Here is a 72,089-nt window from a genome sequence, read left to right as displayed (position 1 = left end):
TCTTGAGCGAAGCTTGAAGGGTTTATGCGAAGGCAGGAAGTTAACTGTGCTTGAAATTAACGACCGTTTAGCGCCTGTTCCACATTAGATTCATATAAATTACTTGGATTAGTTGAAATTGGATATAATCTTTAATGCGACGGAAGTATGAATATATTGGCTGACTAAAGAAGACGGGAAACATGCCAGAGTATGAGAGCGCGTTGACTCATGTAAGTCAGATATGTTGGCATTTTTTACGCATCCTAGTGGTGTTTAAACTCAGCTCTCATATGTGATGAACCGAACGGTGTAGTCTCTTACTGTTTAACAGTTGTGGCTGAGACAGGGCTGGAAGAGCTACAGGTGAGATTGTTGATCGAACGAAGAATCTGCTTCATAACGCGTCCATATTTGCTCGTATTTTACACAATGATTTCAAAATTTGTTTCATTTTTTATACACGTTTTTATTTAATAAAAACCGAGCCTTATTAAATAAAATATGATTTAAAATCTGTTTTTCTTCTGGGGCCTGAAATATGGGTTTTTTTGTCAATAATGATAAATTATACAGTATATTGCTGAATGTGTTTTTGTGCTGGTTTAGGTCTGTCATAGATAAATAAATTAGTGTCAAACGATTATTCGCATCCAAAATAAAAGTTTGTGTTTACATAATATATGTGTGTGTGTGTATTTATATATATATATATATATATGTATGTATGTATGTATGTATGTGTGTGTGTGTGTGTGTGTATTTTTCTTAAATATATACATGCTTGTGAGTGTATTTATATATACATAATAAAAATACAATATACACACATTATGTAAACAAACTTTTATTTTGGATGTGATTAATCGCTATTAATCGTTTGACAGCTATAATATAAATATGACACTAAAACTGACAAACAGTGACAGCAAGTCCCCGTTTCAATGAATTATTTATTGAGTTATTCAAATCAAAGGATTTATTCAAAACGGCTGCTTCAATTAGAAACTAATCAAGAATGAATCGTTGAATCATTGGCTTACTCGATTTGTTAAAAAATGGATTTATTCAAACACCGCAGTGTTGCTCTGCACTGATGTATAAAGGTAGGTAATAGCACATTTGCGATTGCGACATCTGTTGATATCCAGGAAAGCACTTTTGCTTGTGTGATGAATATAAAAAATGAAAACTAATACAGAGAATTTTTTTCTTTACTTGAATTGTAAGGGGATTCTAACTGCAATCTAATAGGCTTCATCATTCAGTAAATGCTTTTGGACTCTCAAGGTGTGTTTTTGTTTGTTTTCTTACTCGATAATGTCAGGGGAACGTCTTTAAACTCAAGTAAATCTTCCAGCCATGACGGTACTTTCTTATAGCATAGTTGACAAATGCATTATTAATGAAATGCATAATAATACAAATAATTTAACCCTAGAATGGCAAGACCATAGATACATCAAAAAATTAATTTATTGCGATTTTCCATCTTATTGGGACACAAATAATACAACTTGATCATTGTTTTCAAAACATGACTTTTAATATTAATTTTAATGTTTGTATCCCACAGGATATGTTGCCATTTTCGGGGTATAAAAACAGAACACTTGTTTATCAATGCTTGTTACAACATGGTTGTAATTCCTGAATGCATTGGAATACAGACCAAAGGTTGGTCTCTTTTTAAAGAAGATACATACCAGATTATCGCTAAAAAAAGCATTTAAAGAAAAAAAAAAGTACAAAAAAAATACAAGTTTAAGTTTGCAGTAAAGATAATGTAGTATACCATTTTTTTAAATTGTATATAATATAAATAATTTATAAAATTTGTTGAACTTCAAATTGCTATTAAAATCTAAGCCATATGTCTAATCAAGTTATGTTCCAAATTTGAAGTTGATATCACCAAAATTTTGGTTTCTGTGAGATTTTGTTTGGGCTCTATACCAAAAATAACCACTGGGTGACACCCAAACTCTACTGAATTCTTTTGATGCAGTTTTCTGTCACAAATCAATAATTTTTTGTCATAATATCACTTCTATTACAAAACAGTCAACAAATATGGAACCTTGACTGTCAGACCTTTCTAACAATATCTGTTTTGTTAAGATTACAAAAAGATGTGTTTTTATATCTTGATTTATACCCCTAAAAGGGCGACGTATCCCCTGAGATACAAACATTTAGAGATGGATTACAAAAAATCTAAGCATTTAATTAATACAATTTCAATGTAAACCTAATAAGCTAATTCTCAGCAACAGCTTTTTAAACAGTTAAGTCCCCTCCAATGTGTGTAAGTATGTGAACTAGATAAACTTTTATAGGAGATTGAGTAGATTTCACACTACAGGTGGCCATGTAGTTTTAAATGCTGCCCGTGAGCTAAACAAAGAATGTATGAACAAACACCCTTTCAATATGAAACCAAGAAATGAGACACTTTCCATGCCTCTCCTCACAGCCTCTCAAATGTTTTTATCCCACAGGATATGTTGCCACTTTTAGAGTTAAGTATTTTTTATTTATTTTTGTTGTAACAAATCAAAATGTCTTTTTCATCATTTTAAATAACATTTTAGCTATTGCATTTTAAAAGCTTACTATTTTTTTGCAATTAAATACAATAAAAGTAAATTTAATTGCAGTTAAATTAAAAACTGAATTTTTAAATAAAAATATTTATATATAAATATATAAAGTGTATAAAATAGGATTACACTGCAGGACACCACCATTACTGCCTGACATATTATACCAAGTACAATAATGCATGGATTATCATGCACAATATTTTATTTTATTTTATTTTATTTTTTTTTTTTAATAAAGTCTGAAATGAATCTCAGGGAGATCTTGTTTTGTAGAGCTGCCAACTTCATCAGAAGAATATCACTGTCAGTTTTCTTTTAGGAAAATAAGGGAAACTTACCTCTGTACCAGGCTTATAAAAATGATAAAAAATGAAATAAAAATGAATTAAAACTACATAGACATATAAAAACTTAATAAAATGACAGGAATAAGAAAACAATTTTGCAAAAACTTTAATATGAAAATAGAAATTAATAACTGTAATATCATCTCAATTTTACTTAAAAAAAAAAAAGCACAGATTTGTACCACATATTGCCTTTCAGTAAATAATTAGTGTCAAGTCACCTTCATTTATACAATGCTGGTTGTGTCAAAGCAGCTTTACAGAGTCAAACAGGAAAATAGTTTGTCAGTGGTGCATGAAATCAGCCAAAGGCGACAGTGGCAAGGAACCAAAACTCCATCGGTGATGGGGGGGGGCTATGTTAGCCAGATGAAACCAGCAACATAGGTTCATAGGTATTTTCTGATTCCCATGGTCTTGTGCCGATGGTCATCGAGGTGACAAGGTCTTCACAAGGGATTTGTTAGTAGTAGACGTGGTCTTCGCCGACATTCGAGGTGTAGAGGTCGCCTCTAGGTGCTGATCCACCATCTCTAAAGTATCTTAAGGCAACCGTATCTAAAGTGCTAGAAAACAGAGATTTAATAGTGTCTGTTACATCAAGTTTTTTTCTGAGCTATTGGATATGCTGAGAAATTGAGACAAGTCAGGAAGATTATTTACAAAGCTGTCTTTTGTAGTAGAAGTGATGGTTCTACCATATTTGTAACAAGGAGTTGAATGTGCAGCATTAGCTATGGAGTTATCGAGACTAGATTATGATCCGAGATATCATCACTCTGCTGCAGAATTTCAGTGCCATTAACATCAATTCCATGTGACACTATTAAATCTAAAGTATGATTCCGACAATGAGTAGGCCCTGACATGTGTTGTCTAACCCCAGTGGAGTTCAGAATGTCTATAAATGCTAATTCCAATGCATCTTTTTCATTATCAACATGTATATTAAAATCATCAACAATTAAGACTTTATCTGCAGCCAGCACTAACTCAGAAAATCAGCAAATTCTTTGATAAAGTGTGTATGGTGGCCTGTATACAGTAGCCAGTACAAATATCACGGGATTTATCATTAACACTCGTTTCTCTGGGTAAGGTTATTTGAATCACCATTACTTCAAACGAATTATATATGAAACCGAGCTCTGAGAAATACTGAATATATTACTGTGAATTGTAGTAGAAAAGTGGCAAATGATAACGCACCATGTTTTAAATAAAAACTATGCTACACTGTAATCATTTATATAAAAGATAGACTTGCTTCACAATTAAATGCATACTTAAAAGTAAGTAAATACTTAAAGTATTTTGCATTAGACATTAGAATAAATCCAATGAAATTGAGCACAAGTCAAATTCAAATTAATTGAACTTGTTTTCCAATCTAATGTGATAAATATTGAAGCCTTCTCAGACTGTTGGCAACCCTACATATAAGTGTGCTTTTTCTCTGTTTAATATCTGTTAATCTTGTTTATCTTACAGGCTCTGCTGAAAGTCGCCATGCCACTTTGGACAGAAATGTCTATATCAGAATCCTGATACCTGATGTCTTACTTTCACCTTCCATCGGTGTAATGTTACATATTGCTTCTACTATTGTGAAAGCTGACTGAAAAATTTCATGCAAAGCATGTAAAAAAAAAAAAAAAATCAAATATCCACAAGACATCCCTTCATTAAACCTTCCTGTTCTACATGCCCACTTCATGTCCATTTCTTCCTTCCTGAATCCTCTGTCCTATCAAACATCAGGCCATGCTACGCAAAAGAAGTCCTCTTTTCATTTGTGGTGCTTTCATATTTGTAGCATGGAATGTTATTCTTATTTTTGTCCTCATGAGACGCCCTTCCACACAAGGGTCTCTTGACAGCCCGGACGAACTTGGTAACACGGGGGACAAAGCCAGAGGAGGCCAGTTTGGAAATATTATGAATGAGGTGATGCTTGTAGCTAATGCATTTGAAGCTGAAATTGAATCGCAGAAGAAGATCCTATTGCAAATCCAGAGCCATTGGTCGGTTTGGGAGAACAAAGGTGATGTGACAGCTGCTAAGCCAAAATCACAAGCTGAACATTCAGCTCCGGTGGTCATCCCTATTTTAGTCATAGCCTGTAATCGTGTGACAGTGAAACGCTGCCTTGACAAACTCATTGAGCACCGACCGTCTGCCGAACTCTATCCAATCATAGTGAGCCAGGACTGTGGACACGTAGAAACATCTGACGTGATCGCCTCATATGGCAGTCATCTGACCCATATCAAACAGCCTGATCTTTCTGATATCCCAGTACCTCCACAGCATAAGAAGTTCCAGGGTTACTACAAAATCTCACGACATTACCGTTGGGCATTCAACCAGGTTTTCAACACCTTTTCATACTCCACGGTTGTTGTTGTGGAGGATGATTTGGAGGTAACTTTTACTGCAACCTTTTAATGCACATTGTTTGTATAAACTCTATTATTAAAAGAACAGTTAATTCAAAAATGAAAATATGATACATTCATATAAAGTATCATAAAATGGTTCCTATGATGGTGATCATGCGCTATATATATATATATATATATATATATATATATATATATATATATAGATATATATATATATATATATATATATAATATATATATATATATAATTTTTAGGGTGACTTGTAAAATTCTGTTCAGGGACTACAGATGAAAAACAGCCTTTGGCTAATTCTGGTAATAACAGATGGTTAAGAAGTAAAATGAACAACACATTAACAATAACAACAATTTCCAATAAATATTTTACCTTTATTAAAAATAAATTAATCCAAAATTTAAATATGATACACAAGGAGTAACATTTTTTCCTTAAAAAAACCTAAGAAAAATAAAAATGGTTCCTATGATCATCATCATGTGCTATATTCAAAAACAATAGTTTTTTGAGTGTATGTAACTGATGATTAAGAAATAAAATTTATAAAAAGTAAAAAAGATTCTAATAATTTATTTAAAATCTAAATAAAATAAGAAGAAAACAGTATACATTTTATATGTGTGTGTTTATATATATATATATATATATATATGTTGGCACACACACACACAATTGAATTGTTGAATTATGGTGAATGGTGAATTATTTTATTTTGTTGATGGTATGTTTTATCACTTTCACCAGGTGGCCCCTGATTTTTTTGAGTACTTCAGAGCTCTTCATCCAATTTTAAAATCAGACCCGACTCTGTGGTGTGTGTCTGCCTGGAATGACAATGGCAGGGAAGGATTTGTGGACCCTGGAAAAGCAAGCCTGTTGTACAGGACAGATTTTTTCCCGGGTTTGGGCTGGATGTTCACAAAGGACCTCTGGGCAGAGATTGAGCCAAAATGGCCGGCCTCATTTTGGGACGACTGGATGCGCCACCCCGATCAGCGCAGAGACAGGTCCTGCATCAGACCAGAAATTTCCAGAACTTTAACGTTCGGTCGGAAGGGTGTGAGTTTGGGGCAGTTTTACGACAAGTACCTCCGCTTTATTAAGCTCAATACCGAATTTGTGCCTTTTACAAAAATGGACCTTTCTTATTTAGAAAAGAAGCAATATGATGAGAGCTTTGAGAAGGAGGTTTACGGTGCTCCGGTTGTCACCGTGGAGGACCTGCAAAGTGGGAAACTGTCTGGGTCTGGTCCGTTTCGGGTGCAGTATTCTAGCCCTGACAGTTTTAAAACAATGGCTCGCAATCTTGGTGTGATGGATGACCTGAAGTCAGGAGTCCCACGAGCGGGGTATAGAGGTGTAGTTAGTTTCCTTTTACGTGGAAAGAGGGTCTATTTAGCTCCACCTGCAGGCTGGAGCCAGTATGACCCGAGCTGGAGTTGAAGTGGGCTGCGCCTACATCACAGGAATTTTTTGTAAGGTGTGAAGCACATGAAAATACTATTGCATATTATCTGTTACTATCATTCCCTTCACATTGTCTTAAAATTCTATTGTGCTGCTTAATGATGGAAAAACCCCTAGTAGGGGGTTTTGAATATAGATAATATGATACCAAAGATAATAACATTAATTGATCACTCAGAATTTTTGCCTCAGGTTTCATTATTTGTCTGTATAAATTCAACAAGGATTTATATGGGAACTATGTCACATTAGTCGCATCATTAAACTCACAGATTAAACCTAAATCTTATGCTGACCAGCTATACACATTTTTCACACAAAGTATATTTGTTCATGAACTAAAAATGAGGGTAAATATGTTTAAAAAAACCACTTATTTTTAATACTGTGAATACTGCTCTAAGTGCCTATAAATGTAGATTTTTTTTATTTTTATTCACCGCTCTGTACTGTCTTTATTAAATTGTGTATGGTTCATGGCATAGTGTTTGGAATATGTTAGGAAAAATCATTTGACACTTGATTATGTTTTGTGTTTTACTTATATACTGGGATATTTTAAAGAATAGTTATTTTTTTATTTTTTTGTTAAATTCGATGACTCATTTATTGCTTATATAAATAATAATGCTAATAAAAATAATACACTATCAATAACAAGAGTATTCATAACAACAGCAACAATTTCAATTCAGTCCTAAACACGCAACATAAAGAATTTACATATAAAAAGACATCAAAATAATGAAAACAGACTAAAACAGAGGGTTTATGAAAAAGAGAAATAAAAATAAAACAGCAGATCAAATTTTCACATTTCAATTTAACAAATACAATTGTATCTAGTTATTTAGTTAGCAATAAGAGAGTCAATAAAGAAATTCAACCATAAATACCTTAAAACATAGTCTAGAAATGCTAATTATTATTTTGTGTATGAAATTTACCATTAGCTATTATAAGCCACACAAACGAGTACCGTAATTTCATTTCATGCGTCACCAAAAACGCTCCCACGCTATTACGTTACGCGAACGTTAACTACAGGAGCTCATTAGTCCTAAAGGGTTTCGTTTCGCGTTTTCTATTTACTTCACTCGTGTATCACATTTCGTGTTGTTGAATGGCGGAGGGAGTGCGATGTTAGCCATGGGGTAAAGTCGATTTGTCATGTAATCTTCATATTCTTCTTCGGTTTACTTTTCACGGCACTTTTAAACTCATCAAACCGGTTTATTTATTTGCTGATACTGATAGTCATTTGCAGTACGTTAGCTAACAAACCACCACAGTAAGTAAAGAAGGCAAAGACATTTAAAATATATACAAGTGACGTTACTAATCTGTTTCGCTTCCGATCTGACAGTTTTCGCCTTGTTAATCGTCAACATTTGATCTCGGGCCTGTAAATGGATCCAGCGGTTTTGCGTGAATGTCCTGCGGGCTCAGGAGCACCCTCAGCGGAGGAGAGAGGAGGAAATCAGCCGGAGGAGGTGACGGATGATAGCAGAGAAGCTGATGGGGAATCCGAGGAGACAGAGATGGAGGGTAAAGACTCTGAGAGATCTAAATGTCCAGACGAAAACTCACTGCATGGAAAACTGACTGAGGAGGAATTAGATCCTAGAATCCAGGTAAACTGACATTTAGTCAGCAAACTGTAGCAAGACCTCACACAACAACAGTCTTGTAGTGATTTATTAACTATTTTGATATAGACTGCTTATCAAAGCCTAATTAATAAATGATTAAGTCATATTTTTGAACGCTTAACAGCTTTGTAGTTCATGGACATTCAGTTGTGAATGTGTATGTGATTCAACATTTTGCTTTCTTACTATTTGTATGTGCAATATAAACAAAAAATGGTAAAACGTTTATTCTTTAGATGTTTTATCTATTACTATTTTCATTTATTTTTACGTCATCAGAATCATAAATTATATTTTCTTTGAAAAATATAAAATATCTTTTATGTTCTTTGAAGTCACCACCCTTTGATTCCTAGATTCTGCATCTGTGCATTTTGGGCATTAATATTATATAATAACTGATTAAAGGTATTTTCATGGAGTTTATTGTGATCTCAGTAACTCTCCAGTTTCGGGGGTCACCCTTGTTTTGGATTGAACCAGCAACCTTTAAGCCAGCAGCCAAGATCCTTTACCATTAGGCGACTATGACCTGCTGTATTTCTGTATCTAGGAGGAACTGGAGTGTCTGAATGAGACAAGTGTGGAGATCAACAAGATGGAACTGGAACTGCAAGTATGTGAAAGTTCAGAATGCTTTTGGAAAAAATTGTTCCTAACCTCAAGGACATTTGGTACTGTTACATGCTTTTTTTATGCTTATTATTACGGCTAATTGTCATTTAATATAGACTTTTCATTCAGTGTACAGGACTATAATCTCTGTTTTAGGTAGACTGCACTTTAGATCAAACCTGCAATCTTTCTGCTACCAGCCCAGCTCAATAATTGAATATTAGGCAACCACACCTAATGTTATATCATCATTAAGAGATAATAATAATAATAATAATAATATACAGACACGCAGTATATATACATATTATATTATAAATATTATATTTAGATATATTTTATTTTGGTTATTTTTTTTTTTTTACATTTCCATTATAATTGTAAAGTTTTAAGTAATTTTAACATTATTTATTGTCATGTAATTAGTTATTTTTAATGTTTATATAATTTTTATTTTAGTTTTAGCACATCAAGATGAACTAAATTAGTTTTAGTTTCCGTTAACTAGAATAACCTTGCCACTAAACCATATTATGCAGATAAGAGAAGGCTTATATGATTCTCTCTCTCTTAGATGGCAAGCAAGATTAACACTCATGATTTACACACTTTATTTTATTATTACTAACTTGTTGTGAATGGTTTGTGAAAAACGTTCTGTTTTTGTTGTCAGGAGGTCCGGTCCAGTCATAGGAGGATAATGAATGAATCTGTGCTTAAACTCAAGGCGAAAAGTTCAGAACTGGGGTCCTGCATCGAAAAGGCCAGGCCTTACTATGAGGCACGAAGAAAAGCAAAAGAGGTGGACAAACACTCATCTTTAGTTTAGCATTGAGAAAAACAGTCATACTTTATAACTATTATTATTATTATTAATTTAAACAGGTAAAAGCGTTATTTAGTTGTGTATTATGCCAAAACATCATATTGTATTTTTGCCTGTTTTTCTATGGGAACTATCACAACCTTCACCTGATGAAATCCTATTGTCTCTTAAATGCATTATGATTAGTTTCATCCATCTTAGGCCCAGCAGGAGACCCAGAAAGCAGCGCTCAGCTTTGAGAGAGCGGTGTCCATGCACTTGGCTGCTCGAGAGATGGTCCACGTGGCTGAACAGGGCCTCACTGCAGTCAAGACGCTGGATCCAACCTGGCAAGAGATGCTGAATCATGCTACCTCAAAGGTTTGCCAATTTTCTCTCCAGCATATCTTATCAAGTTGTATCAAACAGTTAAATATCTCTGACTTAGAAACTTGAGCATGGTTTCTTGGATCTTCGTTACATGACTGAATCATGCAGCAGAATTTTTTTTTTTTTTTTTTTAAGTGTCTCATGCTCCCTATGGTACAGTAAAAACAGATATATTGTGAAAGATTGTACAATTTAAAATAACTGGTTCTAAAAGAACAACTCTTATATGCTGATTTTCTGCTCAATCAATCACTGTTGAAAACAGTTGTGCTGCTTAATATTTTTGTGTTCAAAAGAACAACATTTATTTTAAATATAAATCTTTTGACAGTACTGACAACTTAATGTATCCTTGCTAAATAAAAGTATTAATTTCTTTCTAAAAATAAATCTTACTGACCCCAAACTGTTGAACAATATAAATAATACAATATTTATATACTGCACAACCAAAAGCCTGTTTAACCTTTATGTACATGAAACCGTAACAATTACACCATTAACCCCTCAATTGATCCAAATGTGAATGTGCAAGTACAACGGGGATAAAGTACAGTTCAGAATTATTTTTCTGTTTATGTATCCACAGAGAATATATTATCACACATGCACACACACACACACACATACATATAGACACACACACACACACACACACACACACAAACACAGCATTGTTCTAAGTATGCCTTAAGTGATTTGAAACTGTGCAGGTGAACGAGGCGGAGGAGGAGCGCGTGAAGAGCGAATGGGAGCACATGCGTGTCACCAAGCTGTGTCAGGAGGCCGAAGCCCGCGTGCAGGAGCTGCAGAAGTCACTGAAGAGAGCCATCGTCAAGTCCAAGTCTTACTTTGAGCTCAAGGCTCGGTTCAATGATATTCTAGAGGTATGTTGAGCTGTTATTACACTTGCCTAGTGTTGGTGTATGAAAAATATGGAAACTTGCTCAAATTTAAGGAATAGGTTAACGAAAAATGACATTCCTATCATCATTTACACACCCTCAAGTTGATCCAAAATCCATACCATGTTCCAGCGAAGATGTATAAAGCAAATCATGTTCCATAGAATGAACATGAATGTGGACAGATATTGCCGAGCTCCGAAAATCAGGGTCCCTGCAGGTTCTTAAAAAGTATTAAATTCAGTTTGATCATTTAAATTTGATTGTCATATAACGGTGTAAGAAAATCTTAATTATCTTTTTAAAAGGTCTTAAATGTAGGCAATTGTGATACTGCCTGATGTGATTATTAAACTTCAAAAGGCTATGATTACATTAAATAAATGTGAGAGCTTCACTTTCAAAGTAAAAACGCAGTTCTGTTGTGCATTCTATAGACTTGCGGTTTTAGAGTAGTTCACAATCTATCAATGCAATATTTTATCTCCCTCAACTTTTTGAATGGGCAGCTGGAAGTAGAAAAGCATAAACATTTCAAAGTAAGAGTCCCAGTGTTTCAGGCTTGTTCATATATAGAAATGAACAAAGTCTTATTTTTTTATGGATATTATTGGTATTTTGGATACTACATAAGCTGTATCTGGCTATACTCTTGTGGCTTCTCTCTTGTCACAGGAAGGAATATAATATGATATATTAGTACATAAACCAGTTTCACTATATATGAATATATTGAATAAAACATGTCTTGAGTATTTTAAACTTAGTTAAAAATTAGTTTTGTAGTTGAATGTGTGACCCAGAAGAGTTTTTAGCAAAAATAAATAGTAAAAACCTGATATAATTTAGACAGAAATTTTTCTTGCCATGAAAATAGCTGCAGAAGCTGGCATGGTATTCAAAACAAACAAACAATTTGTGACCCAGTCTGTTTAATTAAACAAAAGAATCAGCAAATTATTTTGAGATTTTGAGTATGGGAATGTTCTGTGTGGACATGTGTATTAATTTTATTTACTGACTCTAAAAACTCTGCATTTACCCTAGAAAATGACTGAAACAACGCAGTATTAAAGTACCCTAGAAGTAATCCATATAACTTTTGCACTATATTCCAAATCTTCTGAATCCCTAAAAAAAACTTTTTTAGATGGACAGGCTTACTTTTGTTTTACAATTTTTAATTATTCACTGAAAATATTGTCTTCTACTGCAACTCAACATGAAGGCGAGTAAATGATGACAAATTTATTTTGATATACAGTTAAAATGTGTGAGCTGAACATGTTCAAAACATGTTTTTGCAGGAGCACAAGTCAAAAATTTTACAATTAGAGGAGTGTATTTCCAAAGCCAAGTTAAATTACTCCAGCACTCTGCGTCAGCTGGAGCAAATCAGCGAGGAGATACATGCCCAGAGGGAGCAGGACCAAACAAAGGATGGACCAATCAAAACGTGCGGTGGGCGGAGCCCTCCTGTAGGAGCAGAGACAACCCACAGCACAGGTACCGAAGGCGGAGCCTGCGGAGGCTACCCGAGACCAAACGATTGGGTGTCTGGAAAAGAGGGCGTGGCTAATACCAGAGAGTGGGTGGAGACGCATCAGAACTCCAGGTGGTTGGACATGGGAAGAGCAGAGGTGACACGATCTGGTTCAGACTCTCTTTCCATGGTCAGCCTCCAGACCATCATCTCTGATCTTGAAAAGTGTGACTCAGTTGAACACCTGGGCCACCTCAGCAGTGACATCAGTCTCTCAGGGGAAGAAGGGGAGAGAGACGGGATGGTGAATGATAAAAAGCTAGCGAGGCAAATCAACACAGACATTTCAGAGGAGTTCCTCAAACAACACATAAGAAGTGTCAGTTTATGAGTGCGTCCATGAATAATGCTTGTTTTATTTTTTCTACATTTTCCTTACATGATTCTTGAGCTTGATTCTTGACTGACAGAGCAACTCTTAATTTATATTTATTGTTAAGCTTTTTATCAGTACTTGAAAAGGAGAAAGACCAAAAGAAAATTCTTAATATATATATTTTTTCTGAATTATTTTTTATTTATTTATTTTTTTGAGAGAGAGAAGGTTTGGTATCTCAAATCAAGTGGTAAAAGACTGACAATATTTGTAATGCTAGCAACCCTGCAGTTTGATTAACTTAATCATAAATAATACAATATATTTCTTTTTCATTCTGATAAGCACCTAATGTTTTTCTATGCAATTGTATAAAACTGTGTTTTTGTAAACACTTATTATTATAATCTCTATAGCTGACATGATAAAATAAGGCAGTTTTGCTCTCTACTTTTCAAATTTTTACTGACCACTTTAGTTCGCTTACTGACACAAACTATTTGAAGGTAAAATGCATTTAAAATTAGGTAAAATTATTTTCCTTTTAATGTTACTCCCATGCTGACTTTAAAATAGTGGTTCACAAAAAGTATGTGTGCCCAAGTGACAAATGGCATGCATGAGGCTTGCTTTATATTCAGCTTTTTTGCATTTGTGCACTCTAGCCTTTTCATCAGAAGAAAAATTCATTCCGACCGAAATACAGATTTTGTGCAGTAGGAGAGATGAAGTGTTGATGAGATGTTTATTTTCAATGATGGGGTTCTAAAAAAAAAATAATGTTTTGCTGTTTACGACAATAGCTATTTTCATTTAATGAATATTCAGGCGTCTATGAATGCTATTTTTTTCTCATTATTTGATAGTCTGTGCATTCAGTGTGCTTTATACATCTTTGCTAACCGTCAGTGTGAGCACTGGATGTTGATATTTTTGTCTTTAATAGTGTTCTGTATGAAGATGTGCAGAGTGGTGACAACTTCTGATGGAACAATAAATATACATGTATAATTTCAGAGGATTTTAATGTCTTTTTTTTAAACAATTTAAGTCGTTAATATGTGTGTGTGTGTATATGTATGTATATATATATATATATATATATATATATATATTATATATATATATATATATATATATATATATATATATATATATATAATATATTAGCATAGCAAAAATAACATTTCACTTGTTTGATTTCATTATTTGGTGTCTCTCTAAACTAATGTAGGCCAGGGTAACATGTTTAATAATATTTTTCAATCTTTAAGCACTAAACTAAGCACATAAGATCACATTTATGTACATTTTATTTATTTGTTTTTGGTTGATTTTTAGTTGAACTTACATGAAGAAAAGTAAAAAATATAAACATATTTAAAGAATTATTAATATATATATAATATTACAAGATCTAAAACAAAATATTCCTTTGTCTGTGTTCACCCAGGCTGATATTTAAAACTGAAAAAAGGCACTGACCTGTACCTAGGTGTTGTAAATTAGATTCAGAATGTATCTGTCAGCAAATGTCGCTCCTTATATTAATAAACTGCCACCATCAAAACAGGCTTAGATCTGCAGGGGCAGAGCACTCTCTCGTCTGATATGAAAGTTAAGCTCCAGCAGATGACTGAAATAAAACACTTTGACTGTAATTTATTTTCTCTGAAGTCATCTCTGCACTCTTTCTCTGGCAACTTGTACCATGCTGTCAGATTTTGCACAGCATCTGCTACCTTCCTGACTCCTGAGCTATTTAGATTTAGAAAAAGAATAAGATCAAAATATTTCATATGGTGCGGTTGCAAAATTTTCTTCCTTGTCTGTGTGTAATCTGATTTTGGATTATTAAAGTTCATTATTTGTTATAGTGATGGCAGATTTGACATTTTCAAGGCTACTTGACATTTCAAGTTCAATCAAGACATTTGCTTAATTAAGTTGTCTTCATTCTTCTAACACCTCGTTTTTTTTACAGTGAGCATTGGCTTGAAAATAGACTCTTTGAAAGGATTCATCTCTTCTCAATTATTAAAGAGCAAAGTATAAATAGACGACTATGCCCATAATGAATAGCTTAGAGGAAGAGAAGACAACCCTGGAGGAAGGGAAAACTAATATAAAATGTATATATCTAACTATGTGCATATGTGTTTGCACATACATATTTACTCTGCAAAGCACTATGTAAACAATGTATTTTAAAGGTGTTATATAAATAAATACTATAATATTGTATATTGTGTTCACGTGACTATGTATAAATTTTTGTTTATGTTTGCGTAAAGTGGTTGATAAAGTATTTTTTTTATCTTTTTATTATTAAACTTTTATTATTTATTTAATTATATATATTAATTTTATATTTATATACTTTTTTTTTTAATTTTTTTTTTTTTTTTTTTATATATATAAGTTTTTATAATAAATTTGCATATACTCCAGAAAATGTTGTGAAGAGTGGAATTGCATAGTCTTCTTTGCCATGAAAATTTAATCCCAAAAAAAAGCATTTCATTGCTGCAAAGTACCTAAATCATTTTAGTAATCATCTTGTTAACAGGTGAGAATGTTGACGAGCACAAGGCTGGAGCCCATTGGGTTAATGCAGACTTGACAGTTAAAAAGGAGGGTGATGCTTGAAATCATTGTTCTTCCATTGTTAACCCATGGTGACCTGCAAAGAAGCAGCCATCCATCGTTGCATAAAAATGGCTTCACAGGAAGGATATTGTGGCTACTAAGGTTGCACCTAAATCAACAATTATAGGTTCATCAAGAACTTCAAGGAAAGAGGTTCAATTCTTGTAAAGAAGGCTTCAGGGCGTCCAAGAAAGTCCAGCAAGCGCCCAAGGATCGTCTCCTAAAGAGGATTCAGCTGTTTGCCACCATGCAGACTCAGGAATGGCAGCAGGCAGGTGTGAGCGCATCTGCACACACAGTGAGCGAAGACTTTTGGAAATCAAGAAGGGCAGCAAAGAAGCCACTTCTCTCCAAAAAAAACATCAGGGAGAGATTGATCTTCTGCAGAAAGTATAGTGAATGGACTGCTGAGGACTGGGGCAAAGTCATATTCTCCGATGAAGCCCCTTTCCGATTGTTTATCTGGAAAAAGGCTTGTCCGGAGAAGAAAAGGTGAGCGCTACATCAGTCCTGTGTCATGCCAACATAAAGCATCCTGACACCATTCATGTGTGGGGTTGCTTCTCATCCAAGGGAGTGGGCTACTCACAATTCTGCCCAAAAACACAGCCATGAATAAAGAATGGTACCAAAAACACCCTCCAACAGCAACTTCTTCCAAACAATCCAACAACAGTTTGGTGAAGAACAATGCATTTTCCAGCACGATGGAGCACCGTGCCATAAGGCAAAAGTGATAACTAAGTGGCTCGGGGACCAGAATGGTTGAAATTTTGGGTCCATGGCCTGGAAACTCCCCAGATCCTTAATCCCATTGAGAACTTGTGGTCAATCCTCAAGAGCCGGGTGGACAAACAAAAACCCACTAATTCTGACAAACTCCACGAAGTTATTATGAAAGAATGGGTTGCATCAGTCAGGATTTGGCCCAGAAGTTGATTGAGAGCATGACCCAGTCGAATTGCAGAAGGTCCTGAAAAAGAAGGGCCAACACTGCAAATACTGACTCTTTGCATAAATGTCATGTAATTGTCGATAAAAACCTTTGAAACGTATGAAGTGCTTGTAATTATATTTCAGACATCAACAGAAACAACTGAAACAAAGATCTAAAAGCAGTTTAGCAGCAAACTTTTTGAAAACTAATATTTATGTAATTCTCAAAACTTTTGGCCACGACTGTACACACACACACACACACACACACACAATAACATTAACGCAATAATTCTAATAAAAAATAAGGGAAAAATACAAATTAAAATATATAAAGAGAAAAAAGAATTATTTTGTACACTCGTGATGCAAGGATAAAATGACGCTTTCCCCGTGACGTCACAAGTAAGTGAGATTGAGGAGGGAGTGGAAAAAAGAAGGAAGGAAGGAGGAAGGATGAGCGCTGTGTAGATAATGTTTCTCTATGTAGCCTGTGATTTACACCTGCGATGATCTAAAGCAAAGCAATACAGAGCCATCTCTAAAAGCCATAAAGCAGTCCGCAAATGTGATGCACAATTTTGCACAATCAAAGCAACATCGCGCTTATATTGAGTGGATGTTATATTTAAACTCTCCGTGAACGGATATTGTGTTTATATTCTTCGGGTCGGTCCTGCTGGAGCTGCACCGGGCCTTTGCTGTGAGTAAATCACTTTTACGTTATCTCTCTGCGTGTTCGAGTTTCGCTTGTGTTTTGCATGTGTTTTATTTGATGTAGTAGCTCGCAGCTGTTTTATCCTGAATGTTTAACAGATGTCATTTGTTTAATGAAAGCCCGTTGTAATATGCTTTACACGGGACATAAAACTTCACAAACAGCGCGCATGCAGACTAACTACAGTACGCTGACTACAGACGCAGCCATGTTAATATGGAAAGTTCAGGGAAGGATCTCCACGACAACATTTATTTTTAGAGTAGAAAACGTGATATTGTATGTAATATTAAACAGCAGATAGCGTTATTATAAGAATAAAGCATCAGTGATGCCTCTTTATGGTGGTCCGCTGAAAGTCCTTGTCCATGGTGCTGAAAATGTTCCCCCAACGGGACCGTAACCTCTCAACATACCATTAACCGAGCTAATATCACTTACATGACACTGTATCCGTCTTGTAGAGGTGCATTCTTACTGTTTAATATCTAAACTGTAAGTTAACATCGTAATTAGGATAATCAAAACGCAGACTTTATATTTTGTCTAAAAATGCAGTGTTATTTATCGTTTTATAGAAAAGTTATAAAAGGGAATATTTAATGTCAAAAGAATTAAATATAAAAATATAGCAGATAATTTCAATATGGTTCACGCCAGAAAAAATAAGATTAAAATAGAAGAAGAGTAAATGACTTAAGCACATGTGGAGTTAATCATATAAAACAGCATCTTTTAAAGTTTTTATCAGGAAAAAGAAAGAACGTTCTTAATATAAATCCTAAATACTTCTAAATATAATCCAGAAAGTCTCTTAATGGTGTCGTATATAGTTTGGCTCATAGGTTTACAAATTCCTTGCATTTTTTTAATTATTATTATTTAAAAAGGAAAACAAGAGAGACCTAATGAAGTTATACATTTATCAAATGTCAGTTTTTATAGGAAGATCTGTCATTATCTGATGGAGATTTGACATCAGACGTTCTTAAATTTAGCAAGACAAAAATAATAAATAATAATGAATTTATAAACCTATATATACACACACACACACACACATACATATATACATACATCTTTTTTTGTGAAGAAGAAGAGTAAATGGTGCATTCTTAATACAAACTAAAACAACTGTTTAAAAATAAGAAAAAGGGGACTTCAACCCCTCCACATCCACTCAACCCCCATCCACATCCACTCCCTAGAAACCATATCATTGATGCAGCTGCCCCAGTTGTGTAGAGTCTTAGTGCAGTTTTAACTGCATGTAATATCTAAAATATAACAACAGGGACAATTAGGATAATCAAAAAAGCTGAAAATCTATTTATGCAACAGTGCAATGCAAACCAATCATTGTTAGTGCATCATGTAGGTTTGGATTACTGTAATCTGTGAAGTGTTGTGCTTGTCTCCTGTACCCTTCTGAATTAATGAGGTGGAGTGCTGTAGAGACATGTTTAAAGTTTAACTGATCCCTCTGATCCTCACCTCCCCGAATCATCTCCTGTCTCTCCCTACTGTGAGCCTGGAGAAAATCCCAGTCCTTACAGCCCTTCCTCCCTCTCTATCTGTCATTTCCTCTACCTTTATCTATCTATCTATCTATCTATCTATCTATCTATCTATCTATCTATCTATCTATCTATCTATCTATCTATCTATCTATCTATCTAAGTAACACTGACCTTTAGGTTCAAGTGTATTCAATACAGAAGTCAATACTGATTAAAGTGTGCTCTGTTCAATGCTTTGTCCTCCTGAAATGTTTTTGTAAGATGCTGTGTGTGAGTGTGTGTGTTTTAGACCCGTGTGCTTATGTTTGTTTTGCATGCTCTTGTTTGACCCACCCTGGATGTGCTTTTCCACTCTAAGAGTGGTTGAGGGAAAGCTCATAAAATCTTTACAGTGCAGGGACGGCAAACTGCCTCCATGTTGTACGAATCATCCTCCACCACAACCGTGTACGGTGTAAATTAAATCAGACAGCAGGTTATTATTATGTTTAACATATCTAAATGCCAACGAGATCACATTATGCCACGAGCAGCTTAATTGCTTTGAAATGAGCATGGATTGTGACCTGCTGAAATCAAACATATTATTCGTCATCTCTCTTTCTCTCTCTCATTCTTGTTCAGATGCAGTAATGGAGCAGCTATTATTTCTTATAATTTTCTACTTGCTTCCTACTCTCATCTCGTCCATACATAATTCAACGACCGGAGGTAATGTGTGTGTGTTTGTGTGGATGGTTTCTGCTCCGTGCATGTTGAATTTAACGCCACAGAATGTCTAAAGTGGCCCACCTCTATTGCTTTGTGAGATTAGAGGGTGTTCTGTTTAGATTCTGTAAACTGAGTTTCATGGATTTCAAAGAGCTGTCTGCCCTCAGTCCTCATGGGATCATCTTCAGCCGGAACTACAGAAGTCAGTTCTCCCTTTTCATTGTGAAAGCAATATATAATCTAATGAATCATTGAGTCTTAATGAATCAGAGCAATTCAATGTCTTATACAGTTCAGTTCGCAAGTTTACATGCCCCTTGCAAGATGTGAAAATGTTATAAAAATGTGAAAAATATATAAATATATTTTTAATATGTGAGAACTATTTGACATAAAATGTGATAATTAGTAATATTGAATTTGTAAACCAAATGAATGTAAACTTTTGAACATTTTTTAATTATTATTTTTAATGTGATTATCGGTGAATCTTTCTGCAGGTTGCGCCAGTAGTTTGCGAGTGAGTCAATGAATCAGTGACTGATTGATTGATACCAGCTTACAATATTCTTTCTATAAGGTTACTCAATTTTAACTTATTGTTCATTGAATTGCTATATAAATGCAGCATCACACTCACCACTGTGCTGTTGCTTTGAACATTTGCTCATTAGATTTGGATAAATATCTGTTTCTCAGGGCTGTACGTAATAATAATAATAATAATAATAATAATAATTTTTTAAGTGCTAAGCATCTGAAAGACTCTCTAAGGGGTATAAACACTGTATTTTGATATGAGACTGTACTAATAAATTCCTTATAAACCATCACTGCATTAAAGACGTGCAAGGGGACTCAGATATAAATTTAACTGAAACATCTGTCATTTTTGTAAGTGCATTGTGACTAAGCTGAAAACATTTAATCTCTATTCGTTTCATCCTCCCCCATCTCTCTTACTCTCTTTCAGGATGTGCAATCATTCGTCCCCCCAGAGACGGAGGGATTCGCTACAGAGGACTGACTCAGGAACAGGTAAATGTCTACGGCAGCACACTAAACTGGCAGTCATAAACATCAGTGTCAGTTCTGATGGGACTATGATCCATAGCAACATCTACAAAACATGTCTCTTTCTCTCTCTCTGTAGATCCGCAGTGTGCAGATCTTGCCAGAAGATTATGAGATAGAATATATCTGTAGAGGAAGCAGAATTATTGTGGGGCCCAAGGTCCGAAAGTGCCTCCGCAATGGCACCTGGACTGACATGAACCAGCTCAGCAGATGCTGTAAGTGTCCTTTCTGTCCTGTTGTATTGATTAATATCTATACTATTACACGGTTCTGTGGAATTCTTGATTCTGATTGGTCAACAGAGGTGGAAGGAGTACTAAAATAGTCTACTCAAGTAAAAGTACCATTATATTAATTACATTTTACTTAAGTACAAGTAAAAGTACCAGTCTAAAAATCTAGAAGTAGAAGTAAAAAGTAGCTCATTTAAGATTTACTCTTACACTTAAAGGGATACTCCACCCCAAAATGAAAATTTTGTAATTAATCACTTACCCCCATGTTGTTCCAAACCCATGAAAGCTTTGTTTGTATTCGTATCGGTTTTTATGATATTTTGGATGAAAACAGGGAGGCTTGTGACTGTCCCACAAACTGCCAAGTAAAATACACTGTCAAGGTCCAGAAAAGTATGAAAAGCATCGTCAGAATAGTCCATCTGCCATCAGTGATTCAATCGTAACGTTATGAAGCGACGACAATACTTTCTGTATGCAAATAAAACAAAAATAACGACTTTATTCAACAATTTGTCTCCTCTGTGTCTCTCCAAATCAGCGTAACACCATTTAGGTGAATCTGAGCAGTACACAGGCGGCTTACACTCTTCTGTGTCAGCCGCGCCACAAGGATATGTTTTCTACATATATTTACGCTTTGATTTGAAAGAAAACAGCTGGTTATTATGCTGGTATCTTAAGGATTGCTGTGGACATCTGACTCTTAAAGTTTTTGATATTCTTCATATTTTGTGTGCTCATTTCACAGCAGTGATAGAAATTAATCTTTTCTAATAAGTTTAAATTGATATTTACCTTTTATGGGAATTTCTTCCTTTATAAAGCCATTTTTTCTGAAAGTGTTCATCATCCTTTGAGCCAAATTCCTACATTTAATCAGTCATTCACAATACTAAGACATTTGGGCTGTTACCAAGCAGTAATTTTAACTCAGTAATTAATGTTTTAAAATCAAACTAAGTAAAAGTAAAACTACAGATTTTAAAAATTACTTAGAAAAGTAGAAGTACACAAAAAAAAACTACTCAATTACAGTAACGCGAGTAAATGTAATTAGTTACTTTCTACCTCTGTTGGTCAATAACAGCATTCTAAGGTCAAATGCTTTATGAATGAACAAAACATTTATAATAATTAGAATTATATTGGAATAATTAACAGTTTCTCTTGTAATATTTCTTTTATAGTTCCACAGTCCTCACACACACACACACACACACACACACACACACACACACACACACACACACACACACACACACACACACACACACACACACACACACACACACACACACACATACAGAGGGAAACAGACCATTTTATTCAAATGTAATTGTCTGTGTAAAAGGATGTGAGATGTGCTAAACGTGTTGCTAAAATTCTCAGTATTGGTTTGCCCGCGTTCCTGGATGTCTCTGGAGAACGGGAGGGTGGCGCTGCAGCCCCCTGGACAGCCAGTAGAGGGCACAGTTCTTCGCTACAGCTGTCATGCAGGCTTCCTATTGGAGGGTTTCAGTATCTCACACTGTACCAAGCTGGGCAAATGGGACTCTCCTAAACCACTCTGTGTCTGTGAGTATGTTTATGATTTAACGGTCAATCACACAAACACAAATGTATTGTTTCCCTAATATGAATCATTTTTTAACCCTATGTGGCTCCTGTTTTCTTTTGTGCATCATCAGATGACCGTAACTATACAGGTAAGACATAAAATAATCTAATATGGTTATCTAATTTTTTATGTCAGAGGTCACATTTCCCTAGACTGTGTCCTAGGTCACATCTCATGTCAGAGATCACATTTACAAAGAATTTCCCTAAATGCTGTTACAGCTCATATCTGTTTATCACTTGACAGTCCTCTAAAAACAAATAGCAGAGTGTAAAATGAGAATGTAAAAATTTTAATAAGCTTTTTTTTTAAAATATATCCAAATTGTAGACCGTAATTCCATTGACTGAATTTTTTGTATTGTAATGCTTAGTTCAACCACAAGTGGGCTGTATTTTACCATCAGTCGTTTGAAAACTGCTCCTTCAAGCCATCAAATAATTTCCATTATTTAAGTGCAGTCTCTCTCCCTCATTTAAAATGTATATGAAAGTGTGTGTGTGTGTGTGTATATATATATATATATATATATATATATATATATATATATATATATATATATATATATATATATATAGATAGATAGATAGATAGATATTATACATTATCATGTTCATAAATTAATTTAGTTTTACCATCCAGACCATTTCTGTTCCTCAGACCATTGCTCAATTAAATAATTTATTTGTGAACTCTTGTGTTACGTGGTGGACACACTTTATGGTTTTATTTATTTATTTGATCAACAACTAACAGAGAACCAGTATAATATAGTTTAATCAACATGATATAAGCAACTGATATGGGAAAGAGCAGACAATTGTACATAATCAATTGCATAAATGTACAAAAGCATTCACAATTTGTTCAAAAGAATATGAGAAACTGCTATTATGATGTGCCTACATGAAGTAGAGGTTGAAGTAGTTTTGAGAATTTCAGTTCTGTTTTGAGAAAGTACCAAGGCGACTGAGAAAAACTATAAAATGTTTATGAATCTGTATGACAGTGATCCTGTAAGGTTTCACAGTTTTTCTCACCATTTTTAAATACATTTATCACAGGTTTCTTTTGAATTGGTCATAAAGTGTGGCAAATACGTTTTAAGACCTCATAGAGGACAATTCTCATTCTTGAAACCATTTGATTGGTCAGAAATCTTGGTAGTGCAGGATTACAGCTCATCAATCATTTTGTTCTCTTTTCCCAGAAGTGAAAACTTTTGTACATTTTTATATGTATATATAATGTTTAGCACACTTACATATACAGTAGATGACTTCAAGGCTAACACATTTGGCCTTAAAGCTACAAAACTCTCATTTTGATGTCAGAGTTTTGAAATGTAGGCTACTAATATCAAAGTCCCTTTAAGACAAGTCATGTCACTCGGTGGCCATCTTTGAAACGGCTCTCGGGCATCCAAGTGCAACTCTGTCTCTTTGAATGGGTAAACATCAAATTCTACAAAACCGTTTACTAGACTTGCGATTAAATTTCATATTTGAAATCACAAGGAAATCAGATAACAACGGTGTCATAAATGTTGTTTATTTTGCTCAAATATCGTTATAAAACGCTTATTATTCAGGCTAGTGTGCATGCACAGTCCTGAGCGCACATCTCATAACGCTGACTGTTTCTATAGCAACCGGGACGCTTCTAATGGCAGCTGCAGTGACGCGCTGACTTTACAGATTAGGATTGGCTCCTTCATTCAGAAGGCGGGGCTTCCTGCGATTGAGCGGCCATATTGAGCATTGCATTTTTCCCCATTCAAAACTATACAAGTGACGGTATAGTCTTTGCTAATATTCCATGTATACATGACAAACATTGCATTTATATGATGTCATATAAGCTTCATGCATAATGATGATAAAGAATGAGCAAAATGCTGTTTAAAATGGTTTTAGATACAGTATAGAATGAAGGATGTCAAATTCATGTCAACTACCCCACTATACAATCTCAGTATGATTTTTCAGGCTGCCAGAGTCTCTCAGCATTAACACAAGCGCTTCTGCAAGCACGACTGTAGCACCCTCTCATTCATCCGTCCCTCCCTCTTATTGCTTTCCATTCCTCTCAATCCCTCTGTCCTTTCTTTCATGTTCCCTCGTTTCTTTCAGCTCTGCTGATTTAGACTTATCAAGCCTCACAAATGCACTCTCTCTCTCGACTCCCTCTCTCAGCGAGAGATCGCCGCCTACTTAGTGCACTCTCAGCAGGCTGAAGATTAACACTCGGTCAGAGTGTTTAGCTCTGTGTGTATTTCTGGCCTGTGTGTATATGAATGTATATGAGGTTATGTGTGTATCTCAGCACAGTGTGTGTTTAGGTGTGTGTCCTGTGTGTGTACTGGGTGGTGATTACATCGCTTTTACTGTGGTTGTTAAATGATAATTGAGCATAAATGTGACCTTTTGTTTGCCAGCCCTTTATAAACCCCTCTAAAGGATGCTGTTGCTTTATGAACAAGAACTGACCTTGTACATTAAATCACATTCTGTTTTGTAAACATATTTATGTATCACATAAACTAATGGGTAATTATATATCCTCACAGGAGGCTCCGTTGGCCTTTCTTTTATTAAATAACAACTAAAGATCAGGGATGAATAATTAATGACTGGCATATGGAGAGAGCGGATTCAAAGGGAGCTCCAAATGTCACTGGAGCATCTCAGGTCCTGAGGTTCACGGTAGCTCAGGTCATCAACTTCAGCTCCACTCTGTTGTTTTAGAGTATTTAGAGTGAATAGGAGAATCCAGAGAGCTGTGGGGGCAATAAAAGTTATCCACACGATGTGGTGTGGTGTCAATGTTGGCAAGGACTGTATGTTCTGATTCAGTGAAAGTGAAATGTAAGTGCACCGAGATCACATGGATAGTTATTTGATGGATGGATGAATATAGGAATAGTTCTTGATTTTTTAGTTTTTTCATGGTGTGAAACGGAAGCCAAACAAAAAAGTCAAATTAAAGAACACATGTATATAAATACACAGTGGGTATAAAAAAGAATCATCCCCTTTAAAGAGCAGGTCATATGGGTTTTCGAAAAATATATTTTTTGCAGTTTGTAACATAGTTGTAACATCCTTCAATGTAAACAGTCTGGAAAGTTGTTAATCAAAAAAAGTGCATGACATTGTCTCTCAAAAGAAAGAGTCGATTCTGAACCGCCTTAATGAGTCGTCATATTTTCGAATCTTCTGCCTGTTACATATGTCACAAGGTAATATATTTACATAATCCCCACCTGCCCACGAAATACGAAATACACTCTGAGCTGTCCACAAACACTTCTGCTAGTTAGTGTGTTTACATCAGGTCGAGAAGATGTTGTGTTCTGCGTGGTGAAAGCAAGTTTTTGTTTTCATTGCTGAAAGATGATAATGTGAAGACATCACGTAAAGTATCATATACACAGTTTAAATTTACCACTGAGAAATGACCTGATCAAGTCGTGCTTGCGATTGCGTTCCCGGTTGAGCGACTGCATTGATATCGTGGACTCGGGCTCGAATTGATAAGGTAATATTGATGCTATTTTTGTAAGTTTATAGCATCTTTGTTTACAAATAACCCTCTGGAGCAAAAAAATAATTTTTGGTGATGGTCGTTTCATTTCTGAGTCCTACACACAGTGTATACGGAAAGACCAATCACAACAGACTTGGCCAGCTGACCAATCAGAGCAGAGTAGGCTTATGGAAGGGAGGGACTTACAGACCTTGAGCCCAGAACTGCTTCGAACGAATCATTTGGAAATCAGTGAAAAATGATTCTAATATTAAATGTAAATTCTGAGAAAATGACAATGTTTCCTGATCTTAGATGTATTTAAACCTGTTTTAGGAGACTCAAACTCAGTATTAGGACACTTTAAAATACCATATTACTGGCTCTTTAAAATAATCACATTTTGTTGCTTTGGAACCTGAAATGAAGAAGGTTTTTGTTTTATCCAGCTGTATTTACTCAGTGTGAATTATAACATCCACATGAAAGATATAACACCAACATGTCAGAAAAAAACAAAAACAACAACAAAAAAACAATCACTGAGTTGGAAAAAGGATCACCCTCCTCCTAAAAATGACTCAATCAATCAGGTGTAGCTAATCACCTTCTCAGTGACACACAAAGCCATTTGACTTTCAACTGTGATCAGCTGTGGTCATTTTAATTAGCTCAGCATGAAAAGAGCTTTCCTGGAGCATTTCAGTCCTTGGTAGTGTAACTGAAGCAACAATCAACTACTGTATGGGTGGCAAGGCACTGTCAAAAAATCTCCGGGATAAAGTTGTGGACAGGCACAAGTCAGGAGATGGATACAAATAAAAATAAAAAATTCAAAGGCTTTATCAATACCTAGAAGCACAGTGAAGTCTATTACTAAGAAGTTGAAGGTATTTGGTACAACACAGACCCTCCCTGGATCAGGACGTTGCTTCAAACTGGATGAAAGAGCCAGGAGTAAACTGGTCAGAGAGGCTACCAAGAGTCCTACAGCAACTCTGAAGCAACTGCAGGAATTGATGACAAAGAGTGGTCATGGTGTCCATGTGACAACAATATCACAAAGTCTCCACAAATGTGACGAGTATGGGAGGGTTGCAAAAAAACCCCACTCCTCAAGAAAGGCCACATGCAGTCACGACTGAGCTTTGGCAAAACACACCTTGAAGATTCTGAGGCAGATGAGACTGAATTATTTGGCCTCAACACCAAACGATATGTCTGGTGGAAATCCAATATAGCTCACCATTCAAATAACATCATTCCTCCAGTAAAGCATGGAGGTGGTGATATCCTGTTATGGGGGTGTTTCTCTGCAGACAGGACTGGAGCACTTGTCAGGATAGAAGGAATAATGGATGGAGCAAAATACTGTCAAATTCTTGAGGAAAATCTGCTGCCCTCTGCCAGAAAGTTGTCAATGTGAAGAAGGTTTACCTTCCAACATATTAATGAATGAACCAAAGCACCCAGCAAAACCGAGCACACAGTGGCTGAAACAGAGAAAAGGCTGGATGTCCTTGCATGGTCTAGTCAGAGCCTTTTTCCAACTCAGTGGTTCTGATTTTTTAATTTTCTGACATATTGGTGTTATATCTTTCACTTGGATGTTGGCCTTGCACACCCGGAGCGCACATCCATAACACGACGGTTTTCTATACAAGGGGGCCCTTTTTCTAAGGGCGGGGGGGCGGGGACGCCTGTTTTTTACAGATTGGATTGGCCCCTTTAAACAAAATGGGGGTTCCCTGCGATGAGGGGCCCCCAAAGGGGCATTGCATTTTTTCCCCTTTAAAAACCATACTTTAAAGGTAAAAGGTTTTTGGGGGGCTAATATTCCATGTATACATGACAAACTTTGGGTTTTTAAAATTTTGGGTCTTAAGCTTCATCCCAAATAGGATAAAAAAGACAAAATGGGGTTTTAAAAGGTTTTTAATCAGTATAAATGGGATGCCCAAATTTCAGGTAAAATTTACCCCCTTAAAAATCCCGAAAGATTTTTCGGGCTGCCAGAGCCCTCTCAAAATTAAACAAAGGCTTCTGCAAGCACCCTTTGCACCCCTCATTCACCCGTCCCCCCTCTTTTTGCTTTCCTTCCTCGAACCCCGGGGGTCCTTTTTTTTCAGGGTTCCCTCGTTTTTTTCCGCCCCTGCTGTTTTTAGCCCTTTAAACCTCAAAAAGCCCCTTTTCCCTCGATTTCCCCCCTCAGCCGGGGAAGATCCCGCCTCCCTTAGTCACTCTCAGCGGGCTGAAGTTTAAACACTCGGCGATTGTTTTAGCTCGGGTTTTTTTCGGGCCTGTTGTAATGAAGGGTTATAGGTTTTTGGGTATCTAAAGGCCCAGTGTGTTTTAGGTGGGGTTCCTGTTTGTGTACTGGGGTGATTACCATCGCTTTTACGGGGTTTTTTTAAAATGATAATTGAGCATAAATGGCCCTTTTTTTTCCCAAACCCCCTTTTAAAAAACCCCTCAAAAGGATGCTGTTCTTTATGAACAAGAACTGCCCTTTTCCAATTAAATCCCCTTTTCTGTTTTGAAAACATATTTTGTATCCAAAAATAAAGGGTAAAAAAAATCCTCCAGGGGCTCCGTTGGCCTTTCTTTTATTAAAAAAAAACTAAAGTCGGGGATGAAAAATTAATAAACGGGCATGGGGGAAGAGCGGTTAAAAGGGACCCTCCAAATGTCCCGGGAGCCTCGGGGCCCCTGATTTTTCAGGGTTATCGGGTCACAATTTTCACCCACTCGGTTTTTTTAGAGTATTTAGGTAATGGAAATCCAAGAGCTGTGGGGGCAAAAAAAAGTTATCCCCCCACTTTTGGGGTGTGGTGTCAATTTTTGGCAGGATTTGTTTTCGATTCAGTGAAAGTGAAATGTAAGGCACCAATCACAGGATATTAAATTTGTTTGGATGGAGGGAATTTTAGGAAAATTTCTTGATTTTTTAGTTTTTTCAGGGGGAAAAGGGAAGCCAAACAAAAAAGTCAAATTACCCCCCATTGTTTAAAAATACACAGTGGGTATAAAAAAGAATCACCCCCCTTTAAAAGCAGGTTCAAGGGTTTTCGAAAAAATATTTTTTGAAATTTTTGTAACATATTTGAAAACCCCTTTCCGGAATTGACTTGTCCTTTTCTTCAAAAGAAAGAGTGGGATTCCTGACCCCCTTAATGGGGTTGGGCATTTTTCCCGTCTTTCTTTCGGGCCTGTTCCCAATTTTCCAAGGAATTATTTTTTTCCCTTAATCCCCCCCTTTCCCCCAAATACAAAAACACCGGAGCTGTCCAAAAACACCCCTGCTTTTAGTGTTTTTACACGGGGTCAAGAAGAAGTTTGTTTTTTTGCGTGGTGAAAAGAAAAAGTTTTTTGGTTTTTCCATTCCGGGAAAATAAAATGGGGGAAGACATCCCTAAGTATCATATACCCCAGTTTTAAATTTCCCAGGGTTCCCGCCACAATGTGAAAAATTTTGGGCCCCCTTTGATAAAGTTCGGGGCCGGTCTCAAATTGGGGCCCTTTTACAACACCCCAACAAAAAAAAAAAAAAAACTACAAAAAAAAACCCCAAAAAAAAAAAAAAAAAATTAAAAATTTATTGTGGTTTTTTGGTAATTTTTATACCCCCAATCTTTTTTTTAAAAACAAACCCCTCGGGACCCCAAAAAAAAATTTTTTTTGGTTTATTTCTGTTCCCTTCTTGGGAAAGGGGACCCCCAAATCCCCAACAGACTTTGGCCACCTGCCAAATTTTCAAGCATAGGTAGGTCTTTTTGGAAGGGAGGGACAACAAAAACCTTGACCCAAATGTTTTTCGAAAATATTAAATTTTTTGGCAAAATTAAAATGGTTGCTAATTTAAAGGGTTAAATTCGGGAAAAGGGGAAAAGGGGTTCCGGGGATCTTTTTTTGTATTTTTAAAATTTCCTTTTTTTTTCAGAGTACTAAAACTCAGTTTAGGACCCTTTAAAATCCCTAGGAAATTGGTCAAATAACCTTTCTTCTTTAAAATAAATCCCCAAATTTTTGGGTTTCTGCTGTTTTGGTGGGTAAAACCTTGAAAAATTAAAACCCGGCAAAAAAACAAAAACAAAAAAACCCTCACGATTTTAAAAAGGGGCCCCCCCTCCAAAAAAGGACTCACAACGGTGTAGCAACCCACCCCCCCTCATAACACACAAAGCCATTTGATTTTCAACGGGACGCTTTTGGCTTTTTAAATTAGCTCACAGGAAAAATTTTCCCCGGGAGCACACCCCCTTTGGTATGAAGGGGAAGAAACAAAAACACGTATGGGTGCAAGGCACTTTCAAAAAAATCTCCGGGAAAAAAGGGGTGGCAGGCACAACCCGGGATGGTACAAATAAAAAAAAAAAATTCAAAGGGCTTTATAAATACCTAGAAGCACAGTGAACTTTTTACTAAAAAGTTAAAGGGGAGGGGGGTACAACCCCCCCCCCTCCCGGTCAGGACGTTGCTTTAAAACGGGTAAAAGAGCCAGGGGGTAAACTGGCCCCAAGAGGCTCCCCAAAGCCCTACAGCCCCTCTGAAGCAACTGCGGGAAATTTTGGATGAAAAGAGGGGGTCCTGGGGGGGGCCCCCCCAGTGACAACAATACAAAAAAGGCCCCAAATGTACGAGTATGGAGGGTTGAAAAAAAAACCCCCCCCCCTCAAAAAGGCACATCCCGCACGACTAGTTTTGGGCAAACCCCCTTTGAAGATTTGAGGCAATGAGACTAAAATTTTTGGGGCCCTCAAAACCCCAAAAACGATTGTTTTGGGGGAAACCCCCAAATAAGCTCACCTTTCAAAAACAGCATTCCTCCAAAAAGCATGGGGGTTTGGGTGATATCCTTTTTGGGGGGTTTTTTCTCTGCCCCCAACCGGGAAAGAATTGTCCGGATAGAAAAAAAGGGAGGGGGCAAATACTGTAAAATTCCCTTAAAGGAAAATCTGCTGCCCTCTGCCAGAACGTTTCAATGTAAAGAAGTTTACCTTCCCCCTATTAATGAATAAACAAAAGCACCCACAAAACCGAGCCCACAGGGGGCTGAAACAGAAAAAAGGGTGGATTTTCCTTGCAGGTCTTCAATTTTTTTCCCCAACTCAGGGGTTTTCGTTTTTTTAATTTTTCGGACATATTGGTTTATACTTTCATTTGGGTGTTAAAATTGCACTGGGGGAAAAATACAGCTTGAAAAAAAACAAAACGTGTCTTCATTTCGGGCCCACAAAGCAACAAAATTTGTTTATTTTAAAGGGTGGTGATTTTTTTTTATATATATCCAATGTATAAGGCTGGTGGTAGAGTTTTTTTTGAGAGGGTTGTTATTTTTTTTAGTGTTTCCAAATAAAATTTTTAAAGCCAAATACCCAAATAGCCTCACCTATTGATGGGGGGACAACTGCCAAAAAACCCATTATATTATAGGAAAAGAGAGATTGGAGATAGAGTGATGTTTTGATTTATGGTTTCTATAGACTGTATGAAATACATTTGTTTTTTTATGGATTGATAGAGATGAATGAGATTTATCATCTTTTTAATTTTTTTAACTTCTTTAGCTTTTTAGGCATACAAGTACTTTTCCCTCTGTACGATCAGATTCTTTTTCTCTGCTGTCTGCCCGAGTAATTTAAACGGATCTCAGTGTCCCTTCCCTTTGGGGGGCCCCTTCCTCCCCCTCTCCTCCTGGCGGTTTAAAAGGATTATGCCGCCCCAAATTTTTTTTTTCCAATTTTCTGATAAATTTTCGGGGAATAATAGGCTCGACAGCTTAAATTTAAATCACTTTTTCGTAAACCGGCGCGGTAAATAAAGCAACGCCAGAGGATCAGCGAAGCGCGTTCTGACCGAATGTCGCGCAACACCACCTGTTTTTCTCTCCCGTCGTGAACCATGAGCATAGCTGCTCTACAAACACACCGTCTGTGACTGTGAAAGGGAAAAAGACAAAAATTGCCGATGGCGCATTTGTTTTTTTCCCCCAAAATTCCAAAAGGGTTTTTTTTCGTAGATTTGTTCACCCGTGACAAGACAGTGGGTCTTGGGGTTGGAGTCCCAAAATGCTGAGAAGATTCCCAAAAGATTTTCCCAAAAATTTAAAAAATACAAAAATCTAAATAAACAAAAATTCTAAAAATTTTTCCCAAGATTCTAAAAAATTCGGGAAGATTTTAAGACTTTAAAAATTTGAATATTTCATATTGTTTAGGTTATTATGAATTTTTATGTTGTTTATTATTATGTTTATTTATTATTTGTTATTGTGTTGTTTTTGTTTTTGTTAATGATTCTAACATTCTAAAAAATCCCTAACATTTAAAAAATTTTTATCAACTTATATCCCAAAAAGGGTTTTGAAGACTTTTAAAAATTCTGAAGGCCTGTAAAAATTTTTGTAAAAGTTAAAAAAGAAATTTTTCTGGGCCTATCCTAAACGCTATCAGGAAATAAAAAGTTCCAAAAAGCGCGCAAAATCAGATTCTTTAAACCCAAAAACCCTTTTACGACCCCTAAGAGCTGGCAAAGGGCCCGACTGACATCAGGGTATGAAAAGGGAAATGCTGTTTGTAACCTAAATCCCCAAAGAGCTCCGTCCCCGTAATTTTTATTTGCCCTTTTAAATGTTCAACACTGCGGTTTTTTTTCGCGTTCCGTCAAAGGTTCTGTTTTTTAAAATTGACCTCTCACTGCGGACACTTTCAGCTTCGGACACCCCAACCAAATTTAAAACAAAAACGCAAAATATTGAAATTTGGGTATTGTGGCATACACGGAGAGGTCAGGACCTTGGGAAGGGGTTTTGGGGAAACTTACTCTCCTTTACGCAAAATGCTTATCTTTTCCCCCCCTGGCCGTTTTCGGTTTGGGAGGGGAAAAAAACTGGACATCCGGGGCTCTGTTTCCCATGAGTGGGGAAAGGGGCCCCGGGGGTCAAGCGGGTCCCCCGCCCGCCCCCGATGGGGTTTTGACCGTGAACAAAACCCGGCCCGCCTTCTGCCCGGAAATAAAGAGCTGGACTCTTCATTCGACAGTATGTTTAAGCACTTAACTTTTTACATATACAGTGTTCAAATACATTTAAAGGGTTTTTTATATAAATTATTTTCCACTCACGATTGAGATGAATTGTAACACTAATCTGTAATGTGTGAAGATAATCATCGTGGACCCAGTTAGTTTGTTACACTGTGATTTTTTATTTGAATGTGATTCTTGTTTTGAATGTATTTCTAAATCTTAGGTACTAATATTTAGGATACAATGGGTGTATTAGGGATATTTCTTCTGATCCCAAAATATGTTATGTTAAATATATATATATATATATATATATATATATATATATATATATATATATAAATATATATATATATATATTTATTGAGTTATACAATTTGTGTGGAAAGGAGAAAACTAAAGGGCCTTTATTGTTTGGTCAAGTTTGAAAGTCCATAAATGTTTCTTGAAATATGGATTCAATTTGGATTTAAAAATGACAATTTTATTTTTTATTTAAATAAAAAATAATTTTTAATTACTCATGATTATTGTATTAAAAGTCTTTTCTTTACAAAATGTCTTGCATAACAATTTGCCAATGCACTTGGATTAGAGATCATATTAGCACATGAATGCTTAATTATCATCATCATCAACATTTATTGGCCAGGTATGCATAACATACAATGAATTTTCTGCTGGTATGAGGCGTCCCACTTAGCACACACACACACACACACACACACACACACACACACACACACACACACACACACACACAAAACAAAAAAACTGGTAAAAAGCTAAATACAAGAGCGTACAAAGTAAGTTACTGAATATACTTGCTGAAATATTTTAGTGTATTTCATACCATAATTAGATAAATTCCTTACTCTATATATCTTTTAATCTCCTAATGAGTTGTGATACCAAAATGCGTTTTGTTAAAAAAATGAAAATAAAAAATGATATTGATTGACTTACACAATTTGTGTGGAAAAGAGAAAATTACATATAAAGGGCCTTTGTAAATATGGAATATTTTGGGGTCAAATATTTATTTATTTTTCAATTTTAAAATGAAGTAATGATTGTAGTAAAACTATTCTGTGTAAAAGAAAAAAAAAATAGGACAAAAGGGTTTAATTGTTCTTTTCCTTTTCACAAAAATTATTAGGTGAATTTTGGTTTTTGGTTTTCATTTTATATTTAATAGTTAGTAGTTTAGTTCTTAAGTGAATTTTGAATTTGAAATGGGAAAAGGAATTTGTAATTTATAATAGAGTAGTGTTTAATGTTCTGCAATAATCTTGATTTAATTCACCTTAATTCATGATTTAATGAAAATGCTATGTATAATTCCAGTTGTCATTAACTGCTTTCTAGAAATGGCGCCATTCCACCCATGCCTCAAGTCTCTTTTAATTTAGCATTAATCTTAATAAAAATCTAAGGCTTATTGCAGGTGCACAAGTTGAAGAATGCAATATCAGAACGGCCAAGTGTGACATTGTATAAATGTCATGTGTTAGTAAGAGATGGAAGAGCAGGTGTGAAGTGCTCAGACTCGTTGACATTTAAGCCGACAGATATTTTGAGCATTTCCTCTTGATTGGGGAGCACTTCATACCTGGATGAGATTCTTATCAAAATTGCTTTCGGGTGTCAGAAATGTAATTACAAAGGGAGAAAATCAAATTTGATGTGGGTTTTGCATTTAATTATGATTCAAAGTATCTCAGGCATGTTTGTGGCATTCTTTTAATCTTTCTCAAATAGCCAATTATCACGGAGAGCAATGTTTGCATAGAAACAAAGTTACCTCAAAATTCCAATTTCATTTGACATTTGATAAATATTTATTTCATAAATGAGTGTTATTATAACCCCTGCCTGGCTCTGACAGCCGAACACAGATCTTCCAAGGATTTTAATTTTTTCTTCCTTTTTGATGTCAAATTTAAAATTTAAAACACTTTGGACATTTGTTTTTATAGTAAACCAAGACTAAATAGATTTGTACTTTTTATGGGGAAAAAAAAATTGAGGGCTGCTTGTCCATGCAAATCTTGCTGACATGATGCTGTGGTATTTGGTAGTTGCTAGGGTGTTGTGACTGGTTGCTAGGGTCAAAATAACCCACGCTAAGTTTCTGTGATATTCTAAATATGGCTTGGGTCCTTTCTTTAGTGTAAGCCTATGGCCCCCCCCCCCACACACACACACTTTATCATCTGCCAGCCAAAATTTGTAATATCAAAGCTTTATTTAATAAGCCGTATGATTTGAGGCATCATTTACTGGATATACAAACAGCTGTAATACAAACATCATGTAATTACAGAACACATTTAATATTTAACTTCTTTAAAATATGAGAAGAGCATACCAGTATTAATTACCGTTGTCAATAATCAAAAGACCTGTAAGTTTTATTTTATCAGTCAGATACATAATGGAAATTATTAGCAATAAAGAAGGAATGGGATCAGACCACATTAAATTTGAACTGAGAAAAGAAGCAGGATACAGAATTGAAGTAGAATTATTATTATATATTTATTTATATATAGATTTAAAATATATATTGTGAGATATAATTAAAAAAAACAAACATTAAATTTAGTTAGCTGAACTTCTTTTGACTCGCTTGTATTGGACTTAAGTGAAATTTTATATGAAATTTCATAATTTTATTGTATTTGAAATGTAAGTGTATTGCTGTATGTACTGACAAGCATTTATGGTAAACTAAATAATACAGCATTAGCATGTCCCTCTATGTTAGAATGATACAAAATTGCACATTTCATAATAAAAATGAATAAAACACATCTGACTTTTGGTTAATGCTATGATAGTGGTCAAAAATGGAAATCTCAAAGACAAGGTCATGGGCATTGATGCCAGAAGTTGTGGTCCATCTTATGTGTGTGTGTGTGTTCTTTAGAGCAGATATTTACAGGAACCCCCTTGCACAGATACACTCTCCCTCTCCAGACAGTTGCCATGGTTATATCAAAGCTCAGCCGCAAACTTTGATCAATTATTAACCATGATAGAGCGAGACCAAGGTAGAGAGAGAGAGAGAGAGAAAGAGAGAGAGACCGATGCCCTGATGAGACACTTGTGTTTCCCTGTTTTAATTGGCATCTGTTGTATCCAGATTGTAACGAGAATGATTTCCATATCCAAATGCATGCTTTATTCATTCTCATCTGGGTTCAGGGATGCAAAATCGCAGCTTAGAAATAACAAACCAACACTTGCAAGTTAATGTGAGGTAGAACAGCAGATAAAGACTCATTCATGGTCTGAGTCATGGGAAGACGTGTTTTGATTCATTGGGATGAGACAGTTAGCATTTTAATCTGTATAGTAAACAATGTTGAAGCTACAGATCTGGCTAGCTTAAATCTATGGAAGTATTATTAAAATAAATTGGAATTTCATATTTCACTAGTTTTTATCTAGAATAGCAAAGTTTGTCAATTTGAAATGGCTTGACAAAGCCTTGTTTGATTGTATAAAAATTTTTTAGATACACTTTAGCGGAGTACTTAATATGCAAATAATATACTTTCAAATAAATATATTTAATAATATATTATTATATCATATATATATAATCATATATTTAATAATATATAACTGAATGTAATGTTTTCAGGCATTAAATTCCAGGGTAATTGCAATGAAATAAAAAAGTATAGTTTTAATTAATATTAGAAACAATTAGTGTAACTTCTTTTGACCCACTTAAGTCGGACTTAAGTTTTTAAGTCTTTATATGTAATTTCATAATTCTGTTATATTTGAAATATGGTTAAAGTGTATTGCAGAATGTACCGACAAGCATTTATAATAAAATAAAATATATATAAATGTAATTTCCACTGGAACTTGTATGTCATATATAAATATATTTATAATTGCACATTTGTAGTGATGATTTTGCAGTTTAGTACATTTAAAATATATTAACATTTCCTTAACATACATTAACATGTATGTTCATCAACACCATCAAAATAAGTGTACTTTTTTAAAGTACAACAAAGATTATTATTATTATATTATAACATAGTTTAAAATGTACTATAAAGGGATAGTTCACCCAAAAATGAAGATTCTGTCATCATTCGCTCATCCTCCACTTGTTCCAAAGTGTTTCCTTCTTCTGTTGGACACAAAAGAAGATATTTTGGAGAATGTTGGAAACCAAACAGTTGACCGTAGCTGTTAACTTCCATAGTATGGAAAAAATAATAATAATATGGAAGTCAATGGCTACCATCAAAGCAAACTTAAGTGTGAAACGGTAATAAGAAAAAAAACCTCTCTTTAGGTAAATGTCAGTGGCCTTTTATTACATTAATATTATATTATATTATATTATATTATCTGCAAGTACAGTTTTTAATTATACTTTAATTAAAAAGTCAAAGTTCACTACAAATGCACATACAATACAGTTAAGTGCGCTTTATTTTCACAGAGTAGATAGAGAATAGATACAGTAGTTTCCTGTGAATCATAGCCAAATAAATTCAAATTCTAAAACTTGTGAACTGAAACAGACCCAGATCTTTAAATCTAAATTTTAGCCCATCCGTGTACTGTTATGTCGGACCCAACAAAAACAAAATCGTCTTTGTGTCCAACAGCAGTGAGAAAAGAAGCCTTTCTGACTGTCATTGTTTTTGAGACCAGCACTGTCATTTAATTCTAACTTTAACAAAAATAAAAGCATGCATGTCTCTCCTAATTAAGTGTTTCTGCTGATCGTTACCAAGGGCACCATTTTAGTGTGACTGCATCTGTGGCATGCGAGCAGTCACCCCCTCATTGTGAATCACTTCCTGTTGTATTTGTCACATTGAACTGTAGCACGAGAGGTATTTGGTTACAAATTCACTGCAGTTTTTTTTTTCTGAGCCATGAGATACTATGTTTCTGTGCTGATTCCATCGATCCTTTATTGATTATGACATGCTCAGGTGAAGCTTTTACATCCTGCGAGCTTCAGTTAACTTTTTCAAAGGTGGTAGACTAATTTTGACCGTCTTGATGTTCTTTTTCTCTTTTCTTCAGTGTGATCCAGGAGAGGCCACTAAACTGCTGTATGACTTGCTGTACACAGAGCCCATAAAGATCGTCTTGATGCCGGGCTGCAGCTCTGTGTCAACGCTGGTGGCTGAGGCAGCGCGCATGTGGAACCTTATAGTGGTGTGTCTGCTATGAATACATTTCTGTCTGAACTCATTATATCTGTATCGCTGATCGTTGGTTTCTCCATTCACCTGGATTTGACTGTAGAACATTATAGAGTTTCGGATTTGGAAGTTGGTTTGTTGTCATTCCTATGGAAGCTTGTTTCTGCCATGGAATGAAAACATAAAGAACTGCAGCTTTTTATCTCACAATTTTCAATTGCAAACCAGATTTGGAAGATACAAGGAAAGAAGATTTAAATCCACAATTCTGAGAAAAAAAGTCAAATGAAAAAGTGAAATGTCTTGTGATATATACTTGAAATTGTGAGAAGAAATTCAGAATTATGAGTACCTTTTTAATTTTTTATTAAGTGTTGGAGACAGAATTATGAGATATAAACTTAGAATTACGAGAAACAAAGTGAATTGTCACATGTAAACTTTTAAAAGTCAGAATTTTGAGATAAAGTCGCAAATTACCTTTTTACATTTTTTTTTTTTTAAATTCTGTGATGGAAACAGGCTTCCATACATTCCTGATTAAACACTGATTAAAATGGTAAAATGATAAAACAGTTGTTTAACAGCCTTAACTGCAACCAGATTTGAGATTTTAATGCAAAATTGCTACACAAAACAAGCGGCTCTGTGTTTTGGGTCAAGGAACAAAATGAATTTGGACTTGTGATCTTATTAACTTTGTGCAGTTGACACTTGAAAAAACTGACAAATTAAATCTGTCAAAAGAGACTCTCAAGGAAGTCTAAGAAACGAATGAGAAAGTGTGAAAGTGAAAAAGGAATAAAATACACGAGATACCCTTAGCAGTTTGACATAATTAATTTTTCCAATTATTCTCTTTCAATCTTTTGGTATCCGCCGAGGTTAGCAGGAATTTGGAGAGTAATGTTCTCTACACGTCTTATCAGACGAGTTTACTCATGTGAAAAAAGTTTGCTGCATATAATTTAGAAAAAGTTGGAAAAAGTGAGTTTACTTTAAACAAATCAACTCTCCAGGGAAACCTATAAGACTTCAGTTACTTTTTTGACAGATGGGTTTGTATTCTAGTAGATTGCTCATGAAAAATTAATAACTTTATACATGCAAGTGTAGGCAAATCAACTCTTGTGAAAAAGAATAACATTTTAGCGTACTTTTAAAAGAAGTTTGTTACAGAAATAATATACTTTAAAAGAATATACTTAAGTGCAAATTAAATATAATGTTTTCTTTCACTTTAATGCAAGTTAATTGCAATTAAATTAAAATATATTATAGTTTAAATTTTATTAAATGGAATTATCTGAACTTTAGAGTGCATTTTTGATCTTTATACAGTATGTAATACAGCATTTCTCAAGAAAGTTGATATCATGTGTATATTTTAATATATATATATATATATATATATATATATATATAATATATATATATATATATGTTTATATATATATATATATATATAAGAAAAACAAGTGTTACTTTAATGTGTAAAGTTGCAGTTTAGTACATTTAAATTATATTAAATGTAATATGGCGTAACACAGTTAAAATTATAATCAAATACCTCTTTGGTATGTTAGTCAACACATCAAATAAAGTGTACTACTTTAAAGCATGAAAAAATATTATTAAACATGATGGTTTAAAGTTTTACAAAGTGCACTTTGTATTAAAAGTTGTTTAAAGATTTAATACAATTAAGCACATTTCTTTTTCGCATGGGAATGTATTTTATCAGGCAACCTGGTTCATAGCTTTAAATGCAAAGGTTTATTTCTGAAGCAGAAAGTGGTTAGCAAGTATTGGCACGTCAGCATTGGATGTAGAGATACAGATTGGCTTATTTATTCAGGTTTCTGGCTTCACTTCGTTGACGTTTACCCTCCTTCCAGTGTGTGCAGAAATCTGACTCATATTTTTGCACTGCTTTTGCTTTGCGTTTCGTTCTTTTCAGAGGTATCAAATAAGGTCAACCATACAGCTGAGTAAATCTTTCCAGTGTGCTCTCTCTATCCGTCCACCTTTTTAACTACTGTCTCCCTCTCTCTCTGTAGTTTTCATACGGTTCCAGTTCTCCAGCTTTATCCAACCGCCAGCGCTTTCCCACTTTCTTCCGTACGCACCCGTCAGCAACTCTGCATAATCCCACACGTGTGCGCCTCTTCCAGAAGTGGGGATGGACAAAGATTGCCACCATCCAACAGACCACTGAAGTTTTTACCTCAGTCAGTCCTACATCCAAAACTTTGTCTTTTTTATCTTACTCCATATACTCTAGTCATGCTGTGGTTTCCTATTGCTACCAGGTTTTCAAGATTTTGTGTGTGTGTGTTCTGGTGGCAAATAAGATTTTGGTTGATACCTAGTGAAACCACAAAAACAATTGCATCTTACCACTTACACAGAAACTGCAAAAAATCCACATAAATTTACACAGAACACCTATTTGGTGTTTAGTGACTTGATGTGCTCAGAAGAAGGAGGTAAAATAGATAGGGCAGTGTTATTACTAAACACCAAAATATTCATTGACCACTCAAAGAACTAATAATGAGGGGAAAATGTAGTAAAATCCATCCAGCTATGTGCTCTTCTTGGCTATATGTGTAGCACCTACAGCTCTGCATGTCTTATTATTAAAAAAAGATCTTCACAGTTTTTACGGCACATACAATACAGTACAGGCTTTTGCAAAGCCTTTGCATCTCACATGCAAAGATGCCATAAACACACAGCAAAAAAAGGCATAAAAATTGTAAAGGTCACTAATAGGGTGGAAATGGAAAATGGTCATAAAAACTAAATTATGACTGTGTTTGTGCAAAAAATCTTTGATGAACGCTATAAGTGGACTTCAGGGGGAAATTAAATGTAAAAAAAATTATGCGACCCCTTTAAAGGAAGTCATTTACAAGAAAAGTGGTTTCCTGTGTGTCTTAAAATTGTTGGCGAGTTTAACTGCCCCTTTACTCTAAGGTTAATACCTCAGAGTGAATGGCAAAGACCGTGGTTGATTATTCACTCCTTAAGTGATGAAAGACTTTTAAAGTCATTTTTCTTCATGTTGGCTGCTAGGAATATTGACCAAGTCATAAATCTCTCATGCATCGATTTAATATTGAGCTAGTGTAATTCCACTATAGGCTAATGATCCCCCTCCATCTCTTCACCAGCTAATCTCTTTTTGTCATTTACTTTCATCCCAGTCCTTCTCTCCTGTTCACATCCTCTTTCTTTTTCCATATTCCTCCATTCATTTTTGTCAGGTGTCTCATTGGCACCTTTTCAAAAATACGCTGCCTCATTGCCTTCTATGAAACTTCATACACAGGCATCATAAATCAGTCATGTAATAAAATGAAATTTTATAAGTATATCTATTCATTTGTTTTATGTGAAATTTTATTTAAAAAAGTATATTATGTTTTAACACACATACACACATATATTTTTTTTTATATATTTTAATGTAACTGTTTTTAAACTGAAATAAAATAAATTTAATAAAAAAAAAATGTTTTTAATGTATTTGGTGTAAGTTTCAGTTTTAGTTAATGATAATAATAACCCTGATCTTGATATTATAGTTAACAACTTTTTTTAATGATACTTTATGATACTATTATATATTAAATGAATTATGAGTATTTCTTTATTATTTATATATTATAAAAAGTATAACTATTTTTGGATGATAATTTTGTTTCCGGAGTGCACTTATATCGCCTTACAATGGTCACTTAGTTTTGGAACGGGGGTCATATCACCATCTTTTTTCCATCTACCTTTTTTTCTGGACTGTTTTCTTTTTTCTATTTCCTTTGCATTGTCATTATTTTTTACTTTGGTCTGCTGCGCTTTGACCATTCATCTCATGGCCTCCTTTTGTTCTTCTCTTTCATTCGCTCCTTGATCTTTTCATGTGCGCTCTTCCTGTCTTTCCTTTGCTCTCCACAATCATCACTCCTGTCCTGTCAGTCCTGCTGTCTCACCGCTCTCTCTTTCTCTCTCCAGACTTTGGATGATCTGGAGGAGCGTGTGAAGGAGGCCGGCATCGAGATAAGCGTTAGACAGAGCTTCCTCACGGATCCCGCAGTGGCTGTCAAAAACCTGAAGGTGCTTTGATGAAAAATTCACCAGCCGCTCACTTCCTCTCCTCAGCCTGTGTCGGGTAGCTAGCAGGCAGAGCGCATGAAAATCTTATGTGAAATAAATCAACACTCAGAAAAATCGGTCCCCTCTGTCAGATCAAGTGACGGTTTGGATACTATCTCGGTTGCTACTGACAGCTATTATTGAATAGTTAGACAGCATTTTTTATTGCAAAATTATATTGCATGAAGATCTCATGAGACTGTCTTTTTAAATGGTTGGCCTAAAATATTTTGGCATATGCCTAGTCTTATATAATTCAGCCTTAAATGCCTTAAATGTTGTCATGTGCGTGATTTTTTTTTTCAATGCTACAATACATTTTCCTTTCCCATCTTATTATGCAGAGACAACTCTAAGGAATCCTTGAAAATGTTTAGGAAAGCTTTTTGAAAATGGTCATTATTTTTGCAATTCCGTTTGGTTCTGCTCATGTTGCAGAAATTACACACTTCACCTTTAAAGCATGTCACAAACAGAGTAATTAAAGCAATAAGTCACAAGAAGTGTTCTTACAAATGGTTAAATCACTGAAACCCACATACTCAAGTGGCTTATTGCTTTTATATACAGTAGTAATGTTCAATAGAGAGTCATATTTATAATAAATAATTATCAGAATAAAAAATGATCCGAGCAAGTAATGTAGTTCATTATCTGTAGGCTGTTTGGGGTAACCAATACACAAAGCAGCATTTAATGCAGCTGATTAAATCATAATTTATACAGTTATAATATAATTCTAATAAATATTATTTTAATATAATTAATGTTATATAGTAATTATTAATTTAATATGTATATTTAATAATTTCACATTTAATCTTATCGAAAGCATAGAATTTATTTTATTTAGAACTATGTGTTTCATAATTTGTATTATTATACATTTAAAATAAATCAACAAATCGTGGTAAAGTCAATATAAGAAATAAATAATTTGTTGTCTCTAGCTGTGTTTCCATTCATGCTGCAAATTTAATCTATGCAAAAATATCAGGTTATTGTGCAAACAATGCATGCATAAAGCCTTGCGTCTTCAAGAGAACAAAATCGTCACTTCCAGGGCAAATGGTGAAAAAAAAGAAAGAAATGGTGATAGATTCTCAAATATCTTTTATGCTGTTCACATTCACATATTTTTATGCTAATTTTGGGATTGTGCATAAAACACTGAATGTAAATCAGGCCTAGTGATACTTTAGTACGTCACATTGTGTGATGTCTCTGTGTCTTGTTTTCTTTTCTCTAATACGTCTCCAGCGTCAAGATGCAAGAATCATAGTCGGCCTCTTTTACGAGACTGAAGCCAGAAAGGTGTTTTGTGAGGCAAGTGACAATTACCATTCTTTTTACAAGTACATCTGAGCTGTCATTTTATTTATATCAATTCCACACTATTCAGTTCGATGTTTTTACTCAGCTTGAGTTAACTCACTGAGGCTTAACAGAGATTAAAATATTGAATAAGATTATTGCTTAAGCACAAACCTTTAAAACATGGTTTCATCTTTGGCAGGTCTTCAAAGAGAAACTCTATGGTAAGAAGTATGTTTGGTTCCTCATCGGCTGGTACGCAGACAACTGGTTTAAGATCAAAGATCCAGCCATCAATTGCACAGTGGAGAACATGACGGAAGCCGTGGAAGGGCACGTCACCACTGAAATCGTAATGCTAAACCCGGAGACCGTCCGCGGTGCCTCCAACCTGGTGAGTGGATCTTAAAGGGATAGTTCACCCAAAAATGCCATGTGGAGTATTTTTTTATGATGGATTTATGCACTCTATTTTGCTTCAAAACCTTGACCACTATACACTTCCATTATAAAGCTTGGAACAGCCAGGACATTCTTTAATATATCTCCAATTGTATTTGTCTGAAAAAAGAAAGTCATATGCACCTAGTCATTTCATAAAAATGTCATGATGGGATCATAAATCCTTCAAAAACCCTCCACAGACCTCTCAAGAGTTTCTGGCCCAGCTGATGTCACGTCTCGGGGGGAAGAACCCAGAAGAAACGGGTGGATTTCAGGAAGCTCCGCTGGCGTATGATGCTGTATGGGCTCTTGCACTGGCCCTCAATAAAACAGTGGCCCCCCTGAGGGCCAAAGGCTGGACATTGGAGGACTTTAACTACAACAACAAGGAAATCACTGCTGAGATTTACCGAGCCCTCAACACCAGCTCGTTTGAAGGAGTGTCTGTGAGTTGATGAAAAATAGCTGTCAAAAAACATTGAGATAAAATACTCCAGAAGATAGTTTCTTAGACGTGTCAGAGAGTCTGTTAAAGGTGCTGTATATAGGATTGACACCGAGTGTTGAAGTAGGTATTGCAGTCCAAATTCAAAATATCGGAGAGGGTTTTTTTCACCCGGCTGCTCCTCATCAGACTTGACAGGTTGCCAGATTGATGCCAGATTGTTTGTGATGACACAAACAAGAACGAGCGCACCTGACGATGAATGAAATGAAATACACTGTGTTTTCCGCCAACTGGCAACCTGGGGTGATGACATAAAATTGGGTAAACTGGCAGTGGGCGGGTTTCACAAACCAAAACAGAGAACGACACTCCATCCCAGAACACACATTTTCAAAGGAGAATAACTGACTGTAGCATTGTTTTTCAGATAAACAAATATGTTAACTTATGAAACTTGTTTATTTTTTTTATGTATATGTATTATTGTTATTTTTTTTTTTTAGTTTTGTCTAGATTTTAAATATTGCATATTTAATTTTTAAATATTATAATTATCAGTTTAAGATCATTTTTATGATAACAATGAATCTTGAGTTCAAACTGATTATAGGATGATTCAGCCTTTATTTTCCCTTGATTTTTACCTTTTATATTTCTGAGTCACAAATGGATTTCTTAAATGATGATTTTGTAATGGTGTAACATCTTTAACTGTTTCTGTTTATTCATTTGTGTCTTGTAGGGTCATGTCGTGTTTGATGCTCAAGGTTCACGTATGGCTTGGACTCTCATTGAGCAACTGCAAGGTACAAACAAAACTGAAAAACCGATGTAGAATATAATGATAATACCAGTATTGCACTTAAATGCATTTTAAATGTTCACATCCTACATTTTTGTGGTATTGTATATTTGTCTGTTCTGTTGACTGTTCATGTAAATGACGCACACAAAAAAGACAAAAATGTATGGATGTCCACTGTTGGACATAATTAGTAGACAAATTAAACTAGCGAGAGTGTGAAAAGTGTCCTTATTTTAGAAATAACATTTCTAAAAGAAACTTTCTAAAAGTCCACAGGGCCTAAACTGCCTGTAGTTAAAGAAAAGCCCATCTATCCTATTTCCTCCTCATTACTTCTCTGTGTCTGCGGTCGTATTTTAGTGTTAAAGATATCTGAATGTCCCATATTTCTTGTTTAGTTTCAATTAATGGTCTGAACTGGTGAGAGAGTCTAATTTTTGTGTTGTTAAAGTTTGTCTACATAGTACATCAAAGTCTTTGATTTCCAAAGAGCAAAGTTTTTCTAACAATATGTTCCCTTTCAGATTAACTTTGATCGGTCCAGTTGGGCTTTTTTTAATCTTCGACCCATTGATGCAGCTCTAAGTCGACTACTTTTTCAGATTTGTCGAGTCAGGCCTTTTTTGAAGCTTTTATTGCAGTGCTTAGTGCAAGCAAGTTTTCTTAATGTGACCTTTAGTTGACACACTGTTAATTAGATGCTATATTTACACAAGAAAATGTTTAATACAAGCTTTTAAAATATCATTACATTGTTCTTTTTGTTTGTAGTACAAAATTAATTCATGGACAGATGAGGGTCTCTTTGTTTTGGGTTGAGGCTGAAGAAGATGTCAGCATGAGAAGTGGTTTCATATACACTTTTCTTTCAGGCTTTTCATCTTACATTTAACTTCTTGCTTTTTTCCCTCAGGTGGGAGCTACAAGAAGATTGGATACTATGACAGCACAAAAGGCAACCTGTCCTGGTACGGAAACGACAAATGGATCGGTAAGAGAAACCAGCCTTTTTTCTGCTCATTGAGACAGCTCTGTCCATTCCACTCCTGTCACCTTTCACAGCTGCACTCGGCCCGTCGAGATTGAGGCTTACCAGTATTGATTTCTGTTAGCTCAACAAAACCCTGTCGCGCTCTTTAATACATCGCTAACAATTAGCTGTCCTTCCTGCTAGAGGAGACCATACAGGCCCAGGGGAGCGGAGAAGTGGAGCCGTGGCGCTGTTCACGGCTCACTCTGACCTTTGTGCAGCTCTGTGAATTTTCTCGATTGACAAACCAGTATTGATGAAAGAGATGTAAGGCGCAGAGCGGATCAAATGAAAATGTGTGATGATGCTCGCCGATAAATGGGAAAGTACAATGTGTAGGAAAGAGTGTGAAATTGAAAAAGTAATTTAATCTTCTTGTGGAATGGTAAACCAAGGTTTTGTTCAGACAGGCATCAAAAAACCAATTTTTTGACGTTTTCGACTCATTAAGCTGTTTGCAGTCTGGAACAAGGGGTCAAAGTGTGACCATTTTATATATATATATATATATATATATATATATATATATATATATATTTTACATATATACACTACCGGTCAAAAGTTTGGGATCAGTGAGACTTGTAATGTTTTTTAAAGAAGTCTCCTATGCTCATCAAGGCTGCATTTATTTGATCAAAAAATACAGAAAAAAACAGTAAACTAGCAAAATGTTATTACAGTATAAAATAATGGTTTCTATTTTAATATCATTTAAAATATAATTTATTTCTGTGATGCAATGCTGAATTTCCATCAACCATTACTCCAGTATAAAGTGTCACACGATCCTTAAGAAATCATTCTAATATGCTGATTTATTATTAGAATTATCAATGATGTGAAACAGTTATGCTACCAAATATTTTTTGGAAACTGCAATACTTTTTCAGGATTCCTTGATGATGAAGAAAAAGTTAAAAAGAGCAGCATTTATTCAAAATATAAATATTTTCTAACAATATAAATCTTTGCTATCACCTCTTAACAGTTTGACACATCCTTGCTGAATAAAAGTTTGAATTTCTTTTTAAAAAAAAAGAAAGAATAAAAATTTACTGAACCCAAACTTTTGAAAGATTGTGTATATTGTTAGAAAATATTTCTTTTTAAAAAAAATGCTCTTCTTTTTAACTTTTATTAATCAAAGAATCCTGAAAAAAAGTATCACAGGTTCCAAGCAGTTTCCAGCACTGATAATAAATCGGCATCTTAGAATGATTTCTGAAGGATCATGTGACACTGAAGACTGGAGTAATGATGATGAAACTTCAACTTTGCATCTCAGGAATAAATTAGATTTTAATGTATATTAAAATAGAAAAATGTTATTTTACAACCTAATAATATTTCACAATATTATTTTTTTTTTCCTGTATTTTTGATCAAATAAATACAGCCTTGATGAGCATAAGGTACTCCTGTAAAAAACATTAAAAATCTGACAAAATAACCAAGGCATTTCAACAAAAAACTTTATTTTGTGGAAAACACAGTGATCAAAATTAGAGAACAGTAACCACTGTAGCACAAAAGAAGATTACAACAAAAAATGTTGAGAGTTATAGCTGTCAAAAATGAGTAGGAATTGTAGAGGCCCCTGCTTTGAAGAACTCTCTAGTTTCTCACACTGCGCTGGTGTGATCTTGGTCCACTCTTCCTCCAGTCTCTTCCGTAGTTCGGTAACTGTAGTGGTTCCAGTTCCAGTTCTATGATCCAGTGTAGTATTTTCCAGAGATTTTGATCTTGGCTTTAGGTCCGGATGCTGGGCTTGCCATTTAATTAATGTTCTTGTTAATGTTCTTGGCTTCATTGTCTTGCATGAAAATTGCAGGCTGATTGGGAGATGCTTGCAGGGAAGGAACTGCGTGTTGCTGGTTCTGATAAACAATTGCATTCTCCCTGTCATGTATCTCTGTATAAGAGCCCAACTCCTGCTGCAAAAAACATCCCCCAAACCATGACACTTCCTCCTCCACATTTCACTGACTTCTTTATGCACTCGGGGTTCAGTCTTTCCCCAGTTTGATGCCAAACAAAATGTTTCCCATCAGACCCAAATAAATTTAACTTGCTCTCATTACTAAAGTAAACTTTGGACCAGTTCTCCTCTCTCCACACAACATGCTCCTCAGCAAAGGTGAACCCAGCCTTTTAATTCTCTCTGTGGATGAGAAGTTTGGTCACTGCAGAGTGCACTTTCAGTCTGACTTCTCTTAAGCATGCAGAGACAGATCCTCACCCCGTTCAGCGCTGAACTGACCAGTAATTCCAGCTGCAGCGTTGAACCGGTACCCCACTGAGAGTCTGCATTATCCTGTCCTCTCATGCATTTGTCTTATGTGGACGACCAGACTTTTTGAGAGACTTGAATTAGTGTCATTGCAATGCTGCAATATTTGAGAAATCACAGATTTGAACAAAAAGCTTCTATTGCAATGGCTGAAAGTGTCATCCCATTAGCCTTAATCTGGACAACCTCCTGTCGCAGGGTTTCAGTCACCTTACAGCGATCTGCCATCTTACAATCTCAGTGAAAATTAGAGGAATGCTGCCAGTTAATTAGGGTTTGTCATATAATTAAGGAAATTAGCACCAATAAATTGGAGGTATCTGTAAGTGTTCTCTAATTTTGTTCAGAGTTCTTTTTTAAATATCCAATTTAGGATTTTAAATACTGTGCTTCAGAAGACAATTAATTTATGAAGTATGCTTAAAAAACTGCCTTTCTATTCCTGTTAGGATAACTTTAAATAGGACTAAGCAGTGACCATGAAATGTAGGAAATCGCTTAATGAAAAGTTTGGTTCCAGAATGCGATAAACGCCATTTTAAAAAGTTGAGTTTCTGCCAAAATGCAATACCTGCTGAGTTATTAGGTCATGTTTTCTCCCTTTTTTTTCCAAACCGCGACAAACGCCAGTCTCCCTTCTCTGCAGAATGTGATATATCCGCTTAACCAATCACAGCGCACCATTCCAAGCACTCTAGACAGTAATGCCGGTATATATAGTGCCTGTATATAAGATTAGTATTGACCAAGTTCAGAGGCTGTCATATGTGGATCAACTTACTATGTTGTGTAACAACAGTTTCACCAGTTTCAATTTGAAAAATAACTTTCATATTGATTCAATGGATTTATTGTATTTTGAAAAAAAAAAAAAAAAAAAAAAAAACTACCATGGATTTATTGCATTTTGGGGAATAAAAAATAAGATTTTATAACAAATCTTAGAAAATCAAAATCTGGATTTGAATTTTTAATGTTATTATAACCTAAAGATGCTATGTAAAAAGTTTGAAACAAAATAGTGGTTTTCATCTTACCACTTTTTTGGTAACGAAAACACATTTTTACTCAAATTAATCAAAATGGATTTATAGCATTTTGGAACCAAACTCTTCATATATATATTTGCAAACAATATGTTTGTGATTTATTTCTTCATGATTATGATACCATTTTTATGTTAAAGACATCTCTTATGCTTAACAAGACATTTTCAGAACGTTCAAAACAACATTTATTTGACATAGATTTTTTTTTGTGACAATGTAAATGTATTCACAGTCAGTTTTGATGAATTTAATACATCTTTGCTGAATAAAAGTAATACATCTTACATTTTTGTTAATGTTAACGGAAATAAAATAAAATATTTAAAAACTTATGTTGCCAAAGCAACATTTTTAATTATTATTATACTCAACAAAACTGAAATAAAAAACACAACAAAATTACTAAAACTTTACAATTTAAATGAAACAAAAATAAGAACTAATTCCAAATATTAAAAATAAACTGTCATAGTATTTACCAGTCTAGTGAAATGAACTTGTATTTTTCCCTTTCTGCTGGTTTTCATGTCACAACTCAGAATAATAACTGTGGGGAAAAAAACAACAACAATTTAAATAAAACGTGATTTTAATCATATTTTTGGAAATATGTCTAGGTCTGAAAGATCAGATTAGATTAAATACTTTTTTCCCCTCATTTGGGATGCTGTGTGACTGAAACGTCACACAAAGTGCGGTTTCTGTGAATGAATTCACTTATTTACTCTCACACTGATTGCATTTAGAGTGTACTGAATGAGCAAATGGGTGAGTGGTTTCACACTCAGCATATGCATGAATGTGTAAATAGTACAGAAATGCATCTGACGCTTATATTGTGTCATGTGCTTCATGAATTCATTTCCAGTTTTCCATCCTTTTTAGCCAGTCTGTCCTAAAAATGCAGTGTGAGGAAACAAAAGAAACACTTTACTTTTAAAAGTGTCCTGTCAGGTGTAATGTCACCCTTAGAATAGCTTCGATAAAAAATTCACAGTTGTCGCTCAACTTGCTCCCTTTTCTGCATGGATGCTGGGAGACTATTCTAGTGAATCATTTATAAAAGCACCAATCGGTGCCTTCCTTATTACCCCACAAATTGGTTTTCTGCCAAGAGATGGGAATTGAATTGCCACCACCAAAATCCTGTATTTTCTCACCCAAGAGATACAGAGGCGATTATTTGCTGGATTTGCCCAGTCCTCTTCTGTGAGTCATTCTTGATTTGGGCTCTAATCAGTCCTTCATGCTGTGATCCCATTGAGTGGATTCCACCAGCGTGACCATAACAAAGCAGCACTGCCCTACATTAGACGAGTAATGACCTCACACTTCACTAGAGCTTGTTTTTTGACTGGCTACAAGGTGAAGATCAATGCTGCAGGCAGAAGTTTTGGAAAAAGTGAAAGATTATTATAGATGTCAATGTCAGTTTAGTGACTGAACAGTGCAATTTACTGTATTTGACAGGGTGATTACAGTGTTTCAAAAGTATGTGAATGCATTCAGGTTTGCATGTTTCTGAAGGCTTTGATTATTATAAAAATGGTATGGTCCTATGAAGTCACAGAGTGTGTTTAGATACTTCTGCTTTAGATAGATAGTTCTCTATTTTTCTGTGAGATGTAAGTTTTACAGCTTTTAGTCCAATGTCTATTATCTTTGAAGTCATCTATATATATACAATATATGGTTTGGGGTCAGTAGTTTTTTTTTTTGGAATAATGAATGCTTTTATTAAGGAAGGATGATTTAAATTGATTAAAAGTGACAGTAAAGACAGTGAAAAGTGAAAGTGATGTGTTAGCCAAGTATGGTGTCCCATACTCTGAATTTGTGCTCTGCATTTCACCCATCCAAATGCACACACAGCAGTGAGTAGTGAACACATACACACACACAGACCGTGAAAACACACCCAGAGCAGTGGGCAGCTATTCTTGCTGCGGGGCTTGGGGAGCAGTTTAGGGGTTCGGTGTCTTGCTCAAGGGTCTCACCTCAGTCGTGGTATTGACGTTGGAAGAGAGCGCTGTACATTCACTCCCCCCACCTACAATCACTGCTGGTACTGAGACTCGCAACTTTCACATTGTTGCAAAAATAGAAAAATTATATGCAAATATATGCTGTTATTTTGAGCTTTCTATTTGCCAAAGAATAATTTTCACAAAAATATTAAGCTGTTTTCAATATTGATAATCACAAGAAATGTTTCTTGAGCAGCAAATCAACATATTAGAATATTTTCTGAAGGATCATGTGACCTGAAGACAGAAATAACTTTTTACAATATATTCAAATAGAAAACAGTTATTCTAAATTAATGGCATTTTACTTTATTTTTGATGTAATAAATGCAGCCTAGGTGATAGGCCTATATATATATATATATATTAGGGCTGTCAAATGATTAAAATTTTTAATCAAATTAATCAGAATTTTCAGTGGATTAATAAGGATTAATCACTATTTGCAATTACACCTGAATCCTAACCTAATCCTAATCCATACCTACGCACACAAACACACACATGCACACAGAGACAGTGTATTATTAGAACAGTGGTTATCAACATATTATTATTATCATTATTATTATTATTATTTTTTACATACATATAGTGTTAATTTAGCCACCTATTTTTAATTTAGTTTTAGTCTTAGTCTTGTGCCAAATGTCCTTGTTAGTTTTAGTCATATTTAGTCATTCACATATCTTTTTTTGTTAGTTTCTTGATAACAGACCGCTGCTAACTATAACACACCGTCGCCATGAAAAACAGAGCGTTGCCTTGAACACACAGGATTATAACTGTAGAGACGGAGCGCACTATTTTCTTTAGCGGAAGCAATACAATCGTTTTTAAATCAATAAACTCCTTTTTAAATCATAATTTTGTGTCAAATTATTGATTTATTTGGTAGGTAGCAATGTAATAAGCGGGATCCGAGCTCGTTCTGAATATTTTAAAGGTGTAACAGCTGATGAAAAAGCAGAGACGATTGTAGACGAAAATTAAGAGAGATTTTATCTTAGTTTTTATTTTATGCAAAACATTTTCGTCTAGTCTTTTTTCGTCAAATTCATCTTAATTTAGTCTTAGTGAGCGTTTTTGGACAGTGGTGCAGTCTTGCCATCGTCTCGTTTTAGTCATGAAAAAAAAGGTCATTGACGAACATATTTCGTCTCGTCTGACGAAATAAACACTACATACATACATACATGTTATTGATATTTGACTTGGTTTAATTCATTCCAGAAAACAATCAAAGGAATGTTATTTGATAAGTTACAGACTAGAGACCTGCACTCCCGCGGGAGTACCGCGGGACCCAACACAGTAGGGTGCGGCGCGGGACAACTCTTGATGGGCGAGTGCGGGTGCGGGCGGGAAGAGACTCATGTGTGTGCGGGATGCGGGAGAATAAAATGATAGGCGGGACTCCCGCAAAATAGAAATGATCTAAACAAAGTGTCTAAAATATATAAATTGTTATTTATCTGTTACACAAAAGCAAAAAGAACAACCAACATTAACATTAAAATGATAGACATGCACAAGCTAGGCACAGTTTCTATTTATAACACGTGTTTAAAGGGTTGCGCAATATAGCCAATCACAGACTCAGCTGTTGATTTCTGGAACGCAGTGGCCAATCAGAAGTGATTAAGTTTGAATCTACTCACCGCAGTGCTGAAATTGCGTGCTCACGAATCCTCTCATTTTAACACACAATGTGTAGACAATGTGAAAGATTCATTGTGCATATATTTATTGTGCGGGAGCGGGACCAGATATTTCTGCGGGGGCGGGCGGGCGCGGGACAGAATCTTGCGGGAGCGGGACTGAAAAATCTGTCCCGCGCAGGTCTCTATTACAGACTGATTTACCTGCATGGCTCTAGAAGTGTTTCCAGCCTCTGCAGTTTATCCCACTCTGCTGCGGTCGGCAAAACGAGTTTGTGCTCCTGATTGTCCAGGGCTGCGATGACAGCCTTATCCGTCAATAGGCCCACTTTGCTCACCTTGCTCCATCTCGCCTCTAGCTCCCAACCACTTCCCTGGCTTTCCTGACCTGAATAATTTGTCACACTGTGCATGCGTGAAATGCGTTAAAAAAATGTACGTAATTAATTAACGACAAACAACTAATTAACGTCGTTAACGCGCTATTTTTGACAGCCATAAAAATTTATTTAATTATGTATATATAAATATATAAAGTCTTTAACGCGCTATTTTTTATATATATATATATATATATACACACCTTAATTTACATTTAACAACATTTTTAACATCAATTTTGTTATTTTTGCTCATGATACCTAATGTTAACAAATTGATTCTCCTTGTAAAGTGTAGCAGATTTTACCAGACAAATTTAACATTTTCTTATTGTGGAAATTACCAAACATATTGATCTCACTCAAGGCTGATAATCACACAAAGGCATATACAAAATTTTGTCAGTTTAAAACAAATGCGCCCCTTCGTTTAATAACATCTGTACACTCACTAAAAATAGCAAATAGTGATTCCACTCTTTCACTTTCTCTGCAATAACTTCCTGTCACCAAAAGTGACTGCAAAAGAGCATAAAGCCAAAAACCGCCAAAAAATAATTTGACTTAATATAAAATCATTTTCTCCCCTCATTTGCGAATGCCAATCACGGCTATTTTCAGAAAAACTGAATTCTGAGTTATGACCTATTTAGTCACGTCTTCCTCTTTCCTCCATGGTGAAAAGCGGAGCATTGAGCTGGTGACATTGCTTGCCGTTTTTGCCCTTCATTATAACAGAAGCGGCAGATGTTCTTTCCAAATAGCGCAGAACCTCCTCCGGGATCCATTGGGTGAGATTCTCAAGCATTTGTGTGGTTTCTAATTTTTATTCAAATAAAAACGTGGCCTTTATAACATACAACACAGGTCAGAACTCAGGACTTGGTTTCTTATGTCTTTTTGAGCCACATGGCAATGCCCTTGCATTTCAGCAATCTCTTGGTAGCTCCTGACAACCACTTTAGCATGACTTTCTCTTCCAAATTGCTGTGGAAACTGTTGTTAAGCCAGGTCTCCATAGCAACACCCTGTCCTGATTCTTAGATTGCAGTAGCAAATGTCAGGTGTCACTCTTGACCCGTCAGTGTTCTGACATTCGGAAAAGTATCAACAAACATTGTGTCACTTTTGACGAACCCAAGGGCCAGCTGTCTTTCACAGACACATGTCCCTCACGGTCAGCTTTCAGTCCCTGGTAATGACACGGTTGCTTCTGACAGAGAAATATTCTCATTTTTACTATCATTCAGTGTTAGATTTCTGCCAGTCGCTGTCATTTGTTTGTCTTTTTCAAATAGCTTTATACGCACAAGACAGCCATCATCACTGTAATTATTGTTCTCACAGGAATCCTGTTTTTGGTTATAATTATAGTGACAGATTGAACGGCGAGAGGCGTAAATTCATAATTTTTGTCACAGTTCCAGGAAGAGTGATAACATTAGTGTGAGGAGTGATAACATAACACTTTTACTATGAGTTTACAATGGTGCTGTGAACTTTAGTTACTTCAGATTTACACAGTGAGCTAATTTAATACATAGTTAATTACATTACCTTGGATCAAATGTAGGCTCACTTACTATTGTTTATTTTGGTATGAGGGCTGACGATTTAATTCACAGCATGAAGATTTATTTGAACTGTTTTCAGATCATTAAAACTAACAACATCCAAATTTGAATCGGTTGATTTTATATTGATGTTTCACTGCAATAAAAACTCTTGTCAGGATATTTATGCCTCGACATCAGTCTTCCTGCTCTCTTCCACTTATATCTCCTGTCATGTAAACCAAATGTCTTCATTTTACAATGTGTTCATACCAGATGCCATCCATTAAAAATCCCCCCAGATATATAAAACTTCTCATTTTGCGACATGTTGTTGTTGGAAAAGTTTTGAACCAAAAAAAAAAAACTGGCAAACGGTAGCCTGATCTCACACCAGTTCAGAAATATAACAGCCTTTATTTACACATTTTTACACATTCCTTGTCCTTTGGATGTTTGTTTATTAAATATTTTAGTGTATTTGTTTGTTCTTTGAGCTAGACATAAAAGTGTAGTACTCACAGTTGCAGTTATCCAACGCATCCTAAAATCTGTTTCATAGAATTCTGCAGATTTTCCTCTAAAACAAGCACCGAAAGTGTGAAAGAAGTTATCGTGAGCTTCCTTTTCCCCTGAAATTTTCCAGACACTTGACGTGTCAAACCTGCCCAGTGGCCTTATTTCACAGAGAATTTTCCATTACTATTCCCTCCAAGAATTGTATTTCTTAAGTCTGACAGCACAGACATAGCTTATGACTCTCTGAACTAAGCTGGAATACTTTGCCATTGCTCTTTCAACTGTCAATGAAATCAGTAAAAAAAAAAATCAGCATCTAGTGTCACTACATTGTGATCTAAATGCTCTTATCTGGCATTCCGTTTCTTTCAGTTTCTCTGATTTTCCCTGACTGGTTTCTCTTTTGACAGGCCTCGGCCCTCCGGCAGACCAGACCAAGGTGATCGAGGAGTTCCGTTACCTTTCCCAGAAGCTCTTTGTATCAGTGTCTGTCTTTGCCGGGCTGGGAATCCTTTTGGGCATAGTCTGCCTCTCCTTCAACATATACAACAGTAGCATCAGGTTAGTGTGTTCAGAAGAAATCCACATGCAAGTGATCTGAAGTGCTGTAAGATGTTCACAATTAGAGGTAATTTTATGATCATTTTGTGTTGGTCAGTATGTTAGTTCTGTCCATTTGAATTTTTTTTTTTTTGGTACTGTACCACACCTCCAATAAGCATGTATCATTTTTATAATTTTATAAAATATATATTTTTTTGAAGCAAAAATTGATCAAAGTTTATGGTTAAAATATGATAAATTTGCCAGTGGAGTTGGAACATTTAAAAATACTTTATTCAAGAAATATTGCCTGAAAACAAGTCAAGTGATTAGATATTTTTACTTAAAAAGAAAAACAAAGATAATTAAGAAATTGTTTGCAAAGCTGCATCACATTGTGGCTGGCACACAAACCGCTATGACTGAAATGAAATGATCGTGGATGATGGTTTTAATAAAACCCCAAGGAAACTGAACCAGAGAGGAAATTAGACACTCTTATTTTAGAAAATAAATGAAAATTAGATTTTTTCACGATTTTATGTCTCCTATAAATGCTCCCATGACTGTTACAAAAAATATTTCAGCCCAGCATAAAATGTTTTGGATTTCTTATTTTGATCCAGTGTAATATATCTGTGGACTGAGTTATAATCTGTTGTAACCCTTCTGACAGATACATTCAGAACTCTCAGCCGTATCTGAACAACATGACGGCAGTGGGTTGTGTGCTGGCTTTAGCAGCCGTCTTTCCTCTGGGCATCGATGGCCTCCATGTCCATAGATCACAGTTCCCTGTGGTCTGCCAGGTAGTGTCATAACTGTTATACTCACTTTTTTATTGCCGTTTCCTCTCATTCAGCCTTGACCTCTGAGCACGACAAAGATTTGTTATAAAAAATGAATGGCTGCTTTGGAGCTGAGCTCCCAAATGAACTCTTTCTCTCTCATAGTTTCGCCTGTGGCTGCTAGGACTGGGCTTCAGTTTAGCCTATGGCAGCATGTTCACCAAGATCTGGTGGGTTCACACCGTCTTCACCAAGAAAGATGAGAAAAAAGAGAAGAGGAAGGTAAATCGGTCTTGAGTGGCTAAAAAAATGTATCTTGCATTTAAAGGAATAGTTTTCTAAAAATTAAAATCTGCCATTATTTTCTCATGTTCTTCCAAATCTGTATGACTTTCATAATATTTTAAACTGTTAAAATTATAATTATTTATTAATTAATATGAATTAAATTAATATTTTATATATATAATATTTACTGTATAATAATGAATATATTAATTAATGCTGTCAAATGATTAATCGCAATCAATCACCTCCAAAATAAAAGTTTTTGTGTACTGTTTTGATTTTTGTGTGTGTGTACTGTGTATATTTATTATGTATATATAAACACATACACATACATGTATATATTTAAAAAATATTTACATGTATATACATATATAATTCATATTATATTATATATAAATATTTATATTTATATATAAACAAAACATATTTTTCTTAAATATATACATGCACGTGTGTGTATGTATATATACATAATAAATATACACAGTACACACACACATATATTTTGTAAAAAAAAACTTTTTGTTTTGGATGCGATTAATAGCCATGAATCCTCTGAGAGCATTAATATTAATATATATATTATATATATTTAAATATATTATATTTAATATATCAATATAAATACAATAAAATAAATATATAATACATTATTAATATTAATATTATTATTATAAAGCGTACAGTTATTTAAATTATATAATTATTGTAAATTACCTATATATATATATATATAATATATATTATATATATATATATATAATATATATATATATATATATATATATATATATATATATCTATATATACACACACACACACACACACACACACACACACACACAATAAAATATTAATACTAATTTAATAATTATTTATTATATATATTTTTTTTTAACTGTGGCAGTGTAATTATATTTTAGTTGTGCTCCACAAAAGAAAGAAAAGTTTTGAATGACGTGAATGATGACAAAATTTAAATTTGAGTAATGAATTTAAAATAAATTACATTTGGTTTAATTAGAATGATGACAGGGCTGTAGACTTTGCCTGAAACTTTGCATTTTTCAGTAACCCCTTAATAATTTTCAGATAATTCTGCAGAATCTGTAAATGTGATGAGCAGCGTGGTTGCGCTATGCAGTGCCGCTGATTTCACTGTTATCTACTGCATATTAAAGAATCCCGCACCGCTGACTCTACAGCGTTAGATGAAGCTTCCCAGCATGAAATAGAGAAGAACCTCCCCCTCCTCTAACATATTCTTGCTGAGAGAAGATCTGTCCATTTCTTCCTTATTCAACACAAACACACTATTAGCATCTTGACACGTGTGTTCACTCTGATCCCGTGTCCTAAAGCAATAAGACACGGCATTAGGGAAACCCTAAGACCTCATCAAACGACAACCAGATTACCCCAACTATGGAATATGTTTGAATATGGATGAGCATTAAACTTCTTTTATGGAAATCCGACCTTCAGGGGGCTTTATTATTCAAGTGTTCTGCACGACGAATTGAGATGACTTTCAACTCTCCCGATGCCCGTAATGGGGCAATTTGCCTAAGTGGTTCGACAGCACTTGAAGAAAGTTCGGCGCTCAGGCTGAATGTGGTAGAAACTGAGGGCTCTCGGGTCATTTGACGTCTTTACAGTGATTAAGGGAGAGAGAGAGAGGAGAAAGTGTGCAGTGAAGCTCGGTTCTATCCCGTTCTCCCAGTCTGACGGCCCGGAGGGAGCCTGCAGCCACAGATTAATGGATGGAATGGAAACTGAAAATAACTCCACATTTGTAACACATGACTTTCGTCATGTTTGCTGATAATTGGCATTCTGCTTTCTTGTTACCCACCATGCAGCGGAATAAACACAATTGTAATAGTGTCAGAGCAATTCCGTCGTGTACCTTGACAGGGAAGTAAACCCTTATTCAGAACAGCACCTCAAATGCAGTGAAAAGACTTCTGTCATTATTTACTCACCCTCATTTCATTCCAAACCCATATATACTTCAACTTTTATTTCCTGTGAAATGTAAAAGTAGAACTTTTTGAAGAAACATCTCTCAACATGCAATGACTTTCAAGCTCCAAAAAGAACAAATAAATCACTGTTAAAGTAGTTCATATTGCTTACATGCTGTATTTTAAGTTTTCTGAAATCATACAATAGTTCACCGATAATTTTCATTGCTGCATGTTTTTGCAAGAATCTGTTTCTCACACAAAGCCATCATAATGCTTTGTTGTGTTTTTTTTTTACCTTTTCTTCAGCTTTTTTTAACAATGCTGCTTAATCTTTTCCACTAATGCCTGCAAACGGAATCATGTTGACCCAAATTGCAGATGTGGGTTTACAGTCTGAACTGAATGTGACAAGATAAAAAGACTATAGAATAATGACAAGAAAACATGTTTTTCTATTTAGGTGTTCCTATAAGCTGCATGCAAAAAATAAATACAACACAAGGAGTGTAGTTCGATAAACAAACAAATGACTCTTATGAGTCGATTCATTGGCAAATTACATTTTTAACCTGTTCTTTTAAGGAATTGTTTAGAAAGACTTGGAAACCCAAAATATAATGATCCATTTAAAAAAAAAAAGAAGTCTCTTATGCTTACCAAGGCTGCATGTATTTGATTAGAAATACAGTAAAGCAGTACTATTGTGAAATCTTATTACAATTTAAATTAACTGTGTTCTAGTTTAATATGCTTTAAAATGTAATGTATTTCTGTGATGGTGAAGCTGAATTTTCAGCATCATTACCCCAGTCTTCACATGATCCTTCAGAAATCATTCTAATGTGCTGATTTGCTGCTTAGCACTTTTATTAATGTTGAAAACAGTTGTGCTGCTTAATATTTTCGTGGAAACTTTTTTGATGTTCACATGAAAATGTGTAAAAAAAAATAAGACTCAAAAACTTTCTCCTTTTGTCTTCCACTGAAAAAATGACGGTATACAGATTCTACAATAATGTTTACAACTGCTGTGACCATGCATAAATGTAACTTTTATTCCCCATTTACAGTATAGCAGTCTATTGTTAGTGTCTTGATGCTTTGCGACTGTGTGTCATTGACTAACGATTATGGTCTTGTTATTTCGCCGCAGCACTTGGAGCCGTGGAAGCTATATGTGACTGTTGCAGTTCTGCTGGCTATCGATGTTCTCTCTCTGCTTATCTGGCAGATCATGGACCCTCTGCACATAACTGTGGAGGTGTGGTGACACTTTACTTTTTTTTTCTTGTTGTTACTGTTATTTTTTATTTTTTTTGATGTGTTTCCTCTGAGATGCCTTGGAAATTTCTGCCGAGCAAGCTCATGGAAATAGGTGTTAATGGTGAAGGATTGTAGTGCAATGCTCTGCTGCATTGACCTCAATCTCTGTCCTTTAAAAGTGCTCTCGCTCACTTTCTTGTTTTCTCGCTCTAAGCAGAAGTTCACTAAAGAGGCTCCTAAAGAAGATCTGGATGTGTTGATTCAGCCTCTTCTCGAGCACTGCAGTTCAGAGAAGATGAACACGTGGCTTGGTAAGCATCTAGCACTTACTCACCCTGTCCAGAGTCTTTTTAGTGCAGTATTTTTAATAAAAACACTCTAATCCTGAATATTAAACTTTGTTGTGAAACTCAAGAATATGAATACATCATAATGCTAAAAAATAAACAGGATTTTTTTTTCCCGTGTGCTGTTTGACACCAGGGTCTGATTTAATTTTATTTATTTATATATATCTAGGAGTTTAATTATCTATATGGTTGCATTGCACTTTGTACTTCACTGATACAAGTTGTCTCTGAAATGTAAATGAATAATTTGTTATATGCTCAAGAGTTTTTTCCGGTTCATTTTGTAGCCCTCTCACCATTTCACAACTCATTCTTTCCCTCTCTCACTATCTCTTGCTCGCACTTTTCCTCTTGCTCTGACTTCCTATCAGAGCACCGCAGTGTAAAATTAAATTTTGTGGGTCAGTGCCCAGGTCTGGATCTCATAGCCTGACTCTCTCACACTGTACAGGAAGATAATATTACAGAGAGGGAAAAAAAAAACCTTCCCTGAACTCGAAACGAGATTAAACTCTTAATGTGACTTATTAGTCCCTCTCTTCTCTCTCACTTCCTGTATCATTCTTCCTCTTTTTATATATTTATTGTTTCTGTATTTTTATTTCTTTCACAATGTTTTAACTACGAACATATAGACAACACAGAGATCACCTATTTCCACAAACCAAGGTTATGTCACTTTTTTTAGGGTCAGAAAGATTTTTTTACTTTTATGTCAATTTATATCACATTTTCACCAGGTTTTATTACTGTAATATAGAAAATATTTACTGTAATGCACAAAGCATTTTATAAAATACCATTTTTATATATTTGTCCAGGTTAAATACATATAGATGGTGTTGAATGAGGTATTATATATGATTTTAACAAATCATCCACCTCACTATTTCACTCCCAAAGAACCGATTCAAACAAATGATTTGTTTAAAATATTTTAGGTTATTCTGCCTCCTTTTTTTTTTTTTTTGTACATTATTGGACTCAAGACCATCACATACATCACATACAAGTACCACAAAAATAGAAAGCATACAGTTTCCACGTGAGACATTAGCTTAAGCCAACCTCTTTAAGCTTTAAGAGCACTCACTATACTGTAAGTAATGCTTTCTCCCTTCAGGTGTGGTGTATGGCTACAAGGGACTTCTGCTGCTGCTGGGAATATTTCTGGCCTACGAGACCAAGTCCATTTCCACAGAGAAGATTAATGACCATAGAGCAGTTGGCATGGCCATCTACAATGTAGCTGTAAGTCTGACCGCTGGCTATTTCTATATATTCACAGCACACAATGTCCTCATCGTGAAAATGAATTGTGACTCAGCAGGTGACTTTTTCCAAGCAGCTCCCAGTGTTTTACTTCAAATGCTGTCTGTCTGCACTGTAGAATTAAGCAGTTTGTTCATGAAAAAAGTCTCTTTACCTGTTAGAAAACAAGAATGAAATCACAAAGTTACTTAAATCACTAAATTTACTGCTTGTTTGTTTTTGAAAGAAATTAATATTTCCCCAATTATGCATTATATTGATTAAAAGTGACAGTGAAGACATTTCTAATGTTTTCTACAAAAGATTTCTATTTTAAATACATGCTGTTCTTTAAAACTTTCTATTCATTAAAGAATCCTAAAAAAAAACAGTTTTCAACATTAATAATAATAATAATAATAAAGTGCATTCAAGCATATTAGAATGATTTGTGAAGGATCGTGTGACGATGAAGACTGGAGTAATGATGCTGAAAATTCAGCTTTGCATCACAGGAACAAATTACATTTTAAAATATGTTAAAATAGAAAACAGTTACTTTAAATTGTAATAATGTTACTGTTTTACTGTAGTTTTGATCAAATAAATGCAGCCTTGATGAGCATAAGAGAGCATATACTGCTATAAAGCTTTTTTTTAAGGTTTTTATTTGGACAGATTCTGACTGGACCTTTATGACTTATTAGTGAAGTTATTAATGTTAATATAATGTTTTGTATTTATAGTTAAATTCAGGAGACTTCTTTAACTTGTCTTTTAGTTTTAATTTATAGCTGATGATTTATTTTCTTATTCTATTTTGTAGCAAGGTTAAAAGTATAAATATAAACTATAATATATTTATATAATATATTTATACTATTTATTTTAATACAATTTAAATCAAATTAATGTATTATAAATGATCTATAACCTACAAAAAAATACTTATTGTGAAAACAAAATATCCATTGATGTAATGCTAATTTTTAGTGTATTTATTTTTGTCAACAACAACATGTTCACTTTGTGTTTGAGGCTTTTTTAGCACAGTTTTTGATTGAGGTGTTGATTACTGGCGTTTTGTGCTTCTCTCTGAATTGCTCCACTGCTTGCAAACAGTTTGATTCCAGCAATAACTCCAAGTGCTTCGCAGGATGATTTGCATAATTGCGCCCATTTGCTCAAACTCAAGACTAAAACATTCTAATTAGGGAAGCAAGGAACACTTCACTGGTAATTCACTGACGCTTTACGTGAGTCCTACAGCTATTTTTTCATAAGATCAGATGAAGTCCCAGAACGGCACCATGTTTCTGCCTTGTGTCAGGAAGAACATGCCTGCTTTAATGCTACTCCAGGGTTGTTGGGTTGATCAAAAACAAAGGATTTACTGTCTGTTTTTACAATGATGCAAGATTCAGAAACGAGCCGGTAAAAAAGTCGCAAGGGAAAGTACAAATCTGATCTGCGTACAGCAGGAAAAATTTTTTTTTTTGAGATCTCAAATGTAGCGAGCAGTTTACTTTCCATCAGGCGATGTTTTGTGACTGGTAGATTAACACAGAATAGCTCATATGGCTCCAGTGCTGCTGAGGTCAGAGAGGAAATAGACTCGTGGTGCTCTGGACGATGCTTAGACTCTGGACAGTCATGACAGTCGGGTCATTGCTCACAGTTATCTGTCTGTAGAGTCATTCTAGGCTGTTGAAGGTAAATACCAGTTATTTTTCCACACTGTCTGCCAGATATGACATCTCCACTCATCGTATAAGATCTTCATCTCTCTGCTGCCTGCTGCAAGTGTTTCAACAAAATGACCTCTCTTTTTCATCAACAGTTCTGTCTCTCACTTTTTGTTTTTGTCTCATGCTCCTTTCTATCTTTATCTTATCAGTTTCTCAGCTCTCATTCATGGCACTTTCTGCTCTGCAATTCAAGTTTTTCTTACAGTTAATTTACGCCATCTAGTGGTGGTAATAGCTTGGTACACAAAGGCCTTGTTTAGATGGCAAAAAAAGTATATATATATATATATATTTCTCTCATATCTGACTCTTTTGTCTGAAAGTTAAAACAAACACTTGAAATCTGATTTTACAAACTAGATCAATCATTTTTTATGTGTACATTTTTTTATGTTTTCTTTTCTTTTCCTTTCTTTTCTTTTTATTTTAATTACCTGCAAAATGACAAACAGACAGTTATAAAGATCTGATTCATTTTGTTATGTGCTTTTTTGTCATATTATTATTATTTTTATTATTATTATTGTTATTATTATTTAAATATTACTATTTAGGTTTAATTTATTTTTTATTTAAGTTTTTTTTATTTTTTATTTCCAGTTATTAACTTTAGTGCATCAATTTAAACCTATTTCAGTTAGTCACTTAGCAACATTTTTAACTGTAATTTAATTATTTACATTTTGAATTGAATTGAACCTGCACCTGCAAAATGACAGATAGTGAGTCCTAACAGTCTGATTTAACTTATATCTTAACAGTTATATATTCACATTATTAACATTATTTTCTCTTTTTTTTTATTCTGTTTCCAGGTGCTGTGCATGATTACTGCTCCGGTGACCATGATCCTCTCCTCTCAGCAGGACGCTTCATTTGCATTCGCCTCTCTGGCCATTATCTTCTCTGTCTACATCACTCTCGTGGTGCTCTTTGTGCCAAAGGTACAAGCACTTAAATAATTCCCTTCTTTGTATCACTTCCACATTCATGCTGGTTTGTCTTTATGCAGACACAGATTTCCCATTTTGTCTGATTTCGGTTCTTTCCCTCAGCCGAGTTTCGTTTTTTTGTTACTGCATAAGTGTGTTAGGTTTACGTTTCGATCTCAACATGAATGTGTTTCCTCAATACAGTAAAGTGAAGTTTATTTTAGAGAACACTTTCTTTTTTAAACTTTTGATAGTTTTTTACTCAGCGCTGACAGATGCTTGATTCTGATTAGTCAATCACACTATTATGTGGTCAAATTTTCTTTACATTTATTAGTTTTTATAACGCCTGTTGAACTATAAATATCATGTGAAACATTTCTGCTAGTTTCTCTTGTTTTACTCTGTGGCAGTATGAACTGTTGTTATAATTTTTATTAAATTATGAAATATAAATATTGAATTAGCATTTTTTCTTTTTTAATTTTAGTTTATTTTGTAGTAATTTTATTATTTTATATTTTCAGTTTTTAATTTTTAATTTAGTTTATTGTTTATTAATTTAGTTATGTGCTTTTGTCATTTTTTAATCTTTGTTTTTAATATTACTATTTAGGTGTAATTTACTTGTATGCCATTTTTATTTGACTTAAACATTATTACATTTTGTTTAAGTTTTGTCATTAATTTATTTAATTAATATAATTATTTTATTAATTTTATTTAAGCTTATTTAAATAATATTTTATTTATGCATTAATTTTATTTAAGCTATTTTTTTCAGTTATTTAAAATGTTTTAGAAGTTTGTTAATGATAATAACCTTGCTTTGCGGTCTCTTCTCATAAGTTAAATAATAACTCAAATCAGTTTTTTTTGTTATTTTTTTTTTTTTTTTTGAAATATTGCTTTTTGTTTTCTTGTGAAGAGGTTTATTGCAGAATAAACCCTTCAGGGTGATTTATTTTGCGACTGCCTGGCTGTAAATGATCCCTTACTTATTACACGTCCTCTCCTGCACAACATCACCCATATGAACTATTGATTTCAGTGACATTTCATAAATTCAGTGAGCGTTCCCTGATGGCATCTCAAAGATCTTAATGGTCGTTTCTGCAGATACGGCGTTTGATCACTCGTGGCGAGTGGCAGTCAGAGCAGCAGGACACGCTGAAAACCGGCTCGTCCAACAACAACGATGAGGAGAAGTCAAGACAGCTGGAGCGTGAGAACAGGGAACTCCAGAAGATCATTCAAGAGGCACGTGCTCCTTCTCTCTCCCTCCATCCATCACTTCCTCTTCTCATCATGTGTGCGCAGCTTGTGTCTTAATTAACACCATAATAGATTAACAAATTACCACGCGGAATGGGATCCCAGAAGGGTAGAATGAATTACTGAAATTATATCGTACTCGTCCTTGTCTTGGACCTTCTGAGTTGTTCATTAATTAAGGCCAGAATATGCTTTATATAAGAGGGAATGTAAGGGACCAAAGAGCCAAAGCAAGGAAGACACAGGAAATTTCCCAGGAAAAAAATTATTTTGTTTAATAAGTCTTTACAAAAAAAAAAAAAAAAAAAAAAAAAAAAAAATCACCCAAATGTATTCTAAATATATTAAAAAACACACTTAAGGCCGGGACACACCAAGCCGACTTCAAAGAACTAGCGACGATGAAAGCTGATGGTGTTGTCGCCTTGTGTCGGCAGCATCGGACAAAAAAGCTGTGCTGGAACACGCTGCACAGACTACAGCCGACGGCAAACTAACACGTGCGTTCTGCGCATGTGTGAGAGGAACAAGCTGCTCATATCAGCAGCTATTATTAGTATATATTAGTCATTCAAAAGATGAAACCGAAACAAAGATATACAAGATAAAAGCAGATATATGAAATATAAACAAAGCAGCGCTTGCTTATCATTTTGAATATCAGTAATAACTTTAATCATTTTAAGCAGCTCATGTTGTTATGAAAACATTTACATATTAGAATGACTGAGAAAAATCACATAACATTTAATCAGCCTTCTGTCTTTACCGCTTTCATTCACATGCTTGTTTTCATCACTTTTGCTTTAATTCTCGGGCACTGACTCGTTCGCTGCACTGAACATCCAATCAGAGCTCTCACTCTCACCGATGGCCTCGACGTCCCCGATGGTGCCGACGTGAGCCCGACGAGAGCCAACAAGTGTAACACACCAAACAAACTATCCCAACCGTCGCTCGCCTAGGTGTGTCCCGGCCTTTAGGCCTAAAAAAGGTCAAGTAAATGATGGTGCTGAAGTGAGAAAGAAGCACCTAAAAACTGAGAAGAAAAAACCTACAGTTCTTTAATCCTTTAGCACTGGTAAACAGAACTAAATAGTGGTGAAAAGCAGCGCTCCAGTCCTTTTATGCGGGCGGACCCCATGTCAGTAGCTCTGAAACCTCCGCCACTGCTTCCTCTGTCAACACAGACCACATCACACTAACAGAAGCTTCAAAGAAAACAATATTAACAAAAGTGTCCAGTACAACATAAACTAGAATGTATTTGAATGTATTTGTATTTGAATGACAAAAAAAAACAAGTCTGATTCTTTATGTATACTGTAATCTCAGATAAGTTTGCGAAGTATTACGTGAACTGCAACATATGAAACACAAAACGATATATAAGAAAAAGATAAATGTTGATGTGTGTGGGTGTGGGTGTGTGAAAGCACATTACCACTCAAGAGATGTGTGGCCGCATCTTGGGTCATCACAGGAAATACACGTTAAAGGAAATGTTGAAAGATTAGATCATTTACGCACCTTCATGTGGTTCCAAACTGTGTGACTGACTTTCTTCTGTGGAACAAAAAAGATTAGTACGATTATTTTTCTGTTTTTTTTTTTTTTTGTGCAGAAGGAAGAAAGAGTGACGGAGCTGCGGAATCAGCTCGCAGAACGTCAGGCCTTGCGGTCTCGCAGACGTCCGTCCGTCCAGAATCAGAACCAGAACCACAGCGTCCCGTCGTCTCAGGCTGAACCCCCCAGCTACTCCCCCGCAACGGACAAACGGTCTCTGCCTCCGTCCTTCTCCAATTCTTCCAACCTGTACCAGGGCGAGGGCAAACTGAGCCGAAACAACTGCCACAACAGCCGTCTACCCCTGCTGTACAAATGAGTACAAATCCAGGATGGTGGAATCTCAAGAAGGCAATGTAAAGTTGTGTCTGTAGTGTATGTACTTTAATTGATGAGTTTTTGATTCAGCTTTTGGATTCCTGACATTCACTTTTGATTACTCCCTATCTAAAAACACATTATTTTAAACTGTATCCATTCATATAAGTTCAAAGGTTAGGGTCAGTAAGATTTTTTTAATGTCAAGGCTAAATTTAATTGATCAGAAAATACAGTTAAAAGTTATATTGGGAAATATTATTACAATTTAAAAATGTTTTCTATTTTAATATGATTTATTCCTGTGATGCAATGCTGAATTTTCAGCATCATTACTCCAGTCTTCAGTGTCACACAATCCCTGATTTTGGTGCTCAAGAAACATTTCTTTCTGTTATCAGTGTTGAAAATGTCTTTCACTTTTGATCAATTTATGCATCCTCGTTTAATAAATGTATTCATTTATTTCCTAAAAAATCTTACTGAGCCTAAACTGTGAACGGTTTGAATGGTAGTGTACAGTATAAGCAAACAAAATTTCTGTTGCATATTCAACAACAGATACCAATGATGTCAGGAAATAACTCCACAGTCCTTGTCCATTAATCGAACCTGTTTTAAAGGAATGTTCTGGATTCAGTACCATCTCATTTGACAGCATGTGTGGTATAAAGCTAAATAGCAAAAAAAAAAAAAAAATACATTTACTTGTCCCTAATTTTCTAAAAAAAAATAAAAATGGAGGATATGTTGAGGCATTTACAGTGGAAGTAATTGGGGTCAATTTTTGGAGGATTTAAAAGCTGAAATGTCAAGCTTGTAATTATACTTAAAACACAATAATTATTCTTTGAAAACTTAAAAAAAAAAGTTGTTTAAATCATCATGTTTACAGTCGTTTTAGTGTTTTTGGTGTTTCTTTGTCATGGCGACAGTTGTAAAATTCTATATAATTATACACAGAAAAGGTTAGTAAGTAATTTAAGACACTAAATCATGTAAACATGCATACTGTTTATATAATATGACTTTACTTTTGAAATAGTGAGTATTTAAGGTCAACATGAAATAAAAGTTCACCTTATCTATGTTCTAAAATGCATGTTATTGTGAACAATTCATCGGTTAACATTTTGACCTCATAATGTTTCGTCAAAATGTAGAAAACTAGACCTTCTAGTGAAAACGACTGTGATCTTTTCTGTGATCACATATGCAGGACTTCTCCAATCAGTCTAATCGATCAGCAACCACTTCATAGAACCAAGTACCACCCTACACTTTTTTCCTGTTTCGCTAATCCATTGCTCTCGGATGTACTTGACAACACGGAGGGAAAAGATCTGTTGCTACATCTGTTTCATTGCAACTTTAAACAGTTTGGCCCCAATCACTTCCATTGTAAATGTCTCATTGTAAGCTTCTTTTTTATATAAAGAAAAAGAGGGACAAATGGGAATCAGATTAGTTGATGAACATTGTCAATTGAGCTTAACTTGTACTGAATCTGTAATATTCCTTTAGGAGCAAGGCCAAACTGCTTTCTGAATGTTAGAGATTCTGGTTGAAGCAGGAGTGAAGACGAGCTGAGTTACTTGCTCTTGCATTATTGTGCCCACACCCTTGACTTAAATTGGAGTTCTTCAAGGGGAACTGACTGTTTTTGCAATTGGACCTCCGTAAATCCCTTCAGATAAAGCGTCTTTTAAACACTAGGACAGGAGTGTTAAGGAAGGATTGTGTGGGTGCTGGAGCCAGACCCGGTCAAACATTTCTTTGAATTATTTTGTTGAGTGACAGCGAAGGAAGAAGAGCGTGTCTTCGTGCTTCGCTTAGCATTTGACGAGACTGTCACTTTAATGAGACAGACCTTGCAATGCGCCAACAGACGGTATCAGATGAATCGTTCTCTCTCTCTCTCATCCAGTTCACAAAGGAAATGAGACAAGGTTTTAGCTGAACCTGTGATTTACTTACTCCTAAAGGTGTTTGACCCGAGTCTGGTCGATACTCTATTTTCCTCGTGTACTTTCTCTCCTTTAATCCCTACGGCCGTGTGCCAGGGTGCTTTCATGGCTGTTCTGTCCTTGTCTCACCCTCTCTGACTCCCTTTCTGACTGTTTTTACGACCGTAGTTTTAGAAGTGAAGTGGAGTGAAATGGAAAAGTATGAAGGAAGAGTCTGTTTTAGTTTGGACTGTATTTGCATCCCTCTTATTAGCATACAGTCGCGATGCAAGATACTTTTGATGAGATCATCGCTTATGGCTTATTTGTTTGTCAAATCATCTGTGATGTTTGTGATTTGTGTGTAACGTCACAGTTTGAGTAAAAAAAAACAAGCACAGGCCTCCAAACAGCTTCTGTAGCTTTTGCACTTTTGGGCCAAATCAAACAAAAACATTTCACATCATACAGCATTGTAAGATGATTGATTGATTAATTAATTTTTTATTTTTATTATTGTTTTATTTGGTGAGCACTCTGTCCAAATTATGTATTTCTTTTGCCAAATTCAAGACCATTACTTGGTCTGTGCACTATCTATCTATCTATCTATCTATCTATCTATCTATCTATCTATCTATCTATCTATCTATCTATCTATCTATCTATCTATCTATCTATCTATCTATCTATCTATCTATCTATCTATCATAATTTATTATTATAAATATCTCTAAATTTATTTACATTTTTATCATATATTGATATTGAATAATGCCTTTAATGAATAACAGTAGACAAATGAGTGCTCTTTACAATTGTCTTTCTCCAGATTATAAATTTCTTCCCCCAAATTCAAGACCATTATTTGGTCTGTGCAATATTTTTATTAATATATTTATTGTTTTTTCAAGTGAAATTGTTTGATTATTTTTTATTGTGTGCCTCTTTCAAGGAACTGTAAACAAATGAGTAGTCACTCTTCACAATAGTTTATATGTGTTGTAAGAATGATACCACTCTTTTTGTAAAATTTTAAAATGATATATATGACCATTCTGTAACATTTAAAATGAAATGCTATGCTTGGAGACTTTCCCAATTATATATCTCCTCATAAACACTGTCATGGTGGCAGAAAATCATAGAAACTATAGATCTATAAAAATGTTATCGACTCTCTCCACTTGTAAAAAATTTAAACAATATATAATTACAAGTGGAGTCGATGCTTAGACTTTTGTACCAGTGGACAATCTCTATGTATATTTAGAATTATTGCAATATTACAGTAGTATAATATTTATTTCCTATTGTAAGACAATCACGTAATACTTGTTTACACAATAATACGATATTTGGGGATTTTCACTTAAGTTGTGCATTGTTGCATGTTTCATTCTTGTATGAAAAGTACTCATGTATAAACTAACTAACACATAACAAGCAATGATTCACAGTTGGTGACTGGACAGCTAGGCATAGTATAGCACATTGTTTTCCCTCTATATATATATATATCAACATTCTAGTAATGTAGCTCAGGGTGTGTGACTATACTGTAACACTTGACACACGGTAAAGGTACAATCTGTAATTACTGAAACCTTTTGAGTGCCTTTTGAATGGATGGGAGGGGTTCTTTGTAAACATCTGAGTGGAGTCACCACTGACGTACATGGGAGGGTTCTTCTTATTCTGAGGCATTTATTTCTATACAGGCTCTGTGGTTGCAGCAGTTATGGATTTTCCTTAAATCGGTTTAATTGTCAGGTGTGTGCACAGTACCACAAGGAATTTTTTTTTTTTGATACTTCAAAGTGTATAAAAATGTAATTAATTCCCTTGTAATTTTTCAACTGACAAAAACTATGTATGTTAAGCTTTAGAAAGTT

The 72,089-nt window shown here is 35.0% G+C and overlaps 4 protein-coding genes across 7 annotated transcripts in view; all 4 read left to right on the top strand.

Annotated features, from left to right (window-relative positions):
• The window catches only part of LOC109110837 (alpha-1,3-mannosyl-glycoprotein 2-beta-N-acetylglucosaminyltransferase-like), a 7,383-nt gene extending 37 nt beyond the window's left edge, over positions 1–7,346 (top strand). The window contains exons 1-3 of one of the 2 annotated variants that reach the window (XM_042771470.1): positions 1–212; positions 4,424–5,356; positions 6,101–7,346. The exon at positions 1–212 is cut by the window's left edge and continues 37 nt beyond it. In XM_042771470.1, the coding sequence (XP_042627404.1) occupies positions 4,697–5,356; positions 6,101–6,799 (1,359 nt within the window). In that variant the 5' untranslated portion in view covers positions 1–212; positions 4,424–4,696 and the 3' untranslated portion in view covers positions 6,800–7,346. Of the gene's footprint in view, positions 346–4,423; positions 5,357–6,100 lie in introns of both variants that reach the window. The other variant, XM_042771471.1, reaches the window with a different exon arrangement.
• A 491-nt stretch (positions 7,347–7,837) lies between these two features.
• LOC109110838 (SH3 domain-binding protein 5-like) lies at positions 7,838–14,065 on the top strand. Of its 3 annotated transcripts, XM_042771473.1 has the most exons (8): positions 7,878–7,977; positions 8,081–8,114; positions 8,190–8,457; positions 9,029–9,091; positions 9,764–9,892; positions 10,118–10,276; positions 10,999–11,172; positions 12,498–14,065. In XM_042771473.1, the coding sequence occupies exons 3-8, from the start codon at positions 8,233–8,235 to the stop codon at positions 13,062–13,064; spliced, it is 1,317 nt and encodes a 438-aa protein (XP_042627407.1). In that variant the 5' UTR covers positions 7,878–7,977; positions 8,081–8,114; positions 8,190–8,232; the 3' UTR covers positions 13,065–14,065. The 3 variants fall into 3 exon arrangements, with proteins under 3 accessions (XP_042627408.1, XP_042627406.1, XP_042627407.1); XM_042771474.1 differs by lacking the exon at positions 8,081–8,114 and having other exon boundaries at positions 7,838–7,977; XM_042771472.1 differs by having other exon boundaries at positions 7,866–8,114.
• A 2,978-nt stretch (positions 14,066–17,043) lies between these two features.
• On the top strand, positions 17,044–22,741 carry LOC109074598 (gamma-aminobutyric acid type B receptor subunit 1-like). Its single transcript, XM_042771469.1, has 6 exons — positions 17,044–17,337; positions 19,497–19,583; positions 20,557–20,621; positions 20,737–20,875; positions 22,289–22,474; positions 22,588–22,741. Exons 2-6 carry the CDS (start codon positions 19,505–19,507, stop codon positions 22,614–22,616), a joined length of 498 nt encoding a protein of 165 aa, XP_042627403.1. The 5' UTR covers positions 17,044–17,337; positions 19,497–19,504; the 3' UTR covers positions 22,617–22,741.
• Positions 22,742–38,108: 15,367 nt separating this feature from the next.
• LOC109099263 (gamma-aminobutyric acid type B receptor subunit 1-like) lies at positions 38,109–68,619 on the top strand. The gene is made up of 17 exons (XM_042771468.1): positions 38,109–38,282; positions 40,330–40,500; positions 42,290–42,391; positions 43,691–43,756; positions 43,947–44,138; positions 44,389–44,634; positions 45,379–45,442; positions 46,355–46,432; positions 56,364–56,514; positions 57,173–57,305; positions 57,450–57,566; positions 60,699–60,806; positions 61,026–61,119; positions 62,282–62,409; positions 64,973–65,101; positions 66,209–66,349; positions 67,989–68,619. Exons 1-17 carry the CDS (start codon positions 38,124–38,126, stop codon positions 68,247–68,249), a joined length of 2,340 nt encoding a protein of 779 aa, XP_042627402.1. The 5' UTR covers positions 38,109–38,123; the 3' UTR covers positions 68,250–68,619.
• The last annotated feature ends 3,470 nt before the right edge of the window (positions 68,620–72,089 follow it).

This window comes from Cyprinus carpio, chromosome A15, assembly GCF_018340385.1.
Source record: "Cyprinus carpio isolate SPL01 chromosome A15, ASM1834038v1, whole genome shotgun sequence".
Classification (NCBI taxonomy): domain Eukaryota; kingdom Metazoa; phylum Chordata; class Actinopteri; order Cypriniformes; family Cyprinidae; genus Cyprinus; species Cyprinus carpio.
The sequence above is the reverse complement of the archived record's forward strand: the minus strand, read 5'-3'. Positions and strand labels throughout refer to the sequence as shown.

Excerpts from the sequence above, each read along its gene's own strand:
- LOC109110838 (XM_042771474.1), top strand. The coding sequence starts at position 8,233 with ATGGATCCAGCGGTTTTGCGTGAATGTCCTGCGGGCTCAGGAGCACCC. Across the intron at positions 10,277-10,998 it reads TGAATCATGCTACCTCAAAG|GTGAACGAGGCGGAGGAGGA; the intron begins GTTTGCCAATTT and ends GAAACTGTGCAG. Across the intron at positions 11,173-12,497 it reads GGTTCAATGATATTCTAGAG|GAGCACAAGTCAAAAATTTT; the intron begins GTATGTTGAGCT and ends ATGTTTTTGCAG.
- LOC109074598 (XM_042771469.1), top strand. The coding sequence starts at position 19,505 with ATGGAGCAGCTATTATTTCTTATAATTTTCTACTTGCTTCCTACTCTC. Across the intron at positions 20,876-22,288 it reads GAACCAGCTCAGCAGATGCT|TATTGGTTTGCCCGCGTTCC; the intron begins GTAAGTGTCCTT and ends TAAAATTCTCAG. Across the intron at positions 22,475-22,587 it reads TCCTAAACCACTCTGTGTCT|ATGACCGTAACTATACAGGT; the intron begins GTGAGTATGTTT and ends GTGCATCATCAG.
- LOC109099263 (XM_042771468.1), top strand. The coding sequence starts at position 38,124 with ATGTTCTTTTTCTCTTTTCTTCAGTGTGATCCAGGAGAGGCCACTAAA. Across the intron at positions 38,283-40,329 it reads GCATGTGGAACCTTATAGTG|TTTTCATACGGTTCCAGTTC; the intron begins GTGTGTCTGCTA and ends CTCTCTCTGTAG. Across the intron at positions 62,410-64,972 it reads TGGCCATCTACAATGTAGCT|GTGCTGTGCATGATTACTGC; the intron begins GTAAGTCTGACC and ends TTCTGTTTCCAG.